The following is a 72,089-nucleotide window of genomic DNA, read 5'->3' on the forward strand; positions in this document are numbered from 1 at the left end:
CATAATTTTTGATACATTACATTTCCATTTTCATTTGTTTTGAGATATTTGTAAAATGTCTCTTTTGATTTCTTCTTTGACCCATTGGTGGTTCAGAAGTGTAGTTTCCATGTATCTAGATTTTCCAGCTTTCTTCTTCCTCATTCTAACTTCATTCCATTGTGGTCAGAAAAGGTAGTTGATATGATTTCAATGTTCTTCAAACTTCTAAGATTTGCTTTGTGCCATATTGTGCAAGAATGTTCCCTATGATTCCCAAAGAATATTCTGCTGATGTTTGATAGAATGGTCTATACATATCTATTAAGTTCATTTGTTCTGGATTATGCTTCAATTCCAATGTTTTCTTTTGATTTTGTCTGGATGTCCTACCCATTGTTGACAGTGGAGTAGTGAAGTCTCCTAATATTATTATATTTTTGTCTATTTCTCTCTTCATATCCATTAGCATTTAATATATTCCAGTACTGCAATGTTGGGTGTGTATATATTTACTATTGTTTATCTTCTTGATGTGTTGACTTTTTAATCATTTATATAATGACCTTCTGTTATCTCTTGTTATCTTTTTTTAGTGTAAAATCTACTTTGTCTGATATAAGTATGGATACCTTCACTTTTCTTTTGTTTTTTACTTCCATGAAATATCTTTTTCCATCTCTTTACTTTGAGACTAGCTGTGTCTTTAGAGCTAAAACAAGTTTCCGGTAAGCAGCATGTAATTGGATACCACTTTTGTTTTAATCCATCCAGACATTCTTTGCCTTTTAATTGGTGAATTCATTTCATTTAGATTTAGAGTGACTATTGACATGTAAAGACATACTACTGCCATCATATCATTTACCTTACCTTGTTTCTTTTTCCCTCTGTTTCTACCTTTGTAAAGTGGTTTTCCATGGAGATTTGTTCAGTCTCTCCTTTTATATTTTGTGGCTCTACTCTAGGTTTTTAGTTTGTAGTTACCATGTGACTTATATAAAACATCTCATATATAAAATACTTACTTTTATGCTGATAACATTTGCCTATAAAATTCCACTTTACTCCTTCACTTTTATATTTTTCATGTCACACTTTACCATTTTTATGCTATGAATTCACTGAGAAATTAAATAAAGTAGCTATAGTTATTTTTATTGCTCTTTTCCTTTAGCTTTATAATATAATTGATTAACAGCATTCTAATATAGAGTTTCAATTTCCTAACTCTGTTTATTTTTCACCTTTGCTAGAGTATTGTGTACTTACACTTGCTTTTGTCACTGATTACCTTTTTTTTTTTTTTTTTTTCATTTCAGCCTGAAGAACTCCTTTCAGCATTTCTTGCAAGGCAGATCTAGTGGTGGTAAACTCTGTTTTTATTGTTTGGGAAAAGCTTTATTTCTCTTTCATATCTGAAAAATACCTTACTGGATAAAGTATTCTTGGCTGGCAAATTTTATCTTTCAACACTTTGAACATGTCATTCTACTGTCTTCTGGCCTGTAGATTTTCTGCTGAGAAATCTGAAGATAGCCAAATGAGGGTTCCTTTGTAGACTACTTTCTTTAAAAAAAAAAATTAATCTTGAACTCTTGTATTGTACATAAAATTTAAAACCAAATTGCATATCTAAATGTAAAAGATGAAAAATAAAACTAGAAAATAACATGGGAAAATATCTTTATCGAACTGGGATGAGGAAAATGTTAATTTAAGATGTAAAATAATTCAAATTCTGGAATAATGACAGGTAACAAATTCTCAGCATTTGCATTTCAGCATCTGGCACTGTTCTCAGAACTTTATGTATATTTAATCTTCACAAAAACCCTAATATTGCCATTTTACAGATAAGGAAACAAATACAGAGATATTTTGTAACTTATTCTGAGACCACACAGCAAGTGTGTGAAGGAAATGTAATAAATTGCAGTCAGTCTAACTTCAGAGTTCATATGCTACAGGTCTGATTGTGTTTATAATCTGGGATGAAAAGGTCCTTCTAGCACATCAAATAATTGTGCAATTGATGTGCAAAATCAATTGATGAAATTTTTACATAAATTTAAAATTTTTACATTTGGCCCAAAATAGAGTTTTAAGAGTGTTAAAGAATCAGGAGAAAAGATTTTGCAGCACACACACAAGACAAAGAATTCATGTCATGAAAATTAAAAAAAGTCCTGCAAATCAGTTTATAACACCCACTCAAATACGAAAAATGAACCATAGGAACAGGTAATTCTCAAAAGGATAAATGGAAAATGTTACAACCAAGGAAAATGTTATAGGTAAGGAGGTAAATGATGGTCTTGTGACCAGATACATTTCAGAAATACCAGATTAAATAAAATTAAACTATTTTCTTTACAGTGAGATTTCTCAAAACCTTTAATATGTGTATATTCACTGTGACTCTACAGAAAAAATATTAAATAGAGCACTTCTAAATCTTATGTAACCATGAGGCCTTTTTTTCTGTGCAGCTTCTAATAGGACAGGGATTTTACAGAACATACTTGAAAGTGCTGCATTAACTCATTTACTCCTATAATAGCCCTTAAAACTTCTCCTACTTTATGAGACTATGTAATTTAATACAGGTGATCTAAATTAATAAGGCCCTTATTCCACCACAACTCTGCTATTTGTCACAGAGTGTTGGGCCCAGAAAGATCCTTAATACATTTATAAAGAAGGGAATGGAGACTGGAGAAGCAGAGGCAATTGCTAAATTGTTTCTCTAAGTTTCCTGCATTTCCAGAACTCTGGGTCCAGACCCTGGGAGATCATTTTAAATAGCATGTCCACTAAACCCAAAACATCTACTTTGATTAATCAATTGTAATCTCATTTCCTGAGCCATTTGCTCTAACTCAGCACCCCCTCAGGACTCTAAATCAACTCTACAGGAACCAGGTGAGAGGTTGGAGGCCTCTCTCCATCCTCTGCTCTGGGTTAGCCTGGCACAGACCTGGCTCTTCCAAGACATGTCCCTTGAGCATCATAAGCAGTGGAATTAGAAGCTGGAGCATCTTCTTTTCATTCCAGTCAGGAATTGCCCAATCTATTATGCCTTTAGCCAAAGCTGATAAAATGCCACCTGCAGCTGCTTCAGTTGGGGCCATCACAAATGCATGGCAGAGCTGGTCTTGGGTGACATCACAGTAAACCCCGGGTTAGGGAGGGAACAGGGGATGTAGGGCAGCGTGGCTTAATGAGTCTGTGTGCCTAATCCTTCCCTGTATTCCCTCCAGAGTGGCAAATAAAGGAATACATGTTAGACAAAATTCTATCATATGCTTTGGTATCAAAAGCTATGAGTCTTTAAGTGAGTTTTCATATTTTTTATCTCAAAGCTTGCTATGACTTTCTAGAAGAACTTTATTGTGATGTTAATGGGGAGAATGGTGGAATGATGGTGGGTCATATAGTCACATATGCATGAAAAGATTACTCTGAGTATTACATAGATATTATTTTAGAGAATAAAATTAGAAAAGAATATAACTTATTAGGAAGGGGCTCCAGAAATGCAGATGAAATGCAGATGACGGTGGCCTAAAGTAGTAAAGAGCGTAGGCTTATTAGTTTGCCAAGGCTACCATAACAATGTACTTCCATACTGGGTGGCTTAAACAACAGAAATTTCTCAGCTCTGGAGGCTGGGAAGTCCAAGATCAAGGTGTCAACCAGGTTGTTTTCCTTCGGAGGGTCATAATGGAAGGATCTCTTCCAGGCTTCTCCCTTTGGTGTGCAGGTGGCCAGCATCTGCTGCCTCTTCAGATGGACTTTTTTCAGTGCACGTGCACTCCTGGTGTGTCTTCCTCTGTTTTTTTTTTTTATTTATTTATTTAATTTGATTTTACTTCCAGTATAGGTAACATACAGTGTTATATTAGTTTCAGGTGTAAAACATAGTGATTCAACAATTCCATACATCATTCAGCGCTCATCAGAACAAGTGCACTCCTTAATCCCCATCACTTATTTCACGCATCCCCACACCCACCACCACTCTGGTAACCATCTTCTTATTTTTATAAGAACATCAGTTATATTGGATTAGAGCCTCATTTTAACTTAGTCATCTCTTTAAAGACCTCACCTCCAAATATGACTATATTTGAGGTACTGGAGGCTGGGACATCAACATAAGAATTTTAAAAGTACACAATTCAGCCCATAACAGTGAAGTTACCAAGAAACAGATATAAATTAAAGATAACCAAAGAACCAACAAGGTTGAATATAAAAGTAATGTGATTGATAGCAGGCAGATACAAGTACAGATCTGAAAGTCTGGGGTGGAAGTGTAAGTTGGAAAGTCATTAGGCTGTTGAAGTCATGGGAATGGATGAGATTGTCCACCAAGAAGGTTTAGAGTGAGAAGCAAAGAGGGCCTAGGGCTGAGCCTGGAAGAACTGCCAACATTTATAGCCCTATAGAATAGAGGAAGCAGAGCTGGAAAAGGAAGCTGGCAATTGCCAGAAGTAATGTAGCAAAATAAGATGAAGGTGTTGGTGTGCAAAATAGGACTAGAATGTTCCAAAAGAGGAGCAATGTTTCCTGATTAAAGATAATCCCCCCGTGTATCCTCTGAACCCCTCAGTCCTCCCACAGCCTCGGGAATCTGATACTATCAATTACATGCTCCCTCCTAGTCTTATGCTCTTTTTCTCTTCCACATCTTTCTCATCAGCATTTAAATGTGTTTAAATCATCTCCACCTTAAAATCTTCTAAATAAACAAGTCTCAAAAGGCTCTCCCTTTACTCTGACTTACTCTATAGCCACTACCCTATCTCCACCCATTTATAACAGTCTTTGTAAGGAATTTAAAGAATGATTGTACAGATGATTGATTGAAGGAAGTACCAACTGCCTAAAATAGCTGCTATCTACAAGTAAAACAATGACTCCTATTTTCTGCTGTTCTCACAACAGTTCTGACATCAGACGTGTGGGTTTTTCTACACCAAGCACTTCTCCAATTCTTAGTGGACGTTGAATGGGAATCCTACAGTTTAACTCAATTCTGACACTAACTGCATGGAGTTAGTATAGACCCCACAGGTTAAGGGCTCAGTCCCACAAGACTGCACCCACTTCAGATGCCAATCACAAATCTAGGTTGTCACCTACATTTCTTGCTGATCTGCTATAAATCAGGAGTTCCCACAACCCTTCCTCAGTTTTCCTAATTTGCTAGAACAGCTCATAGAACTCAGGAAAGTGCTTTACTCACTAATATAAAGACTACAACTGAGGAACAACCAAATGGAAAAGAGACATAGAAAAAGATATGGAGAAGGGACATGGAATTTTCATGCCCTCTCTAGATGTGCCACCCTCCCAGCAGCTCCATGTGTTCACCTACCCAGATGCTCTCTGAACCCCTTCAGTTAGGGTCTTTATGTTGGCTTCATAATGTAGGCTTGGTTGACTAAACCACTGGCCACTGGTGATTAATTCAACCTCCAGCCCTTCCCTCCTTAGAAATCAAGGCTGGGAGGATGCCTGGGTGGGCTCAGCGCTTAAGCACCTGCCTTCAGCACAGGGCATGATCCTGGGGACACGGAATTGAGTTCCGCATCAGAAGCCTGCTTCTCTCTCTGCCTGTGTCTCTGCTTCTCTCTCTCTCTCTCTCTCTCTCTCTGTCTCTCTCTGTGTCTTTCATAAATAAATCTTAAGAAAGAAATAAATCAGGGCTGGGGCTGGAAATTCCAACCCTCTAGTCACAAGATTGGTTCCCCGGGCAACCAGCCCCCTAGGCTAGGGGAGTTCTTCAAAATCATCTCATTAACATAAACTCAAGTGTGGTTGGAAAAGGCTTGTTAAGGATAACAAGAGACCAAGAGACACTCCTTTCATCTCTATCACCTCAGAGCTATTTTAGGGGCCAGGACAAGAACCACATATTAAAATAAAGATGTTCCTATTGTTCTTAGCACTTAAGAAATTTCAAAGATTTTAAGGGTTCTGGCAAGGAACCCAGATGAAGACCACAATATATATTTCATATTATATCACAAGATTACAATAATATTCCCCAGTTAACCTCAAGAATCCCCAGTTACCTACAAGTCTCCCTAGCTACCTATAAGATTTCCAATTACCGGCAAGGCTTGCTCCCTCCTCCCTTCAGGTTTCTACTGTCACCTTGTCAGTTAGATCTCCCCAAACACTTAAAAACAGTACCTGCTACTTTCCCTAACCTGCACTCCCTATACTCTTTCCCTGCTTTATTTTTCCATAGCACCAATGATCATCTGTTAGAATCCCTATCTTCAGGATTTATTTAATCTTTGTTCTCTTCTCCTATAATAAACTTGGTGATGGAAAGGGCTTTTTAGGTTTTTTTTAATAAATTAATTTTTTATTGGTGTTCAATTTACCAACATACAGAATAACACCCAGTGCTCATCCCATCAAGTGTCCCCCTCAGTGCCCGTCACCCACTCACCCCCACCCCCCGCCCTCCTCCCCTTCCACCACCCCTAGTTCGTTTCCCAGAGTTAGGAGTCTATGTTCTGTCTCCCTTCCTGATATTTCCCACACACTTCTTCTCCCTTCCCTTACATTCCCTTTCACTATTATTTATATTCCCCAAATGAATGAGAACATACACTGTTTGTCCTTCTCCGATTGACTTACTGCACTCAGCATAATACCCTCCAGTTCCATCCACGTTGAAGCAAATGGTGGGTATTTGTCGTTTCTAATGGCTGAGTAATATTCCATTGTCTACATAGACCACATCTTCTTTATCCATTCGTCTTTCGATGGACACCGAGGCTCCTTCCACAGTTTGGCTATTGTGGACATTGCTGCTAGAAACATCGGGGTGCAGGTGTCCCGGCGTTTCATTGCATCTGAATCTTTGGGGTAAATCCCCAACAGTGCAATTGCTGGGTCGTAGGGCAGGTCTATTTTTAACTCTTTGAGGAACCTCCGCACAGTTTTCCAGAGTGGCTGCACCAGTTCACATTCCCACCAACAGTGTAGGAGGGTTCCCTTTTCTCTACATCCTCTCCAACATTTGTTGTTCCCTGCCTTGTTAATTTTCCCCATTCTCACTGGTGTGAGGTGGTATCTCATTGTGGTTTTGATTTGTATTTCCCTGATGGCAAGTGATGCAGAGCATTTTCTCATGTGCATGTTGGCCATGTTCATGTCTTCCTCTGTGAGATTTCTGTTCATGTCTTTTGCCCATTTCATGATTGGATTGTTTGTTTCTTTGGTGTTGAGTTTAAGAAGTTCTTTATAGATCTTGGAAACTAGCCCTTTATCTGATATGTCATTTGCAAATATCTTCTGCCATTCTGTAGGTTGTCTTTTAGTTTTGTTGACTGTATCCTTTGCTGTGCAAAAGCTTCTTATCTTGATGAAGTCCCAATAGTTCATTTTTGCTTTGGTTTCTTTTGCCTTCGTGGATGTATCCTGCAAGAAGTTACTGTGGCCAAGTTCAAAAAGGGTGTTGCCTGTGTTCTCCTCTAGGATTTTGATGGAATCTTGTCTCACATTTAGATCTTTCATCCATTTTGAGTTTATCTTTGTGTATGGTGAAAGAGAGTGGTCCAGTTTCATTCTTCTGCATGTGGATGTCCAATTTTCCCAGCACCATTTATTGAAGAGACTGTCTTTCTTCCAGTGGATAGTCTTTCCTCCTTTATCGAATATTAGTTGACCATAAAGTTCAGGGTCCACTTCTGGGTTCTCTATTCTGTTCCATTGATCTATGTGTCTGTTTTTGTGCCAGTACCACACTGTCTTGATGACCACAGCTTTGTAGTACAACCTGAAATCTGGCATTGTGATGCCCCCAGATATGGTTTTCTTTTTTAAAATCCCCCTGGCTATTCGGGGTCTTTTATGATTCCACACAAATCTTAATTTGTTCTAACTCTCTGAAGAAAGTCCATGGTATTTTGATAGGGGTTGCATTAAACGTGTAAATTGCCCTGGGTAACATTGACATTTTCACAATATTAATTCTGCCAATCCATGAGCATGAAATATTTTTCCATCTCTTTGTGTCTTCCTCAATTTCTTTCAGAAGTGTTCTATAGTTTTTAGGGTATAGATCCTTTACCTCTTTGGTTAGGTTTATTCCTAAGTATCTTATGCTTTTGGGTATAATTGTAAATGGGATTGACTCCTTAATTTCTCTTTCTTCAGTCTCATTGTTAGTGTATAGAAATGCCATTGATTTCTGGGCATTGATTTTGTATCCTGCCACGCTACCAAATTGCTGTATGAGTTCTAGCAATCTTGGGGTGGAGGCTTTTGGGTTTTCTATGTAGAGTATCATGTCATCGGCGAAGAGGGAGAGTTTAACTTCTTCTTTGCCAATTTGAATGCCTTTAATGTCTTTTTGGTGTCTGATTGCTGAGGCGAGGACTTCCAGAACTATGTTGAACAGCAGTGGTGAGAGTGGACATCCCTGTCTTGTTCCTGATCTTAGGGGAAAGGCTCTCAGTGCTTCCCCATTGAGAATGATATTTGCTGTGGGCTTTTCGTAGATGGCTTTTAAGATGTCGAGGAAAGTTCCCTCTATCCCTACACTCTGAAGAGTTTTGATCAGGAATGGATGCTGTATTTTGTCAAATGCTTTCTCTGCATCTAATGAGAGGATCATATGGTTCTTGGTTTTTCTCTTGCTGATATGATGAATCCCATTGATTGTTTTACGAGTGTTGAACCAGCCTTGTGTTCCGGGGATAAATCCTACTTGGTCATGGTGAATACTTTTCTTAATGTACTGCTGGATCCTATTGGCTAGTATCTTGTTGAGAATTTTTGTATCCATGTTCATCAGGGATATTGGTCTGTAATTCTCCTTTTTGGTGGGATCTTTGTCTGGTTTTGGAATTAAGGTGATGCTGGCCTCGTAGAACGAATTTGGAAGTACTCCATCTCCTTCTATCTTTCCAAACAGCTTTAGTAGAATAGGTATGATTTCTTCTTTAAACGTTTGATAGAATTCCCCTGGGAAGCCATCTGGCCCTGGACTTTTGTGTCTTGGGAGGTTTTTGATGACTGCTTCAATTTCCTCCCTGGTTATTGGCCTGTTCAGGTTTTCTATTTCTTCCTGTTCCAGTTTTGGTAGTTTGTGGCTTTCCAGGAATGCATCCATTTCTTCTAGATTGCCTAATTTATTGGCGTATAGCTGTTCATAATATGCTTTTAAAATCGTTTGTATTTCCTTGGTGTTGGTAGTGATCTCTCCTTTCTCATTCATGATTTCATTAATTTGAGTCTTCTCTCTCTTCTTTTTAATAAGGTTGGCTAATGGTTTATCTATCTTATTAATTCTTTCAAAGAACCAACTCCTGGTTCTGTTGATCTGTTCCACAGTTCTTCTGGTCTCGATTTCATTGAGTTCTGCTCGAATTTTAATTAACTCTCTTCTTCTGCTGGGTGTAGGGTTCATCTACTCTTTTTTCTCTAGCTCCTTTATGTGTAAGGTTAGCTTTTGTATTTGAGTTCTTTCCAGTTTTTGAAAGGATGCTTGTATTGCGATGTATTTCCCCCTCAGGACTGCTTTTGCTGCATCCCAAAGATTTTGAACGGTTGTATCTTCATTCTCATTAGTTTCCATGAATCTTTTTAATTCTTCCTTAATTTCCTGGTTGACCCTTTCATCTTTTAGCAGGATGGTCCTTAACCTCCACGTGTTTGAGGTCCTTCCAAACTTCTTGTTGTGATTTAGTTCTAATTTCAAGGCATTATGGTCTGAGAATATGCAGGGGACGATCCCAATCTTTTGGTATCGGTTCAGACTCGATTTGTGACCCAGTATGTGGTCTATTCTGGAGAAAGTTCCATGTGCACTTGAGAAGAATGTGTATTCAGTTGAGTTTGGATGTAAAGTTCTGTAGATATCTGTGAAATCCATCTGGTCCAGTGTATCATTTAAAGCTCTTGTTTCTTTGGAGATGTTGTGCTTAGAAGACCTATTGAGGGTAGAAAGAGCTAGATTGAAGTCACCAAGTATAAGTGTATTATTATCTAAGTATTTCTTCACTTTGGTTATTAATTGGTTTAAATATTTGGCAGCTCCCACATTCGGGGCATATATATTGAAGATTGTTAAGTTCTCTTGTTGGATATATCATTTAAGTATGAGATAATGTCCCTCTTCATCTCTCACTACAGTCTTCGGGGTAAATTTTAGTTTATCTGATATAAGGATGGCTACCCCTGCTTTCTTTTGAGGACCATTTGAATGGTAAATGGTTCTCCAACCTTTTATTTTCAGGCTGTAGGTGTCCTTCTGTCTAAAATGAGTCTCTTGTAGACAGCAAATAGATGGGTCCTGCTTTTTTATCCAGTCTGAAACCCTGCGCCTTTTGATGGGGTCATTAAGCCCGTTCACGTTCAGAGTTACTATTGACAGATATGAGTTTAGTGTCATCATGATATCTATTCAGTCCTTGTTTTTTGTGGATTGTTTCACTGAACTTCTTCTTAAAGGGGAATTTTAAGAGTCCCCCTTAAAATTTCTTGCAGAGCTGGTTTGGAGGTCACATATTCTTTCAGTTCCTGCCTGTCTTGGAAGCTCTTTATCTCCCCTTCCATTCTGAATGAGAGCCTTGCTGGATAAAGTATTCTTGGTTGCATGTTCTTCTCATTTAGGACCCTGAATATATCCTGCCAGCCCTTTCTGGCCTGCCAGGTCTCTGTGGAGAGGTCTGCTGTTACCCTAATATTCCTCCCCATAAAATTCAGGGATTTCTTGTCTCTTGCTGCTTTAAGGATCTTCTCTTTATCTTTGGAATTTGCAAGCTTCACTATTAAATGTCTTGGTGTTGAACGGTTTTTATTGATTTTAGGGGGGGATCTCTCTATTTCCTGGATCTGAATGCCTGTTTCCCTTCCCAGATTAGGAAAGTTTTCAGCTAGGATTTGTTCAAATACATATTCTGGCCCTCTGTCCCTTTCGGCGCCCTCGGGAACCCCAATTAAACATAGGTTTTTCTTCCTCAGGCTGTCGTTTATTTCCCTTAATCTGTCTTCATGGTCTTTTAATTGCCTCTTTTTTCCTCAGTTTCCCTCTTTGCCATCAACTTGTCTTCTATGTCACTCACTTGTTCTTCCACCTCATTAACCCTCATCGTTAGGACTTCTAGTTTGGATTGCATCTCATTCAATTGATTTTTAATTTCTCCCTGATTAGATCTAAATTCTGCAGTCATGAAGTCTCTTGAGTCCTTTATGCTTTTCTTCTAGAGCCACCAGTAGCTGTAAAATAGTGCTTCTGAATTGGCTTTCTGACATTGAATTGTAATCCAGATTTTGTAACTCTGTGGGAGAGAGGGCTGTTTCTGATTCTTTCTTTTGAGGTGACGTTTTCCTTCTAGTCATTTTGCTCAGTGCAGAGTGGCCAAAAACAAGTTGTATTGGGGAAAGGAGAAAAAGAGAAAGAGGAAAGAAAAGAGAAAAAGAAAAAAGGAAAAAAGAAGAAAAAGAGAAAGAAAAAGGAAGAAAGGTGAAAAAAAGGGTGGGGGAAGCAATCAGAAATAAAAAAAAAAAAAAAACACGGGGGAGTATCTTCCGATTCTGTATACTTTAAGTCCCTTGACTTCCCCTGGAACTGGTCCGTCTAGCTGGTCTTCTGGGGGAGGGGCCTGCTGTGCTGATTCTCAGGTGTTAGCACTTGGGGGAGCGGCTCTGCCCCTGCCTGGTGCAGGGCTCAGTGGGGGTTGTTCACCCCGTGAGGCCCCGGGAGGAACAACCCCAGTGGCTATGGCAGCTCTGGAGCCCTGGAGTCAGCCCCCACAGTAGCTCCGGGGCTCTCCGTCTGCAGGGCCTGGAGGCTCCGGGGCGGGGCCGCTGATCTGCTCAGCTCAGGCAGGAGCATCCTTGCTGTCCTGGGCCCTCCCGGCCTCTGCCTGTCCCGGGGGAGGCGGGATCCTGGGCTGTGTCCCGGCGCCCTGTGCTCCGGGGCCTGCGCTGTTGGATTCGCGCTCCCGCCCCGCAGCCCCCTCCGCGGAGCCGCCGCCCGAGCCCCTCCGAGCTGCTCCGGGTCCCGCCGAGCGCTGCAGCCCTTAGGGAGCTCGGCGCACTCTCCGGGGCGCAGTTCCTCTGTTACTGTCCCCGGGAGCCCGAGGGCATCCCCGCCTTTCTGGGGATCCTGCTCCAATTCCCGGGGAGCCCCTTTCCGCGGGGAAGGTCGGTGCAGCTCCTGCTCCTCCGGGACGGGGCTTTCCTGTCCTGGGGACACTCGCCCCGGCCTCAGCCCGGCTCCTCGCGGGGCCCCTCCCCCTTGGAGGCCTTTTGTGTCTTTATTTCTTTTTTCCCGTCTTCCTACCTTGATAGAAGCGCAAACTCTTCTCACTGTAGCGTTCCAGCTGGTCTCTCTTTAAATCTCAGGCCGAATTCGTAGATTTTCAGGATGATTTGAAGGTTATCTAGGTAATTTGGTGGGGACAGGTGATTTGAGGACCCTACTCTTGCCATCTTGCCCCTCCTCCGCTTTTTAGTTTTTATTTACTCCTATATCCCTAGTTCTTAGAAGATCACCTGGCACATTTTAGGGCCATCTGCTTTATTCCATCTACAAATTCAAATGTTAATCTCATCTGGAAACACCCTCAAAAAACACACTCAGAGATAATGTTTAACTAAATATCTGGGTACTCCATGATCCAGTCAAGTTGACTCATTAACCCCCACACTCAGTAACCTGTAATACTGGTCTGGTTCCTTAATTTGTCCGAGGCTTCTTTCTTCACTGTGAAAGGAGGAAAGGAGATAACTTGGTCTAGTTTATAGGGTTGTTCTGCAAATTAAATGTGATGCTAAATACAAAACTTTAGCATGCAGGAAGCCATCAGAACAAGCCAGTTCCCTGTCCTTCCAGCGCCCCAGACACCTCACTCAGAGTCCAAGAGGGTTAGATGTGAAGATGACCTCAAGAGCCTGTGTATACCTGAGACAATGATCATGATCTGCCAGTGACTGAAAATGCAAACTTAGGCTCGAGAATATCACATCGTCACAGCAAGCATGTTTTGGATGCATTACTATGTAGTAGTCACTGTGTTGTGACCTGCATGTTTGTATCCCCCTCAAAATTCATTTGTTGAAACCCAACTCCAGCATGATAGGATTTGGAGGTGAACCTTTGAAAAGTAATTAGGTCATGAGGGTGGAGTCCTCACAAATAGGATTAGTGCCTTTATAAAAGATATGCAGAGACCTCTCATCCATATGAGGACCCACTAATAAGGCAGCTGTTTGAAAACCAGGAAGACAGCCTTGTCCAAGAATCAATCATCCTGGCATCCTGAGCTTGGATTTTCAGCTTCCAGAACTATGAGAAATAAATGTCTGTTTTTTAAGTCATCTGGTCTAGGCCACAGTTGGCCCTTGAACAACACAGGTTTTGACTGCACAAGTCCACTTATACACAGATTTTTTTTCAATAAATACATTGGAAAATTTTTTGGAGATTTCCCACAATTTGGAAAAATAGACAAATTGCATAGCCTAGAGATACTGAAAAAAATTAAGAAAAAAATTGGTAGGGCGCCTAGGTGGCTTAGTCGGTTGAGCATCCCACTCCTTGGTTTTGGCTCAGGTAGTGATCTCATCATCATGGGATTGAGCCCCGCATTGGGTTTGACTCTTCGTGTGGAGTCTTCTTGAAGATTCTCTCCCTCTACAGCTCTCTCTCTCTCCCTCTCTCTCTCTACAGACACATACACACACACATACATTCTCTCTCTCTCTCAAGTAAATAAATCTTTAGAAGAAAAAAGACTTGATGTGTCACAAACACGTAAAATATATGTATATACTAGACCATTATATCATTTATTGCCATAAAATACACACAAATCTATTACCAAAGGTTAAAATTTTTCAAAACTTATGCACATACAAAATTTACAGACTGCACATAGAGCCATTCACAGTCAGGAGAAATACAAGTAAATGTAAAGATGCAGTATTAAATCAAAACTGCAAAAATTAACTCTAGTGCATACAGTATTACCATAATAATTTTATGGCCATCTTCTGCTACTATTTCAGTGAACTCTGTTTCACTAGGAGTATCCATCTAAAATGCTATGATGCTGGGATGCCTGAGTGGCTCAGTGGTTGAGCATCTGCCTTCGGCTCAGGGAGTGATCCCAGGTTTCTGGGATTGAGTCCCACATTAAGCTCCCTGTCAGGAGCCTGCTTCTGCCTCTGCCTACTTCTCCCTCTGCCTGTATCTCTTTCTCTGTCTCTCTTTGTGTGTCTCATGAATAAATAAATAAAAAGTCTTTTTAAAAAAGTGCTATGATGCCAATCATTTCCATATAAGGAGCTGATCTTTCCAGTAAATTGTGTATTGCAGTTAAAAACTAATCTCTCATGATTTTTGTGTATTTTTCATTGTGTTTAGTGCAATACTATAAACCTTGAAGAACACTATGGACCCATAGAAAGTGTTCCTAGTGATGCTGAAAGTGCTCCCAAGAAGTAGAAAAAAAAGTCATGAGATTACAAGAAAAAGTTTAATTCCTTCATCAGTACTATAGACTGAGGTCTGCAGCTGTGGTTGCTCACCATTTCAAGAAAAATGAATCCAGCATAGGACCGTTGTAAAAAAAAAAAAAGAAAAAAGAAAGAAAGAAAAAAAGAAAGAATAGAAAAGAAAGAAAAGGAAAGGAAATCCGTGAAGCTATCACTGCAGCTTTGCTAGCAGGTGCAAAAGACTTGCACTTTTTTGCAAAATGCTTTTTTATCTCATATTGAAAATGCATCTTTTATATAGATCTTTTTTTAATTTGCTATAAGAAAAGCATACCTGTAGGCTCTCATATGATTTGAGAAAAAGCAAAGTCATTATATAACAACTGTAAGCAAACAGAAGGTGAAGGATCTAAAGCTAGAGAATTTAATGCCAACAAAGGATGGTTTGATGATTTTAGAAAAAGGTTTGTCTTAAAAAATATCAAGATAACAGAATCAGCTTTTGCTGATCAAGAGGCAACAAACAAGTTCCCAGATGCCATTAAGAAAATCACTGATGAGAAAAGATACCTTGATCAGATTTTTTAATGCAAATGAAAGTGCTCTATTTTGAAAAAAAAGAAGAAAAAGCCACAGAGGACTTTAATTAATAAGGAAGAAGAACCAGCATCAGTATTTAAGGCAGGGAGGGATAGGCTAGCCCTACTGTTTTAAGCTAATGTTGGGTTTATAATGAGGACTACCCTTATCTATAAAGCTACTAACCTCTGAGTCTTGAAAGGAAAATATAAACACCAGCTGTCAGTCTTTTTGTTGTACAACAAGAAGGCCTAGACAACAAGAACCCTTTTTCTGGACTGGTTTCATTGATGCTCCATCCCTGAAGTACCAATTGGTAAGAGGGTAAGGGACTGCCTTTTAAAACTCTCTTGATACAGGAAATGTTCCTGGCCACATAGAGCTCCATGAGTTCAACACCAAAGGTATTAAAGTTGTCTACTTGCCCCCCAAACATAATGTCTCTAATTCAGCCTCTAGATCGGGGGATCAGAAGGACTTTTACTGTTCATTACACACAACAATCTGTGTAAAGCTTTGCCAACGCAATAGATGAGAACCCCAATAGAGAGAACACCATGAAAGTCTGGCAGGATTACACCACTGAAGATGCCGTCATTGTTACAGGAGAAGTCATGAAAATCATTAAGCCTGAAACAATAAATAAACTCCTCATAATCGGAGAAACTGCATATCAGCCTATTATTGCAGGTAAGTGGTTTTTTAAAAGCTGTAACAATTTTACTAATATTGTATTATTAATATGATTGTAATACTACATGCCATAAAAATTTTATAACAGTATGAAGCAATCATATCAATTACACTAGGCTACCACAAAGCAATCACACTGCTGCTTCAATGCATGGATCATTATACCTGTAAAAAAATATGAATTTCTTTTTCACCTTCTCTTTTCATTTTTTTACTTTGAGTGTTAGTAATACATATAATATCTACAGTGTTTTGTATCACATAAGACTGTTGATGTTGGTACTAACAAATAATTCACCTTGTAAACAGATAATGTAAACTTATGGTATTAATAAATACAGTACTCTAAATATATTTTCTCTTCCTTATGATTTTCTTCATAATATTTTCTTTTTTCTAGCTTACTTTATTATAAGAATACAATGTATAATATTTAAACATACAAAATATGTGTTAACTATGTTATTGATAAGGCTTTCCATGAACAATAGGTTATTGGTACTTAAGTTTTTGGAGTGTTAAAGTTATACGTGGATTTTGGCTGTAAGGCAAGGTCGGTGTTTTTAACCCCTACGTTGTTCAAGGGTCAACTCAATTTGTTACAGCAGCCAGGAGAGACTAAGACACATTGTGACCATAGCTTGATCCTCATGTCAACCCTAACAGGTAGGTCCTATTATACCCTGTGCAGAAATAAGCAAAACTCTCAGAGGTGGGTTAACATGCCCAAGACCCTTTATAGAAGCATTGGAAGCAGGATTTGAAGCTAAGTAAGTCTGACTGCAGAAATCATCTCTAGTACAACATGCAGGCTACCTACTAAATAACACAGTACAATATAAATGGATGCACAACTTTTAGGGGCAGCAAGTCTCTGCATGAAAGTCAGAGAGGAGACTAGATGCATCTTCCAAAGTGTCTGACTATGTCTTTACTGGATATTGGTGCGGCTCTTGCAACCCTGGTTGTATGTAGTCCAACAATAACAATGGTTTTTGTCTGATCCCCTGGTAACAGCTGCCTAAATGGCCACATTGTGGCCAATTCTTGGCTCAGCAGAAAGGAGTTATGATCAATTGGCTGCATCTGTCATGAGAGGTGGGGGCTGGGGGTGGGGTGAGGGGCTGTGGGTGGAGCATGGCAGTCCTACCAGTCATTTGCCTGCCTGAACTAGGTGACTTGCCTATGCTTGTATGGATAAGTACATTCCCCACAGTTCAGCAAACTGCTGTAAATGGAGAAATCATGAAGCTCCAGCCAGAATTTTCCCACCAACTGCAAAGGCACTGGAAAAATGCAACGGGTAGTATAACTGCTATGTTTGAACAAGTGCAATGCATGGATTTCGACGAACACACAGCTTCATTTGTGTCTCCCACCATCTTTTTAAACTCCATTCAGCGGGGATGATTTGTCCTACCCAGATAGAAAAGCTCCAGGTACACCTTCTAGTTGTTCAGAGATAACAGTTCTATAGGCACTTCAGTCCCAAACCCAGTTTCAATGTAGGCACTAGAATATCGAAACTCTTGTCACACTACAGAGGCTGAAATCTGACTCTGTTAAATCTTCCTCTTCCAGTCTGGGTCCAATTAGGAACAAGGGCCTTTTCTCACCTCTGGTTCTGCTCACCTTCCCCCACCTTGAGCAGCTCTTTCACTCCTGGCAGGAATCAAAGTTGAGGAGAGGGTACAGATAAAGGTGAGCTAGTCCAAACATCAGCTTCCTGACCTCTGGGCCTAGGAGGCATTTCCTGCTGACTTTTAAGGTAGTGTCTCTTGGGTTCTTCTGTGGTTTCCTGCTAGCCTCCTTTGTCCTGCAGCTCCCAGGCCTGGTTGCACAACCCCACCTCTTTGGGCTCCTCTTGCCCCCTCCAGGAAGCCTTATGTGTGGATCTTCAGACATCCCCGACTGGCTCTCTCTCCCCTGTGCGGCCCACACTGCACAAACTAGAGGGTCAGTCCATCCCTCCCCAGAACCTAAGTGGTTGGCCAGACACTCTCGCTCTCCAGAGTTCCTGGATAGAGTCAGACTCTAATCCCACCTTCCCAGGGGCCCCAGGAAGCTCTGTACCCTAGGCCTGACTGACAATTCTCAACATGGTTCAGGATGATCTGCACTGGGATCATCTGGGAGCAGCTGTTAAAATGCTTAAATCTGTTGTCCTCCTTCCCCTTTCCTATTCACTGGATCAGCATCTGAAGGAAAAAACTTGGAAATCAACATTGGGGTTACCAGGTAAAATATATAATTCCAGATACACTAGAATTTCATATACAATGTGAATTTCTTTTTCTTTCTTTCTTTCTTTCTTTCTTTCTTTCTTTCTTTCTTTCTTTCTTCCTTTTTGTGTGTGTATGTATCTCTCAGACATTGCATGGGGTCCACACAGATTAGAAACATATTTGTTCTTTACCTGAAATTCAAAATTAAGTGGGCAGCCTGTGTTTTTATTTGATAAATCTGGCAAACCTTAATCTGCACTGAACAAGCTCCCCGGGCTGCACACCAAAGTTAGAGATCTATTAGCCAGGACTGTGGTAAATAAAGTCACCAGGATTAGGTCACCCTGGGGGCGTCTGAGGTGCCAGCCAGCCAGCAGTCCCTGGGTAACCTATGTCATCATGTGACATGTATCATTCTTTCCTTTTTGGATTTCTATAGATTCCTTATAGAGCACTGAAGTTTCTCTTCACACCTAAGCTCTCATGTCTGCCCAGTTCCAGGGGGGTGGTATTCCCATTGTAGCCTCTAGGAATGGTGCACTCTGGAGATGTGGCTGTGCACAGTAGCTCTGTCCAAACCCATCTTTCCCCTCCATCAGTTCAAGCATTTTGCGATCTGTTGTTACTGTAAAAGAGCTTTTTGCACACACACACACACACACACACACACACACACACACTAAATAATAATGCTGGGCAGTGAATGAGTATTTAACAAGAAATAGGGCTCAGTCATGTTAATAGGAGGGCTATAGACCCAGAAGGAAATGGATCTTCCTAGAGGTGAGCTGGGCTTTTGTCCAGATACTTTAGTAGAAAATGAGCAACAATTTAGTATGAGTTTGCCATTATCCCTGCCTTCCCACAAGTGAGATTAGCAGTCATCCTCCTTTCTCCCAATCAGACCTAGGGCCCAGGCTCCTCCTCACCTCCACACTCCACCCCTAAACTGAGCAAAGGGGAAAGCCACCAGCATTTAGCAGGGGTGGGTGTAGCATGTCCAGGAGAGGAGAGAGCTGAGTCTAAAGGAAGAGCAAAGGGAAAGCCTGGAGTTTCTTGGTGGCAAGACTAGGGCCCAGTGACCCGGCATGCTTTGGTACTTTTACCCATATGCCAATAGAGAAAAAAAAGTTATCCCTTCACCAGGCCTCTTCTGTTTGAGACAGATTACATATTATTCAGAACAGATGAGAATTGTACCTTCCCATGGCCACACAACAGGCCCTGGGTCAACCCTCAGAGTGGACACCTGGGTGCTGAGGAGCAGTTGCCTGCAGGGGTCTGTTGGACAAGCAAAGGAGTAAGTCATCTGTCCTGGAATTTCCCCTCTCAGGAAGTAGATGGAGCCATACCCTTGGTATGGTAAAGAGAGTCCATCACCCAAGTCACATGATCTTGTTTTGAGCTTCACAATTACTTTCTTCATGGACCCTATTATTCCTTTCCTGCAGATGATGAAAACCAAGGGAGCTAGGCTGTGGAGAGTAGACAATGTGGCCTGGAAAATGAACTGCGATCACTTTGGGAACTGAAATTAGTACAATTCATTTCCAAGTATTGGGCCTGGCCACTGGCCAGGAAGGCAGTACTGAGGATGCTTGAGTAGTGTCTACCCAAACCCATAGCCCTTTGTGACATCATCAGCCAGGGACTGACTATAAGAAGAGAGGCTCTGCCAACATCATTTCCCTCAATTCTGGCCTCCATCACCTCCTAGGCAAACATCAAAGCCAAGGGCCATGCTTCTGTTATCAATTCTGCTGCTCATGTCTCAAGCCAAGGGTGTACATGTTGGTATGTGGACTCCTCTCCCAGTGGCCAGAGCAGCTCTCCCAGGTGGGGCTGGGCATGATGGTGACCTTGCTCATGTCACTTCCAACCAGTCAGTGGTGAGCATTAAGGGCTAAGGGAAAGATTCAGTTGTTGAGCTCATTAATTAGCTAATTGGTCACTGAGAGGCTGGCCCAAAAGAGCACAAGAGCAGTAGCTTCAGGTTTTCCCAAATACTCCCCCAAAAGATTTCCCTTATTTCCCTTTCTTCTCCTCTCTTCCTGAGCCTAAAAGTTCAACCCATCTGACCTGAAGTTTCAGTTCTGAAATACTAACCTTTATTCTTGAATGAGTAATAGAGTGCCTAGAAGCAAGGGCCCAGAATGAGCTGAGCATTAGAACTCCAAATCAGGGGAAGAAGAGAATGGGGCTCAGGAAAATGACAGAGGTCTGGTGTACTACAGATACAGAGCAAAAGTCTAGCTGGGCACATTCACATGTATGCACACAGGAAGAAGGCCAGGGCCTTCTGTTCTCAATAGGCAGCCACTCATGGTTCTCTGAGGAACCTCAGGTTCTCTAAGGTTCTCTGAACCTGATGGGTTCTCTCTCCCAGGTATGGCTGAGGTTGGAAGGAAACTGGGTTATTTCCCTGCTCTTATGGGTCAGGTAATTCCCCATGTTTAACTTCCATACCATCACAGTGGGTTCTCCACACTCAGCCTCATGCATGTGTGAGGAACTCTGAGCCTTATGAAAGTTGAAGATTTGTCCCAAGTCACACAGCAGGGAAGTAGAAGAGCGGGGATTTTGTACTTGTTTGACTCTAGGGCTCACATTTCCCTCTCTGCACACTACCCCATGAAAAGAACACAGCCTATTCACCTGCCCTCCCTCATTCTGGCCTTGGGCATTGGCTGAAATGTGAGTGGGTGGTAGTGCATGTTGTCGGGAAAGAATCAACAGAATGTGCCTCTCTCTGGTGTGGGCAATTGCAGTAGATTCTCACCCATTTTAGCATTGCCTCCATCACAGCTCAGGGGTTTTGTGCTCTACTATTAAGTTTACAGGAGTTTATACCTGTGATATCAGTTGTTCTTAAGACAAAGATGGAGAATGGGGCTCAGCTGCCAGCCTCATGGAGCCTTTGGTGCAAGATGATATGAGAAATTCTGACAGCTAATGTGGCTTGAGGATTTACTCTATGCCAAGCACTGTGTTGGACACTTCAATACCCACACTCTCATTTAATCTGTAAAAAAAAGTTCTATGCAAGGGAGGATAAGTAGCTTTCCCCAATGCTTACTGAAATCATTTAGTCAGTAAACAACAGAGCCAGGATTGGACTCAGGCTGTGGGGCCCCAGAGCCTGCCCTCTTAGAAAATGCCATACTCTGTGTCTCAGAGATGTCACACAATTGGTTCCCAAAGCTGTGATCCATCATTCAATCAAGCTTCAGGCTCATAATCACTCTTAGTATTGTGGCACATTGCCTCCCACATGCACAAGGCCAGCTTGTTAACATGACTGAAACCATAAGTTCATATATGATTGTTTTATCCTGACTTTTTAGCTCTAGGGAATGGCCCATTAGGACATTGACATCTACTGGGGTTGGGAGCATTATTTTGCCCAGCACTCCAGGGGTGGCTCTGGACAAGTGTTTTCCTGTGATTTATTTTAGACTATTGCAGAAACAAGCTCAGTGAAGTGATTTGCCTGAGATCATAATGCTGGAGAGGGGACAGAGCCAACACTTCTGACCCATGTCCCAGACTCTGTGCAACAAAATAGAGCATCTGTTGGCTTACTTGTGTTCCTATGGGTGCTTCAAGGGAAAGCTTCATCTCTAGAATGGATATAATGATAGCTATTTATAAGCCTCCATGGATATTGACTAAGTGTTGCTACTTTTCCCTTTTTTTTCTCTTTCATTCTACCAGAATGTGGTAAAAGACCCATTTTTGAGGGAGGATCTCAGTATTCCAGAATCATAGGGGGGATGGAGGCTGAGGTGGGTGAGTTCCCATGGCAGGTGAGTATTCAGGCAAGAAATGAACATTTCTGTGGTGGCGCAATCATCAACAAGTGGTGGATTGTCACTGCTGCTCACTGTTTAATTTCTGAAGAGCTACTGTAAGTATCAAGAGCCTATCCCTGTTGCCTCTGGCAGTGTTCACTCCCAGGACACCCCCCACACTCAGCAAGACCTGATTGCTAAGGGAAACCCTAGCCCTAGTCAGTCCTGAGTCAGACAGAAATGATTACCACCCAACCCTTCAGCCCTTTGTCCAATGCTTTATTTCAGTTCTCCTCTTCACAATGTATAAATTTGTTCATTTGTTCTTTTTTTTCTTAGTTGTTTCTCCGTCAGCTCTGACTGTATGTTATAAAATATTTATATAGTTCCAAAAGCCTTTTGCCTCTCCTGCCAAATCTGACATTCTTCCCAGGGAAGAGGAGGCAGTGAGCCTGATGGTGGCATCTACTTTGCCCTACACATTGCCTCCAAGGACCAATAACTATGGTTTCCCCAGGTCACATACTATCCTCTTTAGGAACATTTGTGGTTTGGTAGAGTCAAAGTCTTGGTCCATCCACACCTTCTAGGACATGTAAGTCCTTCTAGGAGGAAATTCTGTTAATTCTGGAAGTCTGGGATCCTAGGTTATCTGATATTCTATTTACTTGCTCCTTGCAGAGTTGTCTCTGCACTCCAGGAGACTGGTTGTAAATCTAGCATTTATTGGTTACTAATCATGAGTCAGTTACCTGCTAAGAAATAACCTTCATTAACTTATTCATTTATATATCAACCCTGAAGAAGGTAGATGAATAACCCCCATTTTAATTCATTCAATCTTACAACAATCCTCTGAGGCAGGTAGAATGAACAATCCTATTTTATAGAGAGGAAAATAGGCCCAATGACTCACCCACAGTGCACACATAGTAAACAGAAATAGGATTTAAATCCAGGCCCCAGTGCTTATGCTTTCTGTGATACCTGCTATACCACCTTAAGAAAGTTGGAAGATTAAAAAAAGAAAGAAAGAAAAGAAAGAAATAAAGCTGGAAGATACACAGAAAGTCTGACCTTTAAAAGTTAATAATAATAATAATAATAATAAAAAGCAGTGGAAAATTTCACCATGACATAACCAAGGAGACTTGTTCCATATGCTTCCATGATATACTTAAGGATTGGCTATTAGGAAGTTTCTGGCCATTCTGCCTGGAGGGAATGCCTAAATTATTATTAAAAATTCTTTCTGCTTAATCAGTGGTAGGTCTAGATTAAATTCTGTGCCTGGGTCTCTAAGTTGCTGGTAGACAAATCAATGTAATAACACCTTACCTATCTGAAACAAGTTTGATCTATGCCAAGTGCTCTCTTGTGTATTCTTTGGAGTCCCCAAAGCTGTGTACTCCCTCTGTAGCATTAGCCAGGAGTATCTCATTCACATCTCCAAGACTGCTGGAGCAGCAACGTGGCTGTGGTCTGCCCCTCCTGCAGTTTCACTTCCTTCGACCTCTTTAAAATTCTTACATCAATAAATAAATAAATAAATAAATAAATAAATAAATAAATAAATAAATCCCTACATCTTCTGAGCAACAGCTCCAGTAGGACAAGTTCTAAAGGCTCCTAGAACTATATGGGATTTAAGTTTTTTTGGGCAGAGTAAATTCTGTGTGCTTCATGACTCCTCTTCGCCTTCTACTTCCTTCTCTCTGGTTCTACGCCACAGTCCAACAGACTTGAGTGTTGTGTTGGGAAGCAATGACTTAAGCAGCCCATCCCTGGATATAAAGGAGGTTACCAGCATAGTTCTTCACAAGGACTTTCAAAAAGTCAACATGGACAATGATATTGCCTTGCTGCTGTTGGCCTCGCCTATCACATTCAATGGACAGATGGAGCCTATCTGCATACCCAGGAAGCCCACCCCCTCCACATGGCACAAATGCTGGGTGGCAGGATGGGGTCAGACTAATAGCGGTACGTGACTGTTCAGCATCTCCTGAGAGCTTCTGAGGGAGGAGCCATATCACGGGCATCTGAGGTTGGGCCCGTAAATCTAAGGATGTGGTCAGGAACATGAAAGGAGAGAGGGCTAAGGGGAAAGGAGAAAAAGACTTGCATTGGAGCAAATCCCTGCATACCTGAGGCTCACAGAGGCCAAATCTCAGCCCCTTCCCAGTGCCAAGGAAGCATCTCCTCGAAGCCCCAGGCTGAGATGCCAGGTCCAAGCCATTCGCCAGGTGTGGTCATATTCAGCCAGCACAGAGAAGTCTTGTTTGCTTGTTTAACTGAATCTAAACTCCTCATTTTGCCAGGGGCCCCCTTCCTTTTTATTCTCTCACATCTCCCTTGATTCACACCTTGATGTTTCCCACCTGGCTCCTACAGGCATTCTAGATACCTGTCCTGGCCTAGACTTCTGATGGTCCTGGAGTGTGGCCCAGCCATTCTTAGAAATGAATGTGTTGTTACTTGTTGTTACATTGTTACTTGGCCAAAATAGGAGGAACTATGTGAGGGCAAAAAGGGATTATGAAAGCCCCATTGGACTTCCCCCAATGAAAATAGGTAGGGGAAGAGATGGGAACAGCATAGCACTGCCTCAGGACTGAACAAGACTCTAGGTACAATAGGGAACTTTGCAACCAGCTGGGGTCTGGAAGATGGTAGGAATTTCAGGGGTTTAGTAACCAGAGAAAAACTAAAGACTGTTTCTAGGCTCTACTGGAGAATTAGAAGTAAAGAGGAGGCAGATGGATATCTGTAAGATTAAAAGTACTTAATAAGAAGAAGAATTTGAAAAATCTGTGTGGTCTGAGTTAACAAGACAGAGAAAAGTTCAGACAAATTCCTGGAAGCTGGGAGTCCAGAAAGGGCTGTGGCAAATCTCCTATAAAGACTCTTAGTCAACCTGTCCTTGCCTGGAGGACCTGAAAGCCTTTTTCCTGGGAGCACAAACCTACTTTCAGCAGCCTTGTGCTAAGGAAGTATCATACTCACATACTAAAAAGTAGCAATAGGTATATAGGCTGAAGAGGCAGGATTATACTGAAAAATGATCAATAGCCAGCTCCAAGAAGTCAAGTCTGTAGGGTCAGTTGGAGTCAAGCAGGAAGCCTGCTTGGAAGCAGGAATATAATTTTGAATAAGAAGAATAATTCAAGCAGGTGAGGAATTCTTTAGAAAAGTCTGAGATGACAGAATGAGTGAATAACATAGAATTATTGGAAGGAAGTGGAGAGTGGAGGATGTAGAGAAAGATAGGCAAGTGGCTGGTGGGATGCAGGGATGCACAGGGTGATCTAGTTGCACTGGGACTAGTGCAACTTTTATAATCTATCTAGTGACTTTTATAATGTACTTTCTTTGTGGGCTAGATGACAAATACTCTATGAAAACTGAGCTGATGAAAGTGCCAATGATCATCACGGATTGGGAGAAATGTTTAAAGGCGTTTCCAAAACTTACCAAGAATATGCTGTGTGCTGGATACGAGAATGAGAGCTTTGATGCTTGCCAGGTAACTAAGCAGTATTCCCACCCTCACCTACAGGCTCCTATCATCTCAGGGCTCCAAGGCAAGGGTATCTTCTTTTCACTGAGAATAGACAACAAGAGTCTATTGTTGAAAGCCCTGGGAATCAGAGCTCCACCGTGGGAATGGGGACATGAATTGAGGAGTACTCATTGTCAGATCCTTGGAATGTTAATGCATAGCCATGAGTCATTATATAGCAACCCTGTGTAAATATTTCTATTCTTCTCTTGATATACTACATAAATAGGGCTCCAAGACTTTTCCATTTCTTGAAGTTCTTTTTTTAAAGATTTTATTTATTTATTAATGAGAGACAGAGAGAGAGAGAGAGAGAGAGAGAGAGAGGCAGAGACACAGGCAGAGGGAGAAGCAGGCTCCATGCAGGGAGCCTGACATGGGACTCGATCCCGGGTCTCCAGGATCACGCCCTGGGCCGAAGGCGGCACTAAACTGCTGAGCCACCCGGGCTGCTCTCTTGGAGTTCTTAGAAAACAAAAAGCCAAGCAGAATTTGAGATTCATACAAGGAATCATTTTATTTCATTAACTGTTGAGCACATTAAGCCCTGGGGAATCCAACCATGAATGAGATAGTTTCTCACCAAAAAGAGTCTACAATCTCCTGGGCAGGCAGTTGAGTAAAGATCTGTAATATTTTGGAAAATACATGTGGATTTCACTCAACTAAAGACTGGTATCTTAGTTTTAATATAATGAACACAACCATTTAAAAAGAAAAACAGTTTTGATTGATGCTCAAAAAAAATATGAAAAATCCTCAGAAATTAACTTTCTATGGCTCTAAGGATGAACTATGCATTTTGTCTTTACTTTCTTCTTCTTGGGAGATGCACTGTTCATCATCACTTTGATGAATTCCACTTAATCCTACTCATTTGCTGAGTAATGAATCTCATCACTGGTGTAAAACTATGAATGCAGATGTTAAACATTGTGTAGAGTGAAAATGCTGTTTCATGGATGGGGAGAGTATTTATCTACAGACTTATCTATTATTGTTTAATGTTAGGAAATGGTAAAAAAAAAAAAAAAAAAAAGGAAATGGTAGCTTTCCCTGCTAGACTGTGAGATAAGGTCTAGGGAGAGAGTTGCTGAGAATAGGGGTTGAGGGAATCAAAGGAGAAGAAAATGAAGAAGAGGCCTGAGGTAAGAAAGAATGGACTCCTGCAGCAATGACACTGTTTAGGAGTCTCTCATGTGGTGAATACTGTGAGGACCAAAGAGAGAAATGATATCAATATCATATTAACCTTGTGTTTTCTTCACATTCTGGACAATTTAAAACATTACAAGACAAAAAAGAGAATCAGGAGTTCTGGTTCTGGACAAGATGGAACATATTATGCTAATCCCTCCCACTAAGTACAGCTAAAAGTACTGGACATTATATTGTAAAAACAAAAATAAAGGCTCTGAAAGGTAGAGATGCATATTGCATATCCTAATGCTTAAGGAATGACCCAACAGTGAGTTCCTTGGGTTTTCTTTTTGCCTCTTATATATTCTAGACTGGATGTTAGACAAGACTGCAACCCAGAATGCCAATATGCACAGAGGAAAACTAACAAAATAAGAAAGACTTCCTTCTCTCTGGACTAGGAAAAGAGCAACCTAGCAAGGCAGAAACTTTTTGACAATAAATATTAAATATTGTATTCCAATAAATACCAAGAAAAAATTGATGGCCCCCCCTACCCCATCAACCAAGGTCAAGTGGACAACCTTGACTTCCTTCTACTGCCCACCATGGTAGTTACAGAAGAAGCTAAGTGGAGAACCAGAAGTTTAGCTACCATCTAGTAGTAACCAGCCATCCTCTACCCCCCCCTTGATGTCAGTGGAGGCCACCTGAGGAACTTGGGCTTCCATCCCAACCAGGTATCCCACTCAGGTATAACTGGGCACTCCTGCTTCTCACCTAGGTGTCATCACTGGCCTGAGGGGGGAATCCAGGCATCCACCCCAATCCAATGGTAGAGTTGCTATCCCCCACTCCAGTTTCAAAGAAACCTGTTAAAGGTGAAGATTTAAATGAGAACCAGTCTTATAACCTAATACTCAAGGCAAAAATCTAGGCAAGATCTGTCATAGCTAGAATAGAGAGTTGGATTTAACTTATTGATAAACATAGGATAGGGAAAATCAGGAAAACTAAAGCCAAAAGTCAGAGTAAAGAATTTTTTTTAAAAGAAAATTGAGAACCATTAATTCCTAGAATAAATCCAATTAAAACTTGACTCAAGGAGTACCTGGGTAGTTCAGTCAGTTAAGCTCAGGTCATGATCTCAGGGTCCTGGGATGGAGGCCTGCAATGAGCTCCCCCCTCAACAGGGAGCCTGCTTCCCCCTCTCCCTCTGCCCCTTCCCCTGCTCATGCTCTCTCTCAAATAAATAAAATAAAATAAAAACTCAAAATGTACGATGAACTTAAATATAAAAGCATAAAAACTTTCAGAAAAAAAAAACACAGGAAATCCGTGAGACATAGAGTGACATCAAAGATACAATTCATAAAAGTAAATATTGATAAACTGGACTTCTTCAAAGTTGAAAACTTTTGCCCTCTGAAAGACCCTATTAAGAGTGTTACCAAATCCAAGTTCAGCTGCCCAGTCGCTTGAAAGGCCATTACTCAAGAGATGAGTTGTTTGGGTTTTTTTAAGATTTTATTTATTTATTCATGAGAGACAGAGAGAGAGAGAGGCAGAGACATGGGCAGAGGGAGAAGTAGGCTCCCTGCAAGGATCTTGCAGCCCTCTATCCCAGGACCCCAGGATCACACCCCGACCCAAAGGCTGATGCTCAATCACTGAGCCACCAAGGTGCCAAAGAGATGAGTTTTTGATTGGAAAAAAAATCGTGCTTTATTCAGGAGGCCAGCAACCCAAGATGATGTCTTGACCAAAAGGCAACTCTGGAATTTCTGTGTGGCCCAAGGGTTTTAAAGGGGTTTAGGATGGCTAATCAGCAAAGGAAGTTCAGTGGTCGACAATGTTTCTTGATCACATGGTAGCTATAAACATTATCCCAATGCAAGGGGATCTGGTACTGGAAATATTCTGTTCTTTCTGCAAGGGAGGGCCAGGTCGACAGATGCGCAGAGGGAGGTCAGTAAAATCACCTGTGTGACCTAAAAACAAACAAACTAACTAAAAAACAAAAAACAAAAACAAAAACCATTGTGCTAAAAAAAAAAAAAAGTGTTAGCTACTCAGAAAGCCAAGGAAGCTTCACACAGACTTCCTAGCTTCAGTGGCCTAGAAAAGTTCTGGTCCTTCAATCCGTAAGGCCCATGATCTGCAAACCTAAGGAAAGTAAATTCATTGTGTTACAGATCAAGGGACTTAGGTTAACAGGCAAGGAGTGTGCTAACTTGAAGCAAATCAACCTTTAAGACTGGTTGGAATGTTGCTGCAAGAGGATGAAAACAAAGCCACAGATTAGGAGATGATATCCAACAAAGAAATTACCTAGAATATATAGAGAACTCTCAGACTCAACAGTAGAAAAAAACTATCTAATTAGAAAATGGGCAAGAGACATGGACAGACATTTCACTAAACAAGATATACGGATGGCAAATAAGAACATGAAAAGAGGTACAGCCACTTGGGAAAACTGTGTGGTTCCTTGAATAGTTAAAAATAGAGCTACCTGATGACCCAGCAATTGCACTACTCGGGATTTACCCCAAAGATACAGTTGCAGTGAAAAGCCAAGACACCTGAACCCCAATGTTTATAGCAGCAATGTCCACAATAGCCAAACTGTGGAAGGAGCCTCGGTGTCAATTGAAAGATGAATGGATAAAGATGTGGTATATTGGTATATATATATATATATATATATATATATATATATATATATATAATGTAATATTACTCAACCATTAGAAATGACGAATACCCACCATTTGCTTCGACGTGGTTGGAACTGGAGGGTATTATGCTGAGTGAAGTAAGTCAATCAGAGAAAGACAATTCTATAGTTTCACTCATATGGAGAATATAAAGAATAGTGAAAGGGATAGGGGAAAAGAGAGAAAATGAGTGGGAAAAATTAGAGAGGGTGACAAAACATGAGAGACTCTTAACTCTGGGAAATGAACAAGAGGTAGTGGAAGGGGAGGTGGGCGGGGGGATGGGGTGACTGGGTGACTGGGTGACGGACACTGAGGGGGGCACTTAATGGGATGAGCACTGGGTGTTATATTATAATATATGTTGGCAAATCGAACTCCAATAAAATATATATTTATATTTATATATTATATATATTTTAGGGAAAAAAAAGAAATGAAAAGAAGTTCAATGTCATTAGCCATTAAGAAAATGCAAACTAAAGCTACAAATGAGGTATCACTCCATATCTCTCAGGATGGCTAAAAAAAAAATAGTGATGTCACCAAATGATGGCAAAAATGCAGAGGAACTGGAGCACTCATACATTGCTAATGAGAATTTAAAATAGTTCAAACAATTTGGAAAACAGTTTGGCAGTTTCTTAAAAAACTGAACACTCTCCTGCCATACAACCCAGCAAATGCCACTCCTAGGCACTTATTCCAGATAAATGAAGGTTTATGTTTACATTAAAACTTGTGCAGGAATGTTACAGCACTCATAATAGCCAAGAATCGAAAACAAATATCTTTAAAGATGTAGATGTTTAACCATCTATGGTACATCAATGCCATGCAATACCACTCAGCTGTGACAAAAACAAACTATTCATATGTGCAACAATGTGGATGGATCTCCTAAGACTCACACTGTGTGAAACAAGCCAATCCCCAGAGGTCCTACACTGAATGATCCCATTTACATAACGTTCTAGAAATGACAAAATTATAGACATGGAGAATGGATTAGTGGCTGCCAGGGATTGAGGAAGTGTTGCAGGTAGGAGGGGATAGGGTGGTAGCACAAAAAGGGGTAACAAGGGATCTCTGGATCAATGCCAACATCCTGGTTGTGCTATTGTACTATAGTTTTGCAAGATGTTATTATTATAGGAAACATGGGATCTCTTTATATTCTTTACATTGCATATAAATCTACAGTGATATCAAAATTAAATAATGAAGAGAAGACAAAACTTCCCAATAATAGTAGTTCCAGAAAGATCTCAGATCATAGCCATGCCACAGACTCAGAGAGCAACCATTTCATACTGAAACAAGAGGCAAAGGGCTCCAATATCAATAAAAAAGGGAAGGGACACCTGAGTGTTGAGCATCTGCTTTAGGCTCAGGGTGTGATCCCGGGGTCCTGGAATGGAGTCTTACATCAGGCTCCCTGTGAGAAGCCTGCTTCTCCCTCTGCTTGTGTCTCTGCCTCTCTCTGTGTCTCTCATGAATAAATAAAATCTTTTAAAAAAAAGAAATGGGGAAAAAACATTTGATAGATAAGATTGGAAAGAGAGGTTGGTCATAGAGAATGTGGGAAAAAATTGCGAAGGCCTGAAACAGCATCAAGTGCTTAGGGAATTTCCAATATTTCAGAAGCCAGAAGTAATAAAAGAGGAGTCTGGAGAGGTGGACAGAGCAAAAATCACCTAGGGAGGTGTGTACCAGGCATAGAAGACTTGCTATTCTCCTAGGTTGTCACTCCAACTACTCACCCAAGAATATAAGAATCAGGGTCCATGGGCATTCCAACCTGACCATTTCAATCTCTTTGATTTAACACCATCCCACGTTCAAATGGGCAAAGTCAATTATGACAAAATTTGAAATAACCAAGTGTCATCCTTTTTTTTTTTTTTTTTTCAAGTGTCATCCTTGATGACATTTTCTGTACCTTTGCTTCTGTGGCTGGATCTACCATCTGGAGTCTAGGAGTTTTGCTTCAATACCTCTCCAATCAAAATGTACTTTAGTCAAAGCTTTTAAATTTAATTATCTATTATTTAAGAGTATTATAAATGAATGTGTTGTTATCATTTTAGGCCTTGTTTTTAAAACTGTGGAGTGAAAAGCTTTGCTCTCTGTTTAGACAGCTTTCTCTTGTTATCAATAAGCTGACGGTGATGCAATCGAGGAAATTTTTTCGAAATTATACGATATTATCATCACTTAAAAACAGATAACCCAGGAAGACTGTCCCCTAGAATTTAAAAATAATTGCCTTTAAAAATAAAATCATTCTTTTAAATTTAGCAAACTTTTAAAAATCATGTCATCACATAATTCAGAGAAGTGATAATTTTATAATGAAAACATTAAAATATGTTCAAAATAATAGCAATAAGATGATTCTATACTTAAAATGCAAATCAAAATTAAATGTTAAAATGGAAAACAAAAAAATAAATAAATAAAATAAAATGGAAAACAACCAGGTTTTTTATGTACTTTTCCCAACACTTTTCCTCTTTGTAATACCTTTACTAAGGTTATACTATGAAACAAAAAAAGCTCAATTAAAAGATAATTTTTAAATGGCATAGTAAAATCAAACATATCCCCAGCTAGTAATGCAATACTTTTGGGAAGGACTAGCAATTTTCTGGAGCAAGTCATCACAATGAACTATTTTCTTAGCTGTCTTCTCCGCTCCAGCAGAAATGTTGTCTTATTTGTGTGTAAATTCCCAGTGCTTGGTGCAATGCTGGGCACATGAAAAATGCTCAACAGATCTTTGTCAAGTAGATGAACATTCCAAGGAAGCCAGCAACTATCTGCCCATAAAGTATCCCTAATGGAGAGGACACCTGAATGAGGTCCTCAAGGAGGCTAAGAGTCTGCAGGTGGAGAGGAGGTTAAGAGTGGGCAGTTGGTTGGGCTGCCAGGAAGTCTGGTTATGGGACTGCGAAGATGACTTGATTTAGACTTGAGCTGCTTTTTTTTTTCTAATGACTTTATTTTTTTAGAGTTTTAGGTTCACAGCAAATTTGAAAGTAAGATATTGGGATTTCCCATGCACCCCGTTTCCACATACCTAACCTCTTCCTCTATCAACATCCCCCACCAGAGGGGTACATTTGTTACAACTGATGAACCTACACTATCATGTCACTATCATTCAAAGATTACAGTTTACTTTAGGGTTCATTTATGGTGTTATATATCCTATACGTTAAGATAAAAGTATAATTACACATAGCCATCGTTATAGTATCATATAGAATAGTTTCACTGCCCTGGGTTATCTTGAGCTCATCATCCCTGCTGCTTTCACAGAAGTCTTATTTCACTCCACAGAAACTTTGACTTTTAGGATCAAAGACTTTATTTTTTTTTTTTTTTAGATTTTTTTCAAAGATTTTATTTATTTGTTCATGAGACACACAGAGAGAAAGAGAGAGAGGCAGAGACACAGGCAGAGAGAGAAGCAGGCTCCACTCAGGGAGCCCAATGTGGGACTGGATCCCGGGACTCCAGGATCACACCCTGGAGTTTAGCAGGCGCTAAACCACTATCTAAGGCAAGACCCTATTTTGAGGCAATGCTTGCTTTTTCTTTCCAAAAGGAAGAAAAAAATTAAGTTTATGCATAAAAGGACACGTATTTACAGATGTCCTTCTTGGTCCTAGCAGTCTGTGAGGAGAATCCTATTTCCTAAATATATAAGCAATATTTGTAAAACATAAGGGCAAAACAACAATATTAATACATTTCTAGGGCATTTACTACATAACATTTACCCTGTGCCTGGTGATTTATAGATTCTTAAAATTTCATCCTCCAACTCTCTTGGGAGGTACTCCCAAGGTATTATTTCCATTTGAAATATATGGAAACTGAAGCTTAATAGAGTTATTTGCCGAGGGACAGCTCTCTCCTTGTTGTGTAAGAAAATAACAAATAATCAAGGCAACAGATTAATAAGATTTTTAATAACATCCATTCCTTCATAAAATGAAGAAAGTTATAAAAACAAAATTTATGGAAGGAGTTATTGGTGTGGAAATCCTGTTGATATAGTTCCTCCCCAATAACGGAAACAAAACTTAGCACAAAGAAAAACACACACAAAAACCAGACAAGTGTTAAAGGCAACATTTTATACTGAAAATGGCAATTTTTGTTTTGGCCCATATTTACTGGGTGTCCCTCAGGCCACAATCTCTTTGCTCTGTATATCCCTCTGCTTGGCGATGTGTCCCTCAGCCAACCCAAACTCCATTTGAACATATTTATTCATTGTTTCTCGCTACACTTTATCCCTGTTATCCACACCCTATGACCTTGGAACTAATCCCCATCATTTATATCCAAAGTCATCCCTGGTTCAGATTTTTATCATTTTCATGTCCTCATCTTAGTCCCTCTATTTCCTGTCTGATTCCCCTCCATCAGCCCCCACACTCTTCCTGTCAAATTCCTATTCATCCTTCAAACTAAATGCTTTGAAGTCTATCCTGATATACCTTCCCTCAACAGAATCAATTTACTCCCTGCTTTGTACTCCACCCATATTGTGTGCATACTCTGTCCCATCAAACACAACTGATTCTTTTTGTTTAACATTTTTATCTCTTCCAGTAGAACATAAGGTCTTGTATCCCAAAGGCCGGATAATTTTTCCCTCAGATTTATTAAATGGGAATGATCAAACCTCTTCTGACCTTCAGTTTTAGAATTATAAAATGGGAATCAAAATAACTACCTCACAGAGATGTGACGGAGCACAATTGATGAGAAACAGAAGTCCAGGGGCTAGCACTATGCCTCACGTATCATGTCCAGGAAATATTAATCCTCCTCCTCCTATTAGAACTCAGTATAATATTCCATTAATTCTAGCCACCCGTTTATGATCTTGGAAAAGGAGGCTATCTTTCTGCTGCAGAAAAGCCTCCTAAAACCACTCAGCAACTTCCATGAAAAGCAAGTAGCAAGGTGAAAAGAACGTGTGCCTTAGTTTAGCATCAGGAAGTCCTGATTCCAACTTAGTCTGGCCTACTGTGTAGCCCTGATCAAGCGATTAAGCATTCTTATGCCTCGGTTCGCATGTATAGAAATGGGTAAAAGGAAGCCATATATATGCATGGTACATGGTAGGGACTTGGTATATATTTTCTATATATGTAATGATGTGAGTCATAGGCACATGTGAGTCCACCCCATAGGAATCATGCATTCAGAAAAGCTTTAGCTCACTTATGCCTTGCAGACACCCACACCAAAGAATAAAAAAGGGACATCATTCTCCTTCATGCCTCTGGAAGAACACCAAAGAAGACTCAATGCATATCTACAACTCTAACAATATTTCTCATATTCTGCTTTCATTCCTTTCTTTTACAGCCCTTTACAGAGCTTCTAATTTGATAAGGTCCACAAAACTAGTTCTCACTCCTCTTGGTCTGTGCAGCATTTACTCTGTCCTCCAGCTCACCTTTCACTGTGCTGCATGCAGTGATTTTCTTACCAATTCTCTCTCTCTCTCCTCTCTCTTCAGTTTTGTCCTCTCCACTGTCTATAACTCCTGGAACAAGCCTGACAGCAGCATGCTGCTCCTGTGGACAAAGGAGAGGGGTGGGCATTGGTCAGCAATGACATCTCCTTTGGCAGCCTGGAGTAGGGGAGATCAGTGCATTCCCTAATTCATGAGCTAGTCTTTGCCTCAAATGAACAGTCTAGAATGGGACTCACTATTGAACTGTGTTCTCTGCCCACAGGGTGACAGCGGGGGGCCTCTGGCCTGCACCACAGAGTCTGACAAGACCTGGTACCTGGTGGGCATTATCAGCTGGGGCAAGAGCTGTGGAAGGAAGAACACGCCAGGGATATACACTTTGTTAGAAAAGTACACCCTTTGGATCAAGAAGGTGACTGAGATGGAGGGAAGACCTTTTAATGCTGAGGAAATGAGAGGTTCTCCCAATAGGAAACAAATGAGGTCCCATGCAGCAGAATTTCCAGAGCCAGGAAGCCACAGATTCTGGCTTCTGATTTCACTTCTGCCCTACATGTTACTCTGGGCCATTTTCTACTGATAATAAAGCAGATGCTATTCCTTAACCAATGAAAGTGTGTGAAAATGTGCTACCAGCAGACAGACTGGCTACAGATTAGATCTAAGGACCAGGAACTGAGGGTGATAATAGAAAGTGGGACCAGAAATGCAGGCTGGAGCCCTGGCTGGGGGACTAGGCTTTGGGTCCCTGCATTAGTCAGGACTCTTTCCACTGCAAGTCAGTTATCTATCTCAAACCATCTAAAACCAAAAACAGTTATTTGTAGATGTAGACCTACAAAACACAAAAACACCAGGAGTGGTTTTTTGCTTCAGGCATGGCTGAATTTAGAGGCTCAACAGATATTGACAGAAACTATTTTTTATTTATAGCTATCACCCTCAAAAAGCGCTTCCAAGTGGTGGCCATAATGACTAGTAGTAGTACCTCCAGTTTGCATCCTACCACCTTAGTAGCCCCAATAAAAAGAGAGAGCCTTGTTACTAATAATTCCAGCAAATGTCTGTGGTCTAATTCTTGTGACTCATAAGCCCACAGCCCATTGCTGCTTCAATCACTGTGGCTAACAGTGGCATTCTTCTAGGTGAGGCTCAAATCACAAGTCCACTCCAGGAGCCAGCAAAGGGCCAGCCATTCAGAACTCTGTACACTGATAATGGGTGCAGGTGGTGCCCCACACAGAAATAAGAGTGCTGTGAACAGGAAAAGGGGACTATGTACTGAAGATGTCCTTTGATGGTGGACATTCTGGCTGGTTGACCTCCAAGGTAGCCAAATCCCAGGCTCCCAGGAGCTTCTGAAGAAATTATGTCCAGAAATTGCTGCTTCAGGACCACTGGGGGAGCAAGGTTATAGTGAGGAAAAGGAGAAGTAGGAAGTGTTTTGTCTCACAATCTCTTTCTGAAAAAGTATCAGCCATGCTGTAGGTCATGGGAAAAGTACAAGTTTCCATTTAAAACTTTGCATTTCCTAAATTGTCACTGCATCTTTAGTGTGGCCCAGGAAATCCAACAGAGACTGTGGCCAGAGGAAAGAGGAACATGGAAACACCCAGTAATTTGGTCTTATATTGACAGCTCGCAGTGTCAGATGCTGGAGGATTTAGCAGAAGGCAGGATCCCATCCTCAAGAAGTTTCTTGGCAAGCAGTGATATGTCCCACATCCAACCCTTCCAATTGAGTGCTAGAAGGTGTGAGACCCAGGAATCCTGCAGAGAACAGAAGGGGCCATCTTCATGGGCTGGCAGGACCCAGAAGTCTCCTCAGAGAGACTGAACATGAAGGAGAATCTGCTGAAGGGAGAAGTGAGGTTTGTTCAAGTGTGGCAAACAGAGCAAATGAAGGACAGGTTGGAGATGAGCACTGTCAATTTGACTCAAGAATAAACTTAAATGAAAATTGATAACAAGCTGAAAACAAGGAGGAAAGACAGCAGACCCTTCTGTCCCCAAAAAGAAGAGTTCCAAGGTAGAGAATGAAAATATGATTTTTAAGAAGGGGGTCCTGAGAAAAAATTACAGTTGCTCAAGAAAAAGGGTAAAAATGAGTTTTCCTCAAAGTAAGGATAAGTATGGGCACATTATTAGTTCTAACATATGGGAGAAACAAAATACCATGGAAAAGATACCTGGGAGAGTATGATGGTTAATTTTATATGTCAACTCAGAGAGTGTTTTTGAATGAGATTAGCATTTAAATAAGTGAACTTTGAGTAAGCAGATTGCTCTCCATAAGGTGGGTGGGCCTCATCCAATTGGTTGAAGGTCTAAATAGAACAAAAAGACCAGCCTCCACAAGAAAGAGGGAATTTGTCCAGCACACAGCCTTTGGATTCACCTGCACTGCCACCTTCCCTGAGTGGCCTTCAGAGTTTATCACCAATCAGCTTTCCTGGGTCTTGAGCCTGATAGACAACACTGCAGATTAGGATTTACCAGTCTCCATGATCATGTGAGGTAATTTCTTATAGCACAAACTCACATGTGCACACACACACACACACACACACACACACATTTTTCTCTGGAGAATTCTGATTAGTACAGATTTTGGTACTGAGAGTTCTTCTAGAAGTACAAAATCTTAAGGATGAATTTCCTGAATTCATTCTGGGGTTTCTGGGACTGGCTCTCTGATCTGATTAGATTTAAAGATACTAATAACTCCATTTCCAGTAGTGAAGAAAGCAATAATAGTCCATGGTGTGGGGGCAATAGATATAAGCAAAATATCACCATTGTTTATTCCTGTCCAACACTTGAAAGAAACTAGGATCTAGGTGACCAATATATTTGATATGTTGAAACATTTCATCAAACTAATAAGTATAATGAGATTGGCCGGTTGCTCCTAATGTTGCTAGACAAAGCAGGGAAAGAAAAGATGAATTCACTATTAAAATTCCCAGCTCTAGTGCCCCAGAAATGACTTGAAATCTTCATTTGTGGTAGGAACAAACAGGGCTAGGCAGGGCTAGGTAGGGGGCCACACAATCAGGCTCACAGAAATCCCAAAAGTGCTGAGGTGTAAGGAAACCAGATATAAGGGAACAAGCCAGACCACCCTGCCCTAAATGTGAGGGGGTATCTTTTTTATGACAGTCATTTGTGACCAACAAAGAATAACCAGACCCCAAAGTAAGGATACTTTTTACAAAGTAAGGATTACTTTGTAGGATTAAGGATACAAAGTAAGGATTACTTTTTGAAGAAGTAAGCCATTAAAGATGTTATCACAAGTCCTAACTCAAACCAAGACAGCACAAGAATCTCAAGGCCACAAGTTTCCCAGTCAATTCTCAATAAAAGACCACTACTACAAGCCCTCAGTGGCAACCCTGTCGGGACCCCTCTCGCTTCTCAGAATTTTCTCTGTATCTTTTTTTAATAAACTTCTATTGCTTTGCTCACTCTCTATTGCCCATGAGATTCATTCTTCGAAGCCGTGAAAAAAGAACCTTAGCCCTCCTGTATCAATTTGTCCTGAAAGAGACCCTTTGTCCTACAGCCACAAGGCAGAGATTGCTAATAATCAAATTCACAGTCTCATCCTGTGACTGGCTAAAATATGATGTGAGTTGAACTCCTAGCCTCACAGGGTATCTACTGTTAAACACATTGACTGAGAAGGAATGGGATCCTGAAAGTTGGAATGAGGATATATGGGAAGACCTTGATGGAGCTGGGGACACTGGATAAGTCATCTTTGACAGTGGAAACAGTTTCTCCACCTCCAGTAAAAGTGACCTCTCAACCTCTATCTGAAGCCTTCACTGAGGAGAGGGCAGTGGCCTTCCCAAGGCACTGCCAAACAAAACAATGCTGAATCCCCCTGAGGACCCAGCCCCACCATCCTCTTTGCTTCTAGACATATAACTAGACTCAGTTCTCAGCAGGACCCTAAAGGTGAGGTACAAAGTATGACCCATGAGGAGGTGTGCTATACTTCAAAAGAACTACCTGCGTTTTCTAATTCATACAGACAGCAATCTGGGGAGTATTTGTGGTAATGGATACAAAAGGTGTGGGATAAAGGTGGAAGAAACATTAAAATTGCATTAGAGAATTTATTTCTATGGGCTAACTAAGCAGATTTTTCTATTTAATGTTACATCTTAGGGAGTTAGAAAGGGTCTAACAGTTTGTTTGGTGGGTTGACTAAAACATAGGCCCAAGTTTGACCTACAGTGAATGAATATGAAATTCTGGCTCTCCTTGATTTCATGTAAAGAACAGGATTCAAAAACAGGGAAGGTGGGATGTTGTAGTGGGTTTGTCATCTGAGACCCACTCACCCACCTCGGGAAGGTCCAGAAGACATGCCTCTCACCATGACTATGAGAAATAAATTTGCGAATAGAGTCTTAGAATCCTTGAAGAGTTCTGTGATCATTCTTTGTAGGCCAGACATCACAGGGGGAACCACAGTCACTGAACTGAGAAAACCAACCACAGTGAGAGTAATTGGATCCTGGGGTGGTGGATACCCAAAGGTGGCATTCAACTGCCTAAGGCAAGGACAGCATGGATACCATAATGGACAGCAGGGTCAATGCAGTGATCAGAATAGGCTGACATGCACAGACCCATGGTGATAGCTATGTGGTCGTGATGTGCCTGGAAGTGAAATAGGTAGGAAGTCTAACACATTCTTACTTGTTCTGTATAAGCAGAGAAGTTCTAGGTCAAGTGAACAAAAGTCTAATCTGAATTACAAAACGGTCATGGCTCCTCCTCAGACTTGGCCCAGTTAACAAACCCAGAACCACTTAAATGAAAGGGAAGCTGGGTACCCTTGAGGAAGGGCCCGACCATAGAACAAATATTTATGCTGTTAATTTTCTCAGCCTTCCTCAAAACGACCTGTGGCTTTTTACCAGGATAACTATACACTGGGAAAAAGGAAATAATCAGCCCTTTGGGGGACTACTAGACACTGGCTTTGAATGGACACTGATTCTGGAGACCCAAATATCACTGTGGTCCCTCCAGTCAGAGTAGGGGTTTATGGAGGTCAGGTGATCAATGGGGTTTTAAGGTCCATCTCACAGGAGGCCCAGGGGGTCCCTGAATCCACCCTGTGGTTATTTCCCCAGTTCTGGAATGTGTAATTGGAATAGACATACTGAGAATCTGGCAGAATCTCACATTGGTTCCCTGATCTACGGAGTAAGGGACATAACGGTGGAGAAGGCCAAGAGACAACTGCCTCTACCTAGGAAAATAGGAAACCAAAAGTAATCCCACATTCCTGGAGGGACTGCAGAGATTACTGGCCCCATCAAAGACTTAAAGGATGCAGGAATGGTGATTCCCACCACATCCCCCTTCAACTCTTCTATCTGGCCTGGATAGAACACTGATAGATCTTTGAGAATGACAGAGGATTATTGTAAACTTAACAAGATTGTGAATCCAATTGCAATGACTCTACTAGATGTGCTTTAATCGCTTGAGTTAATTAACACATGGCCTGGTATCTCTATACAGCTATTAATCTGGAAAATGTCTTTTCCATTCATATGTCCATTCCTATTCATAAGGTTCTCCAGAAGGAAAATGTCCATTCCTATTCATAAGGTTCTCCAGAAGCAGTTTGCTCTCTAGTGGCAAGGCCAGCATTACACTTAACTGCCCTACCTCAGGGGTATAGCAACTCTCCAGGCCTATGTCATAATTCAGTTCATAAGGATCTTGATCATAAGAGCCCTTTCCTTTCCACAAAATGTCACACTAGTCCATTACATTGATGACATTGTGGTGATCTGACCTAGTGAGCAAGAAGTAGCAATTACTCTAGACTTATTGGTAAGATATTTATATGCCAGGGGGTAAGAAAAAAATCTAGCCAATTTCAAGGGCCTCCTACCTTGGTGAAATTTCTTGGGATTCAGTGAGTTGGACATGTTGAGATATCCCTTCTAAGGTAAAGTATACATTGTTGTATCTCTCCCCTCCTACAACCAAAAAACATGTAATCTAGTAGGCCTCATTGGATTTTGGAGGGAACATATTCATTTGAATATACTACTTGGTCCCATTTACTAAGTGACCCAAAAAGCTGCTAAACAAAGCCCAGAACAGAAGGCTCTGCAGTAGGTCCAGCCTTCCCTACAAGCTGCTCTGCCACTTGGGCCATATGATCCAGCAGGCCCCAATGGTACTTGAAGTATTAGTGACAGATAGGGATACTGTTGGAAGACAATGTCAGGCCCTTAAAGGTAAATTATGGCATAGGCACTGAGGATTTTGGAACAAAGTACTGCCATCCTTTGCAGGTAACTACTTTCCTTTTGAGAAGCAGCCTTTGGCCTGATATTGGAACTTGTAGATACTTAACACTTAACCATGGGCCATGAAGTTACCATATGACCTGAGCTGCCCATCAAGAACTGAGTGTTATCTGAATCATCATGCAATAAAATTGGGCATGTACATACAGCAGAACTCCATCATCTAATGTACAATAGTAAATATGAGGTTGGGCTCAAGTGGGCCCTGAAGAAACAAGTTACATAAAGAAGTGTCCTAACGCCCATGGTTCACCCCAACACACCCACACTACATTCTTTCTCCAGTTTGCATGTATGGCCTCATGAAGAGTTCTTTACCATCAGTTTACCAAGAAGAAGGAATCTTGGCACTGATTTATAGGTGGTTCTGCATGATATGTAGGCACTATCTGAAAGTAGACAGCAGTAGCTCTATAGCTCTTTCTTGGCATATCCTTGAAGGAGAGAAATTCTCCCAGAACTTTGAGCAGTGCACCTGTTTGCTCAATTTGCTTAGAAGGAGAAAAGCCACATGTGCAATTATATACAGATTCATGGCTGTGGGCAATGATTTGGCTGGAGGGTCAGGGACTTGAACATGATTGGTGACAGGGAAGTATGGAGAAGAGATATGTGGCTAGATCTCTCTGAATGAGTGAAAAAATGAAGATTCTTGTGTTCCATGTCAATGTCCACCAAAAGGAGATCTCAGCAGAGAGGATTTTAATAATCCAATAGATAGGATGACTTATTCTGTGAATATCAGTCAGCTTCTTTCCCCAGTTACTCCTGTCATCCCCCAATCATTTCATGAACAAAGCAGCCATAGTGGCTGGGATAGAGATTATGCATGGGGTCAGCAACATGGCCAACATGGCTATGGCCACTGCTGAGTGCCAAACTGCCAACAGCAGAGACCAACAATAAATTCCTGATATGGCATCATTCCCCAGGGCGATAAGCCAGCTACTTGTGTCAGGTTGATTACATTGGACTACTTCCATCATGGAAAGGACTGAATTTTGTTCTTACTGGAATAGATACTTACTCTGGGTACAGATTTGCTTATCCTGTATGCAGTGCTTCTGCCAAAAATATTACTCATGTACCTACAGAATTTAGTATCCACAGTAATCCACAAAACATTGTTTCTGATCAAGGAACAAACAACAAATTAAGTGTATCAATGGGTCCATGCTTATGGAATTTCTGGTCTTACCTTATTTCCTACCATCCTGAAGCATCTGGGTTTATAAAATATTGGCATAACCTTTTGAAGATTTAATTTCAATGACAGGCAGGTGGAAATGCTTTGTAGAGCTAAGAAAAGGCTCTGTAGGAGTTGTATCTGCTCTGAACCAACCATTATTTGACGCTGTTTCTTCCAAAGCCAGGATTCACAGGTCTAGGAATCTAGGGCTAGAAGTTGGAGGGGCACTACTCTCCTGCTAGCAAAATTTTTGCTTCCTTTGCTCACAACTTCTACTTAGAGGTTTTGGTTTTAACTGGAGGAATGTTTCCACCAGGAGACATAACAATGATTTCTTTGTACTGGAAGATAAGACTGCTACCTGGCCATTTTGAACTCCTCATGCCTCTGAATCGACAACAAGCAAATAAGGGAGTTACTGTGCTGGCTGAGGCAATGAGTCCTGATTCCCAAGGGGAAATTGAATTACTACTCTGTAATGGAGGGTCAAGTGGAGTTAAGTCTGGAACCCCAGCAATCCTTGAAATTAAGGTTAATAGAAAACTACAACAACCCAATCCAAACAAGGCTGCTAATGGCCCAGAACTTTCAGGAGTGAAAATTTAGGTCACCCTGACATGTAAAGAACTATGACCAACTGAAATGCTTGCTAAGGGCAAAGGAAGTACAAAATGGGTAGTGGAAGAAGGTAGTTATAAATACCAGATATGACCATGTAACCAGTCACAGAAAGAAAAACTGTAACTGTTGTATTTTTCCTTTATTTTGTTATGAATGTCTGCGTATGTGTAAATCAAACAACTATTTTTGTTTTCTTCCTTCTTGTCTCCTATTATGTAACATAAAATGTGTTGATTTGATATCACAGAATTTAAGTATTGTTAACTTTATACGGTACTTTACATGAAATAGTATTTAAGTTATGAAATATCAAGAGAAAACTAAACAGTAAAGACATTGCATCCTCTTTTAGAGAAAGGGTGGACTTTCAATTGCATGTAGAATAGTTGTAGCCTGTCAGTAGAAGTATGACCTTGTTGTTGCCTTTATTTGGAGATTAAGTATGATTTAAAGAGTGTGTTGGGTGACAAAGGGTAGACTTGGGATGATTAATTTTATGTGCCCATTTAGGTGGTATTTTGGGGAAAAAATAACATTTAAATCAATGAACCTTGAGGAAGTATACTTTCTTCCATAACTCGTGTGATTCTCATCTAATCAGTTGAAGGACTGAATAGAACAAAAAGACTGGCCTCCTTGATCAAACAAAGATTCACCATCAGCTGTCTTGGGTCTTAAGCCCACCAACTCCCACTGCAGATTGGACTTCACAGTCTCCATGGTCAGAGGAGCCATTTCCTTATAACAAACCTTTCTTTCTTTCTTTCTTTCTTTCTTTCTTTCTTTCTTTCTTTCTTTCTTTCTTTCTATATGCACTTCCTTTTGTTTCTGTTTTTCCCGAGGACCTTAAGTAACACAATTCTCAGTATAGTGAAAGGGGCAACATGGCTTCCATGTTGCCACTTAAAATTTAGCTAACAATATAATAATTATCATGATATGGAAACTATAAGTTTAAACGTTATCCAGTCAATTGACTTATTATTAGTTGTGCCACATGATTGTCATGTGTGTCCCATCAGAATTTTAATACCTAGAACTATAATTCCTAAACTGCACTGAGGTGCACCAGGTTACTACTACAAACTTGTAGGGATTCAATGGATGTACAGAGACATCTGTCTGACGTAAATAGAAGTAGCAACATCTGTCGGACATTGAGTGGGCTACTGCTATTAAGTTATTTGGACCTAACTACTTAATAAATGCAGTCATTTGGTAGTTCTTTTGGCCTAGTATGCTGTGAAAAAATTACTACGACACCAAAGGCCCATGAACTAAGGAACTTTGGGGACCTCTGAGGTAGTGCTATGTTAATACTTTGTATTAAAGTGTGAGCTGTTTTAGTAATATTGTGGATCTTGGCTATGACAAGGTTCTCAGACTCTCCTTGTTTTTTATGAACTTAATTGTTTTTAGAAGTACTAATTAAGTATATTGTTGAATGACATTCTATTAGAATTTGACTTTTTCTTATAAAAAGACTAGAGCTATGGGTTTAGGGGAGGAAAATCACAGAGGTTAAGCATATTTTTATCACATCATAACAAGAGTACATACTATCCATGTGGTTTTTGACTGTTAATCTTGACTTTGATCACCAGGCTGAGGCAATATGTGTCAAGTCTGTCTACTATAAAGTTACTCTTTTCCCCTCGTTTCCATACTGTACTCTTTGTAAGGAAGTTACAATGAACAGTGCACTCTGAAGGAGTGGGGAGTTATATTCCATCTCCTTTAATGCAGAGTATATTTATTTATAATTCTTCTGCAATGAAAATTTGTCTTTTGTACCCCATTTATTACTTTATTTAGTCACTTACATGTACCAATATAGATTCACTTTTTACTTTAGGTTTAATCCAAAACTTTTTTTATTTTATTTTATTGCTCAAATTTTCCAGCTGTGGTCATTGGGAACTCTGTTGGTTTCTGTGCACCTTTGACATACCTTTATCAATGTGTGTGTGTGTGTGTGTGTGTGTGTGTATGTGTGTGTGTGTGTGTGTTTTAAGCATTTCCTTACTTTCTGGTACTGCAAGATGCTAAAAGGAAGCACAGATTTTTAAATTATGAATTCATGAAATTCTTTTTGTTCAAGTTTGATTTCTGTATCTTGCAACTAGAAGTGTTCTAACTGATACAAACGGGACCAGCCTCACTCTTGCACACTTATTTTTAAAAAATTTTTTTTAAATTTATTTTTGACAAATAAAAATTCTATATATTTAAGATGTACAATGTGATATTTTGATGTAGGTACACATTGTGAAATTATCACCAAAATCAAACTAATTAACAGTCATCATTTCCCATAGTTACATGTGTTTATGTGTGTGTGTGTGTGTGTGTGTTGAGAATACTTGAGATCTACTCTTGGGAAAATTCAAGAGTACCATTGTATTGGTACAACATATAATTTTTATCCATAGTTATGATGCTGTATTTTAGATCTCACAATTTATTCATCTTATAACTGAAAATTTGTGTTCTTTGATCAATATCTCTCCTTTCCCCACCCCAGCGCCCAGCCTCTGGTAACCACCATTCTACTCTCTGTTTCTAAGAGTTTTACTTAATTTTTTTTTTTTTAGATCTCACTTATGATATCATGTGATATTTGTCTGTCTGGCTTATGTCACTTACCATAATGCTCTCCAACTTCACCCATGTTGTTGCAAATAGCAAGTTATCCTTCCTTTTAAAGGTTGAATGATATTCTACTGCATAAATATACCACATTTTCTTAATTCATTTATCTGTCAATAGACAGGTTGTTTCCATATTTTAGCTATTGTGAAAAATATTGAAAAGAACATGGGGATGAAAATATCTCTTTGAAATAGTTATTTTATTTCCTTTGGATACATACCCAGAATTGGATTGCTGGGTAATTTTTAATTTTTTAAGGAGCCTCCATACTATTTTCTGCAGTGATTGTACCAATTTACATTACTGCCACAGTGCACAAGGGTTCCCTTTTCTCAATGTTCTTGCCAACACCTCCTATCTTTAGACATTTTGATAATAGCACTCCTAACAAGTGTGAGGTGATATCTCATTGTGGTTTTGATTTGCATTTCCCTGATGATTCAATGACTAGTTAAGCATCTTTTCATATATCTATGGGCCATTTTTAGGTTTTCCTTAGAAAGGTGTCTATTCTGTCTATTCCACCTATTTTTTTTGGTTTCTTGCTATTGAGTTATATTTATTTATTTTGGATATTATCCTCTTATTGCATATATGCTTTGGAAAATTTTTCTTCAATTCTGTAGGTTGCTTTTTCATTTTGTCAATTGTTTCCTTTGCTTTGCAGAAGTTTTTAGTTTGATATAGTCTTACTTGCTTATTTTTGCTTTAGCCTTAAATGTGTGTTCTAGAAGTTTTATAATGTCAGTCTTATGATTAAGTCTTTAATACATTTTGAGTTGATATTTGTGTATCGTATAAGGGTCTTATTTTATTTTTACATGTGGATATCTAATATTCTCAATGCCATTTACTGAAAAGACTATCCTTTCCCCATTGTATATTTTTGTCATCTTTGTCAAAATTTTGTTGACCATGTATGCATGGATTTGTTCCTGGGCTCTCTATTCTGTTTCATTGGTCTCTGTGTCTGTTTTTATGTCAACACCATACTGTTTTGTTTGTTATAGCTTTGTAATATAGCTTGAAGTCAGGAATTGTGATGCCTTCAACTATGTTCTTGTTCAGGATTGCTTTAGTTATTTTTTTCCTGGTTCCATGTGAATTTTATGGTTGGTTTTCCTATTTCTGTTAAAAATGCCTATGAACTCTTGATACAGATTGCATCAAACCTGTAGATCACATTGAGTAGAACAGACATTTTAACAATATTAATTCTTCCAATCTGTACACTTTAAACTCAAAATTTTCCCATGACACTGAACTGCAGGGGCAGATAAGATAGGAAAGTCCCAGGAGTCATTCAAGTCTGGAAATAGTCACAAACAAGCCTGGCAAGATGTAGGAACCTTTAGCACTTTAAATCTGAGCAGTGGCATCTTCAGCCCCAGGCTCTGCTGGCTTTGAGCCAAGCTATTGTTTGAGTATCTGGGGGAATTGAAGTTCCTTTCCCACTGATTGAAGGTGAGTGGGAAGGCAGGAAAGGGAAAGGGAGGGGAAGAGATGAAATGTCCAGTTTGTATTTTGATATATTGAATTTAAGCTCTCAGTGGTACCTCCAGTAGAGATGTTTAATAGGTATTTGGATACATGGTTTGGAGTTCAGGTGAGAGGACTGAACAGGAGAAAGTAATTTAACAGTCACTCACATAAAAAGTTAATTGAAACCATAACAAAGGGCAGACTGTCAAATCAGATTCATGAATCAGATCTTTTACCCAGTAACAAGTTACAAGTTTCACTAATAATTTCAAAGATACAAGTAATTGAAGGGTACAGGCAAAGCATGGCAATCTGAGGCTACTTTTTGGCTGCCATGAGATAAGTTTTGGCCTGGATTTAACATATGAAGTCTCTAAATACTGGCTGTAGGAACATGACTTTACACAGCAAAGAACTTTTTCATTAAGCTATTTCTCCATTTTCTATTCAGCTAGGTATGTGATTTACATTATATTTTCCAGAGCAACGTGCCTATAGATTCTAGGTATATTTACTATAAGTAATACTAGATAGACCAGTTACATCCTACCAAATGCATTCAGTAGAAAATATCCCACTAGAAAATATCATTAGTATATTTTCCAAGAGGTCTGGCATTACTGTGTTACAAGGGGCTTTGACAGAAGATTCTTCTTTCCCAGGGTATCCCCACAGTAAAGGGAAGATTGGTTTGCAGATTCTGTCTAACAGAGTGAAAGATATTGCCAAGGGAACATATAAATGAAAAGAAATAAGGGTGAGGACAGAATTCTAAAGAAAAATGTGGCTGAGAGGTCACAGAAGATAAGGACGAGGAAATATCCCTTGGACTTAATAAGAAGGTCACTCATGATCTTGGGAAGGTCAATTTCCATGGCATGGTGAGGATAGAGCAAGATTGTGGTAGATTGAGGAGTGACTAGAAGGTGAACAACTGGAGATGGTATTGGTGGGCGACTCAAGAACCTTGATTGGAAAGGGTAGGAGAGAAACAGGATAATAATAGAGGGAGATTTTAGAATGAAGAGTATTTTCCCCTTTGGAGAGTATGTTTAAATGCTCATATGAATGTGTCAGTAGGAAAGAGGCTGAAGGTATTAGAATGGTGACAATGGATGAAACAATAGGGCAGGTGGCATTCTAGTAAATGATCCCTCTAAACAAAAGAAAAAGCACAATTTATTGCATATGCTTATTTCTGTTACGTAAAGACTACCATGTTGGCTGATTTTCAAGTCACTGTTGGTGAAACAATCAGCTCTCAAAATTCCTGAGTATTTTACAAATGACTTTCACAGGCCAGTAAGAGCTGGCCCCATCACACCTCTGGGTGTTGAGGTAGGATTCAAGAGCGCCTGGGGAGAGACGTTAGTAGCCACTGTGTCCAGAAGTTGAAGGAACTCCCAATACTGATTTCTAATCTTTGGTGAAATAAGAGTCAAAAATCAGCTTTAAGAGTGAAGGGAAAGAGATTGGGGTAGGAAGTTTTAGGAGAATGGGAAGTTTTGAAAAAGCTAACTGCAGAGATTGGAATAGAACACTTACTGGAAAATGAGGACAGAAATTCTAGGCACCATTGACTACTCAGTAGAAGCGGGTGCTTCCATTCCAATGAGTCTATGTGAGATTGTTCAGAAGGGCCCAGGAAGGCCAGGTGCATAAACTTAAGTGCCTAACTAGTATCTCAAATTCCACACTAAAAAGGAACGCTTGATTACTCTCCCACCAAATGTGTTTCTTCTTCCAGTCTCCTCAAGATAAGTAAATGTCACCACCATCATTCACCCAGTTGCTCAAAGCTGAAGCCTGGAAAACATTCTTGAATGTCTCATCCCCCATGTGAATCCCATCTTCGTATTTTTTAGGTATTTCTTCCAAAATTAGAAATATTTCCATTTCTCTTCACCTCCACCACCAATCTAAGCTAGGCCACTATTTCTTGCCTGGATCACTCTGGGTTTGGGGTGGTTTATGATTTTTAGTTTTTCTCCCCTCTCTTACCTCTCATTTGCTACATACTAGAGGGATTTTTAAGTGCCTTTATTAAGATATATTTACATACCACACAGTTCACATTTTTAAAGTGTACAAGTGAATGCCTTTTAGTATATTCACACAGTTGTGCAACCATCACCACAATCCAATTTTAGAACACTTTTGTCATCTTAAAAAGAGTCCACATGCCCATTTGCAGTCATGCCCCCATTTCTCCCAGCTGCCTTCCCTTTTCAGCCCTAGGCAATGACTAAATGGGATCTTTCTGCCTCTATAGTTTTTCCTATTCTGGGATTTCATATAAATGGAATCATACAAAATGTGCTGTTTTGGGACTGGCTTCTATCACTTATCATAATATTTTCAAGGTTTAATGATGTTATATCATGTATCAGAGCTTTATTCCTTTTATTGTGGAATAATATTCCATTGCATAATATACGACATTTTGTTTATCCATTCATCAGTTGATTAATATTTTATGTTGTTTCTACATTTTGGCTATTGCAAATAATACTAATAATGAACATTCATAGACATATTTGTATAAGGATATGTTTTCATTTCTTTTGGGTATATCCCAAGAGAGTAATTGCTGAGTCATATAGTAAATCTATGTTTAATTTTTGAGGAACTTCCAAGCTCTTTTTCAGAGTAACTGAGCCATTTTACATTGTTACCAGCAATATATTAGATTTCCATTTCTCCCACATCCTCATCAACACAGCTATTGCTTATCTTCTTGATCTTATATCCTAGTGTGTACAAGTGGTATCTCACTGTGGTTTTGATTTTCATTTCCCTGGTGACTGAATAATGTTGACTATTTTTCCATGTGCTCATTACCCAATTAGATATCTTCTTTGGAGAAATACCTTTTCAGATCCTTGGGATATGTATTTTTCTATTATTGAGATGAAAGTGTTCCTTATACATTCTACAAGTCTCTTATAAGATGCATTCTTTGAAAATATTTTCTACCATTCTGTAAGTTGTCTTTTCATTTTCTTGATAGCAACACTTTTCACAAAACTTTTTCATTTTAATGAAGCTCAATTTATCTGTTTTTCTTTCTTTAGTCACTTTTGTGTCTAAGAAGCCATTGTGTTATATCTCAGAAATCATTGCCTCACCCCAATTCACAAAGATTTACTCTTATTTTCTTTTTAGGAATTTAGTAAATTTAGCTCTTACATGTAGATCTGCAACCTGGTTTGAGTTAATTTTTATGTATAGTATAAGGAAAGAGTAATTCCATTCCTTTCTGTTGTCCCAGCACCATCTGTTGAAACACTGTCCTTTTCCTATTGAATTGTCTTGGCACCCTTGTCAAAAATCAATTGAATATAAACATAAGGGTTTATTTCTAGGCTCTCAGCTTTAAAGATTTATTTATTTATTTGAGAGAGAGCTTGTGTGTGTGCTTGAGTGCAAGTTGGGGGAGGGGCAGAAGGAGAGGGAGACGATCCTCAAGCAGATTCCCCCCCAGTGAGCAGAGAGCCCAATGCAGGGCTCTGTCTCAGGACCCTGAGATCATGACCTGAGCCAAAATCAAGAGTCTGACACTTAATAACTGAGCCACCCAGGCACTACTCTAGGCTCTGTTTTATTCCATTAATCTATATATCTATCCTCATGCCAGTATGATACTGTCCTGATTACTATGGCTTTGTAGTATGTTTTGAAATCAGGAAGTATGAGTTTTCAACTTTGTTCTACCTTTTCTTTTGTGTGTGTGTGTGTGTGTGTTTATAATGTTTTTAATGTTTTTTTTTATTGGTGTTCAATTTACCAACATACAGAATAACCCCCAGTGCCCGTCACCCATTCACCCCCACCCCCCACCCTCCTCCCCTTCCACCACCCCTAGTTCGTTTCCCAGAGTTAGGAGTCTTTATGTTCTGTCTCCCTTTCTGATATTTCCTACACATATCTTCTCCCTTCCCTTATATTCCCTTTCACTATTATTTATATTCCCCCAAATGAATGAGAACATATAATGTTATATGTTCTACCTTTTCAAGATGATTTTGGCTATCTGAGCACCTTATATTCCCATATGACTTTAGGGTCAGTCTGTTAATTTCTGCAGAAAAGGTCTCTGGGATTTTGGGGGGGATTTATGAAATCTGTGGTAGAGTAATGCCAGATTAACAATATTAAATATTCTGCTCTATGAACATGGTATGTCTCTCTATTCAGATTGTCTTTAATTTCTTTTAATAGTATTTCATAGTTTTCAGTGGACAAGTCTTGCACTTTGTTAAATTTATTCTTTGGTATTTTATTTTTTGGTGTTATTTTAAACAGAATTGTTTTCTAATTTTATTTTCAGATCATTCATTATAGGATATAGAAATACAAATGATTTTTGTATACCAATCACATATCTTGTAAGCTTGCTAAGCTTTGATTTTAACAATGTTTAAATGGACTTGTTAGATTTTCCTATATACAAGATCATGTCATCTACAAATATGTATAGTCATACTTTTTCGTTTCCAATCTGGGTGATTTTTATTTCCTTTTCTCCTTTAATTTCCCCAGCTAGAACCAGAGCATGTAATGGTAAGAATGAGCATCATGTTCTGTTTTTGATCTTAGGGGAAAAGCACCCAGTATTTTACCATCATGTGTGATGTTAGCTGTGGGGTTTTATAAAGGTCTTTTATCAGATTAAGGAAGTTCCCTTCTATTTCTTCTTTGTTGAGTGTTTTCATCATGAAAAGGTGTTGGATTTTGTAAAATGCTTTTCCTATATCTATGAAATATCTATGAAATAATTTCCTATATGTATGAAACAATTTTTTCAGAGATATTTGTTTTTGTCTTTTATTCTATTAATATAATGCATTACATTGATTGATGCTAAAGCAGTCATGCATTCCTGGGATAAAACCCACTTGTTATGGTGTATAATTCTCTTTATTCTATGAAAAATGCTGTGGGTTATTTTGATAGGGTTGCATTCTATCTGTAGATTGCTTTGGGTAGTATGGACATTTTAACAATATTTGTCCTTCCAATCCATGAGCATGGAATGTCTTTCCATTTCCTTTTTTATTTCTTTCATCAGTGTTCTATAGTTTTCAGAGGACAAGTCTTTCACTTTCTTGGTTAAGTTTATTCCTAGGTATTTTATTATTTTAGTGAAATTGTAAATGGGATTGTTTTCTTAATTTTTTTCCCTCTTGCTTCATTAGTAGCATATAGAAATGCCAAGGATTTCTGTACATTTATTTTGTATCCTGTGACTTTACTGAATTCATTTATCAGTTCTAATAGTTTTTTGGTGGCATCTTTAGGGTTTTCTCTATATAATATCATGTCATCTGCAAATAGTAAAAGTTTCACTTCTTCCTTACTAGTGTGTATGCCTTTTTTTTTCTTGTCTGATTATTATAGCTAGGACTTCCAGTACTATTTTGAATAAAAGTGGTGAAAGTGGACATCCTTATATTGTTCCTGACCTTAGGGGAAAGTCTCTCAGTTTTTACTCATTGAGTATAATGTTAGCTGTGGATTTTTCAAATATGATCTATGTTATATTGAGGAATGTTCCCTCCAAACTCACTCTGTTGAGGATTTTATCATGAATGGATGTTGTATTTTGTCAAATGCTTTTTCTGCTTCTGTTGAATTATTATATAGTTTTTGTCCATTCTCTTATTGATGTGATGTATCACATTGACTGATTCATAAATATTGAACTACTCTTGCTTCCTGGGATACATCCCACTGAACATGGTGAATGATTGTTTTAAATGAACTGTTGGATTCAGTTTTCTAATATTTTGTTGAGTATTTTTGCATCTATGTTCATCAGAGATATTGGCCTATAGTTTTCCTGTTTTGTTGTGTCTTTATTGGGTTTTGGTATCAGGGTAGTATTGCCTTCATAGAATGAATTCGAAAGCTTTCCTTCCTCTTCTATTTTTTGGAATAGTTTGAGAATAATAGGTATTAAGTCTTCTTTAAATGTTTGGTAGAATTTCCCTGTGAAGCCATCTGGTCCTGGGATTTTGCTTATTAGGAGTTTTTAAATTACAGATTCAATTCCGTTGCTGATAATCAGTCTGTTCAAATTTTCCATTTCTTCCTGATTCAATTTAAGGGGGGGGGGGTTATATATTTTCAGGAATTTACCCATTTCTCCTAAGTTGTCCAATTTGTTGGCATATAGTTTTTCATAATATTCTTTTATAATCCTTTGTATTACTGTAGTATTGGTTGTTATTTCTCTTCTTTCGTTTCTTTTTTTTCTCCTCTTCTTTCATTTCTGATTTTGAGTCTTCTCTCTTTTTGATGAGTCTAACTAAAGGTTTATCAATAAAATTTGTTGTATTAACTTTGTTATATTAACCAACAACTTCTGGCTGTTTTTTTTATCTCATCCTATGTGTTCAAGTTACCATCAAGTATCATAGCTTTACTCCAATACAGTTTTGTTTTCATCCTCCTATTTGTGCTGTTAAGGCCAAATATGTTACATTTCTAATGATAAAGCTCCAACAATACAATTATGTACTTTGTTTTATGTAATTACTTTTTAAATCAGTTATCAGAAGGAGACTATTTTTTACAGTTACTTACACACTTACCTTTACTGACACTTTTTGTTTATTCTTTTGGATTTGAATTACTATCTGCTGTTACTTGCTATCAGCCTAAAGAACTTCCTTCAGTATTTCTTGTGAAACAGGTTTGCTAGCAATTAATTCTCTGTTTTATTTATTTGGGAATATTTTTATTTTGTCTTCATTTTTTAAACATTGTTTTGCTGGATAGAAAACCCTTGACTGACAGTTTTTTCTGCTAACATGTCATCCCATGATCTTCTTCTTCTTTTTTTTTCATCCCATGGTCTTCTTACCTGTGTTGTTTCTGATGAAAGTCTGTTATAGATCTTAGTGAATTGTTCTTGTATGTAATAAGTTATTTCTTCTTGCTGCTTTCAAGTTTTTCTCTTTGTCTTTGACTTTCAGGGTTTTGACTGATGTGTCTGGGTATGGATGTCTCATTCCCTCTTTCTATTTTTCAGATTGCATAATTTCTATAAATCTATCATCAAGTTATCTAATTATTCCTTCTGCCAAATCTGCTGTTGAGCCCTTCTAGAATTTCCATTTGATTCTTTTATTTTTTAAAGATTTTATTTATTTATTTATTTATTTATTTATTTATTTATTTGCGATTGAGAGAGAGCACAAGCAGGGGGAGGGACGAAGGGAGTGAAAAGCAGATTCTCCACTGAGCAGGGAGCCCAACATGGGGTTTGATCTCAGGACCCTGGGATCATAACCTGAGCCAAAGGCAGATGCTTAACTGACTGAGCCACCCAGGCACCCCTCCATTTGATTCTTTTAAAACATATTTCTATTTTATTGATATTCTCTATTTGATGTGATATTGTCTTTATGCCTTCCTTAATTATTTAGTTATGATTTCTTTTAGCTTTTTGAATATATTTGTAATAGCTACTTTGAAGTCTTTGTCAGCTAAGCCTGACATGTGGGCCCCCTTCCAGGCAGTTTCTTGTATATGTGTAACACTTGCCTGTCTCTTTGCATGTCTGACAATTTTTTGTTGAAAGTTGGTCATTTTAGATAAAGATTATAATAATTTTGAGTACTTATCCCAGGGCTATTGTTCATTTTTCTGCTTATTTTTTTATTGACTTAATTGGACTATTTCAGTGAAGTTTATTTTTCTCACAGTGTGTAGCTTCTGATGTCTCTTCTCAAACGGTGTAGACTTGAGCATGAGCATAGTCTTCCTGGATGTGTCTTTCACTATTAGCATCACATTCAGCTGTTAGCCTCTATGAATTGCTAACTGGTTGCTCTATTGCTTTTTGATGACACTCTGGGACATAAAATGTTCCACAGTCTCATTCAGTGAAAGTAGATCCCCTTTATAGGGGTAGAATGTTGCTTGTGTTTGAGCTGCTCTGACTCCAGGAAGTCCTCCTCTTAGCTGTTTCTTTCCCTGATTCTGTTAAACTTCTTATCTGTATACTGGTTCACTTGTTGCTATGAGTACCACATAACTATAGCCTTCTCTAATTGTTTACAACCAAGATCTCCATTGTTTTCACTAATGTCCTTAGTAAGAACTTCCCTGATGTCTGTCCCAAATAAGTCAGTCCTATCAAGCAGAACTGTTCTTAATATCCACCCCTCTCTCTGGACAAAACCTCTGTGCCACACTGTAAGGGAGTGAAGGGTGGTTACAGTGACCAGCTTCTCCCAGAGTGACCCCTTTGCTCTATGAGGAGGATTCTGGGTGGGGATAGTAGCCTCTGGTTCCTTGGCTTCTCCCTCCCTGCATGGAAACTTTGCCTTACAAGTCAACCAGAGTGAGTTCCAGTGTTCTCAGCCCCTGGAGTAGAGATTCCACTCTGAGTGAAGAGTGGGTGAGGGAAGAGAGACTCTTCCTCTCAGCCACATCTACTCAGAATAGTTTCTGCAGTGTGAGGCCGGAAGAATGGGAGATGCCAGTGGCCTGCCTTCCCAAGGTAAAACCATAGCCCTAGACTGGGAACTAGATGGAACAGGAGCCTCAACTTCTTGGTTACATATTCTGAAAGTAGAACTCCTGTCACACTAGCTGGTGAAGGGAATATAAGTAGATCATGGTTGGAAGGCCACAGACTCTCATGGTCCTTACTGAGATTTAGTAGATTTCCTTGAGTAACTTTCTCCATTTATGGTATTCTTTGGGGACAATTTCTGCAAATTTTAAATGGTTGGATTTTTAAAAATCATTTTTAGTAATTATATTGTTGCTTTACTCAGGGAGAAAGTTTGCCATACTTTCCATGCTACTATTCTGGAAGTCTCAGAATGATTTTTTTAAAAATGTAAATCAGATCATGTCAGTCCCCAACTCAAAACTTTCTGATGACTTCCAAGTAGACTCAGCATATGGTCCAAACTTCTTTACATCACTGTCTATCCCTGCTCTGCCTGGTCTGCATCAGCTCACACCTCCATCTCCCTCACTCCAACCACACTGCTTTCTTTCCACTCCTTGAACACACTCAGCTTGTCCCCATCTCTTTGTTTTTGATGACATTTTGCCCTTAGAATGTCCTCCAGCCACCTTCCCCCTGCCTTGCATCAATAGATCCTTCTCACCCTTCAGTTCTGATATGTCACCTACTATAAGGATGTGTCTCTAACTGTCCTATATAATTTGGTCCTCTTGTTATTCTTCATTTAAATATCCTGCTGTAGTTATCACAGTACTAAGCTTACTTAATGACTCTCATCCTCACTAGACTGTAAACTTTAGCGAGTGCCTAGGAGAGCAAAGACCATGTTTTTTGTTTTTGTTTTTGTTTTTGTTTTTAATAATCTGAATTTTATTTTTTTTATTTTTATTTTTTATTTTTTATGATAGTCACACACAGAGAGAGAGAGAGAGGCAGAGACACAGGCAGAGGGAGAAGCAGGCTCCATGCACCAGGAGCCCAACGTGGGATTCGATCACGGGTCTCCAGGATTGCGCCCTGGGCCAAAGGCAGGCGCCAAACCGCTGCGCCACCCAGGGATCCCCCATGTTTTTTTTCACCATTGAACACTCAGAGCCATCCTCGCACTTAATAGAACAGGCATTCATTAGATATTTGTTGACTAAATGACTAAATAAAAGAAAAAGAAAGAGAGATATAAGGAGGGTGGGGAGAGGGAGTGACAGAAAAAGGCAGGCAGGTAGGCAAGAAGGAAGGAAGGAAAAGGAAAGGGGGAAAAGGAGACAGCTGGACTGGTCCAGAGGTGGAGTTTTGCTGGCAGGTAAGATGGAAAGACAGTGGGACAATTGAGTGGTGGATATGAATAATGGTGCAAAGGGAAAGATGTGCTAGGTGTGGGAGGGAAACTGACCAAAGGCTCTGAGAAGTAAGAGGACACAGTGACTTGGGTTTCAAGGATCAAGGAAATCTTTGAACTGAGGAGACAATATATGAGCAGGATCTTGAACCAGCATCAAAGACTGAGTTGAACTTCTGTGATTGGATTAATTAACAGAATTGTCCAAGAGATATATTAATTTAAAAAGCAGTGGGTAGACACACAGGGTTTATTATTCGATGTAAAGAAAGTCTGGAGATTGGTAGTTTATGGTGGTTATGCCCCAGAAACCCAGATTCCTTCTCTCTTCCTGATCCATTTTCTTGATTTTTGGAAACTAGGTATCTGAATTTGCTTGGCTTGTGTGACACAGGGCTCTAAGAGCTTCTCCTATGCATTCCTCCTCCCTCAGCACATAATTGAGATCTGCAGCAGAAACCCAAGGCTAGTTCTAACTAGAATTACTTAAGGATTTTCCTTTTCTGTGCCTCAGTTTACCTGAATTAATATCCAATCTTTATAGTGGAGTTTCTCAATTAGTTCCAAAATATCTGTCAGTGTAAAACAAAACAAAACAAAATAAAGCCTATGCAGCCTAATCCATATGGATTTAACCATATGACATGGTGCCCAGTGGACACTCAGCTGGCCAATCTTCTTTTATAGGTCAGTTGTGTTGCCCAGTGCCAAATATCTCCATTTTGCTTGTTACCTCCAGAATTAAGGTAAACAAAAATCTCAGAATTGTTATTCATAGAATCAGGATTTGAATATCTGTTGATAAAATGCTAAAGGCTTATTGTCCCAGTGGAGGTAACTTCTAAACAGAAGTTGTTTTTTCTGTGATTCTCAACCCAGTGGGGACTTTGCACACATCTCTCCCAACACCACCCCCCACTGCTGCCCCTGCCTTCAGGAGACACTTGGCAATGCCTGAAGACCATATTAGTTGTCACAAATGGGAACTGGGTGTGGTTACTTCTGGCATCTATCTAGGAATGCTGTAATGCACAGGACTACCCCACAACAAAGGTTTATGTCACCCCCAATATCCATTGTGCAAAGGTTGAGAAAACCTAGTGTAGACTCTCATTCTCTTAACTGGATAATAGATTGGCAGTGTGACTCTTCAAAGTCAGGTAGGTGCTATCAGTGCTGGAATTCAGAGTCACAACTCCTGACATCCAGGCCAGCCCTTGTTCTGGGGACCCCTTCTCCCAGCACCCACCTGTTCTCTCTCCACCCTCTCTCTTATCTGTTGGACTGTCTCCATTAACAGCCTTCACTTTCACATTTCCTTCCTCCCAGCCATGTGTCTCCCTACAAAAAGATAGAGGTGAACTCCGTACTGCCGTTGTCCAGCCTCTGAGGATGCTCACCACGTAGCTATGACCATTTGGCCCTCTGGGAAAACCAGCCTGGCTGCCTGGTCTCACAAATGACCCAGTCTGGGATCTGAACCTGTCTTGTTGCCGATTTCATAACATGCAGGGGAAATAACTCCTCTGAGACACGTGGTATAATTTTGAACCCAGGCAGCATTTGTGGTCAGGGAGTGAGGAAAGAGAGAGCAAGAAGCAGAGTGTGAGTGTGATAGCCTGGGGAGGTAGTGAAGGAGAATGAAGGGAGACAACAAGCAGACAGCCTTCAAGGAAGAGATGGAGATGGGATGGATGGGTGGGTGGGGGAGAGGAAGTGGCCATGTTTTCCACCATCTCCTGCCACCCATCATCCTTTCTTGGAGGGGAAATCAGTATTCCTCACTCTTGTTCTCTCCGTAAATGTTCTGAATTTAGCAAAGAAAGAGCAAAATCCTGACAAATGCATCCGCTTCCGCCCCCGCACAGATGTCACTGCCTCTTCCTGGCTGCCCAGTGTTGGTGTTGCTGGCCTGGGCACTCTGCCACTTCTGCTGGCAGTGCCCACCCTAGGCACAGATGTAACCAATGAAATGAACTGTTAACTTGCCACTCGAGGTCACCTCATTTCCTAAGAAGCATATTCTCAGCAATTTCTTTCAGGAGGAGCATTTCCTACTCAAAACTCTGTCCCACTGACAACTTACTTGTTTGGAAAATAATTGTGAAAACTTTCATTTTCCCTGTTTAAAAGCACCTTCTCACCCATCTCTGTTGATCTTGTGGGTAGCAGGACAGAGATGACCACTTCCTCCCTTCAAATGAGGAAACAGGCTCAGAGGCTGAATGAACGCATTCATTCAGAGTGAAGTGCCAAGAATCAGGATCAGTGAGAGAGAGCCATACTGAAGCCCTGAAAACACCCCAGGAGCCTCAGTGTCCTGAGTTCTAACTCAGCCCCTCACTTGCTGCAGAAATCAGGAATGTCTCAGATTCCATCCTCTCCAGTCACTGGATTGAATGGCTCTGAGCAGGCTAAGAAATACCATGAAACCCTTTTTTGTTAATAACAGCTAACATTTTCATAATGCCTCCTGTATGCCAAGCATCAGTCATCAAAGTAACCCAAAGAAGTAGGTAAAACTAGTATGCCTTGTTCACAGATTGGGGAAACCAGGTTCAAAGAGCTGAAGTGACTTGCTCAATGTCATTCAGTTAAGAGGCGATAGAGCTAGTATTCACAACCAGACAGTCTGATCCAATGGAAGTAGACTTAATGACTGGGCCACGCCACTTCTGCACATTGTTAAAGATGAGGATCTGGCCTGAGGATCTGATACCTTGGTTCAGATATCACTCACTCTCTAAGAGATTTGGTTAAACATGTTTAAACTTTGGGTCCTCCTAGGTAAAAGGAATCTCTAGAGAAACTCTAAGAGTAAAAATTCATGACTTTACATTTGAAAAGAATGTTGATGCAGGACCTCAGTTCTTTATTGGGTGGGAAGCCACTTTCTGGATCCCTGGAAGAGCAATGGGAAATGGGGAGACTCTTCATTCCTCTCTAGCCTGTGGCTCTTCTGCCAGGAATATAGAAAGTATTAGTCAATAAGCTATTCAGTTAACACACATTTATTAAGCATCTACAGTGTGTCTAGGTATAAGCTTATCACCATGACCAAAGTAAGCACTGGTGAATGCCTTCCTGGAGCTTGCATTGTGGTATGGAAAGCCAGCATTGGACAAGCGATGACAGAATGACAAAAGGAAGTCTAGTGTTCAATGGCAAATGTAACCAGTTCTAGGGTTAAGGGAGACAAATGTGGAAGATGACAAGTAAGACAAGTCTCCAAAGTAAGAACCTTTCCTCCTCACCTGGCCATAATTCACACAAGGTGTTCTTCAGAGCAATGAACTTATTGTATGCTAACATACTTTAATTCCTATAGCATTCCAAGTCTTTGTGTTTTAAGGTGTTTGTTTGCAGTCTGCAGTCCTGTCCCTGAGCATGGTCAACAATGGGAACTGTTTACTAGGTTTATTGGGGCGAGCAAGATAATGGGTATATAAGCAAATGTGTGAAGAATGAGAGGACAAAATGATCTACATAAGGAAAGGCACGTGATCACATGGGGAAGAAAAGATGAAGATGGGGAGCAGGTGTCTAACCTGGAGACCAACTGTTTAATGCTTTCTTTAGAAATACCTTGTTCCCCTATACTTATCTCCCAAGCAATATACAATATGATTACAGGCTTTCTACAATAGCATTCAACCATAATTTGATGAGAACATAGAAAGTGCCAACACTTCCTAAACAAAGAGCAAGACAGACAATATCCCAGCCCTCAGCCAAGAGCTACTCACCATCCACCATTGAAGCTTTTTGTAACCTGAATAAAATGGAACTGCCTTGGTGCCAGCCTCAGCATGCTGTTGCATTCAGAATAAATACAAATCTGATTCCAAAAACTTTGAGGTGCATCAGGGGTCTTCACTGGAAATTTTCTTAAAAGGCAGATGTAGAAGATAGAACACTGTATGCACACATTAAAATCTACAATAAATCCTCTAGTTTCAGCCATCTCTTCCACAAATGCACATTTCACAACAGCTGCTCAAATTCATCCCTCTTCTTCTTCAAGTCCTTGGCCTGCTTGGTCTTCCTCCCCATTTCTGCCTCACCCTCTTCTTCTCCTTCCTTAGTATCTACAAGCCCTTTGTTATGCATATTACTTTAAATCTTTCATTTTGTCCAAATCTGTTTATACACACACCTTACTGGCCAACATCATCACAAAAGCCAAATACAACAATTCGAGCTCCTGTCAGTTCTTCACGTATCCCCTTCTTCCTCTCTTGGGCCGGGGGTATTCACGCCCTCATTCTTTAGTCCTTGATCTCTTGTTATTTTCATGTCCTCTACAGACTCTAGATGAGAGGACTCCTTCGGTGTCCTGCCCTCAACCAGTAATGCCTCCCGCAACTTGATCTGCATTTCTTGCAACATAGTCCATCAGGTCTTCTTTGATGATTTCATCAAACCCGTTCCCTTAGCTGCAGTTTATCTGGGAAGTTGGTAGGGACAGTGTGAATCTCATTTGTCCATATTCTGCTGAACTTTTCCATCTACCTTTATTGTCATTCCCTAAAATTCAATTGACCTGAAACTAGGCACACTTCTCCTACCAACAAAAAATATTCTACCTTCATTGGTACTATTTCTGCTACTGGCACCAGCTTCATCATCCTTTGGCCAGGCCTGGAACCTTAATGCCTATGTTCTTCACTTGGGCCCATGGCTAGGACTCAGGCACATGGTTGACTTTATACAGAATTGTAAAGCTCCTTGAAATATATGCAATCAAAAAACTGAAGACCAAGTGTTGGGACTGGAAGAAAATCTTTACAACATGTATGTCAAACAAAGGACTTTTATCCAGAATAGATAAAGAATTTTTGCAATAAAATTAGCTCAGTTTAAAAATGGGGAAAAGATTTAACACACACTTGACAAAAGATGATTTACAAATGACCTACAGGCACATGAAAAGATGTTCAACTTAATTAGTTATCAGGGAAATACAAAATAACACTGAGATACTACTATGCATTCACTAGAACAGTTAAAATTTAAGACTGGCAGTACTGAGTGTTGACAAGGGTATAGGACAACTAGAATTCTCATACAAATCTGATGAATTGTAAAATGGTACAATCTACCAAGAAAACGGTGTGATAATTTATAAAACAGTTCAACGTATACCTACCTTATATGATCCAGCCATTCAAATCCTACATATTTATCCAAGAGAAATGAAAGTACATGTTCACACAAAAACTTTCCATATGAATATTGATAGTAATATTCATAATACCAAACACTGGAAACAACCCAAATTTTATCAACTACATTTTATCAACTACTGAACAGATAAAAATGTTGCGGTATATCCAATTAATGCAATAAAAAGGATTGATGCATGCAGCAACATGGATAAATCTCAAAGCTGTTATGCTATGTGAAAAAAAATCAGACAGAAAAAGTACATACTGTGTGATACTATTCGAATAAACTTCTAGAAGATGCAATCATCTATAGTGACAGAAAGCAGATCATTGGTTGCATGTGTGCCAGAGGCTAAGGGGAAAGAAGATTATGAAGGGGAATAAGACCACTTTTGGAAGTGATGGAATTGATCAGTGTGGTTGGCCAAAGAACAACACAGGTTTGAACTACACAGGTCCACTTATATGAGGTCATTGTACATGGTAGAACTGTCAATATATTTTTTCTTCCTTATGATTTTTTAATAACATTTTCCTTTCTTTAGCCTACTTTAAGGTAAGAATACAGTACATAATACATATAACACATATTAATCAACTGTTTGTGTTATCAGTAAGGCTTCCAAAAGTAAGCTACTAATAGTTAAGTTTTGGGGGAGCCAAAGTCATACACAGAGTTTCAACTGCTTGGGCATTGGTGCATCTAACTCCTGTACTGTTCAGGGGTCAACTATATTTTGGTTGAGATAATAGCTTCACAGGTGAATGCATATGTCAAAACTGAACACAATATACTCTTCAGATACATGCAGCTTATTGCATTAAACTAAACCTTAATAGATGTGTAAGAAAATGTGAGTATTGGATGTCAGTGATTCTTCTGAGTCTAGATTAAGAAATTGTTTTCAGGGATGCCTGGGTGGCTCAGTGGTTTAGTGCCTCCCTTTGGCCCAGGCCGTAATCCTGGAGTCCCAGGATCAGGTCCCACATCAGGCTTCCTACATGGAGCCTGCTTCTCCCTCTGCCTGTGTCTCTGCCTCTCTCTCTCTCTCTCTCATGAATAAATAGAATCTTAAAAAAATAAATAAATTGTTTTCAGTGTGCTGTAAGAACTTGTTTAGAGATATGGCCTTGATTTTCTTGTTTTAAAGTGGGCATCTTATCACTTAGTTACCTCATGTCCCTACCCACCTCCCCTCCACAAACCTTCAGTTTGTTTCCTACAGTTAAGAGTCTTTCATGGTTTTTCTCCCTCTCTAATGACTTTGCATTCAGTCTTCCCCCCCTTCCCCTATGATCTTCTCCACTGTTTCTTATACTCTACATATGGGTGAAACTTTATGATAATTGTCTTTCTCTGTCTTATTTTTGCTCAGGCTAATACCCATCAGTTCCATCCACATTGATGTAAATGGTAAGTATTCATCCTTTCTGAAGGCTGAGTAAATACTCTGTTGTATAGATATGCCACATCTCTATCTATTCATCTGTCAATGGACATCTTGGCTCTTTCCATGGCTTTGCTATTGTGGACATTGCTAGTATGATCATTGGGGTTCAGGTGCCCCTTCATTTCACTACATTTGTGTCTTTGGGGGTAAATACCTAGTACTGCAATTGCTGGGTCATATGGTAGTTCTTGTTTTTAACATTTTGAGGAACCTCCATACTATTTTCCAGAGTGGCTGTACCAGCTTGTATTCCCATCAACAGTGTAAGAGGGTTCCTCTTTCTCCACATCCTTGCCAACATTTGTTGTTTCCTGTCATTAATTTTAGCCATTCTGACTGGTGTGAGGTGGTATGTCATTGTGGTTTTGATTTATATTTATCTGATGTCAAGTGATGTGGAACATTTTTTCACATGTCTGTTGGCTGTTTGTGTCTTCTTTGGAGAAATGTCCGTTCATGTCTTCTGCCCGTTTCTTGATTGGATTATTTTGGAGGGGCATTGAGTTTGATAAATTCTTAATAGATTTTGGATACTAGCCCTTTTTCTGACATATTTGCAAATATCTTCTCCCATTCCATTGGTTGCCTTTTAGCTTTGTTGACTCTTTCCTTTGCTGTGCATCAACTTTTTATCTTGATGAGGCTCTAATAGTTCATTTTTGCTCTTGTTTCTCTTGCCTTTGGAGATGTGTCTAGCAAGAAGTTGCTGCAGTTGAGGTAAAAAATGTTGTTCCCTGTATTCTCCTCTAGAATTTTGATGGAGTCTTACATTTAGGTCTTTCAACCATTTTGAGTTTATCTTTGGTGTCTGGTGTAAGAAAATGGCCCAGTTTCATTCTTCTACATGTAGCTGTCCAATTATAATTAGGTGATGGGCATTAAGGAGGGCACATGATGTGATGAGCACTGGGTGTTATATGCAACTGATAAATTATTGAACACTACATCTGAAACTAATGATGTTCTATATGATGGTTAATTGAATTTAAATAATAAAAAAATAATAAAATAGGTATCTTAGTGGTTCCCAAGAGATGTTGGAGTCATAGAATAAAAGAACTGGAAGAGCCATTGAAATGAATTTTTTTTTCATTTTACTGACAAGAAACCTAAAATCCAAAGAGAGAAGTGATTTGGCCAAGGTCACCGAGCTACTTCCTGGCAGTCAGGGTTTGAAATTCTTTAATGTCTCAAGTCAGTCACTGGTCTCGAGTCAGCCACAAGCCCTAGGAGGGCACTGTGGCTCCAGGAAGATCAGCTGTGGTCTTGAGCTAAGGGGCCACACAGCTGGAGAGAGTCCTGCAGCAAATGCAGGGCATGCTCTTCTTCTCCAAGTACTTGAACCTGGTGCTCTGTAACTGGGCCTAGGTGTCATAAGGCTGACTATGTGCTCTGCAGACTCTGTGATGAGCAAAAAGGCCCATGGCCTGGCCCTGCATTTTTCAGACCATCTGTGGGAGAAGAACGAGGACTTTTGTTTTCTATTTTATTTTATTTTTTATAAATTTATTTTTTATTGGTGTTCAATTTGCCAACATACAGAATAACACCCAGTGCTCATCCCGTCAAGTGCCCCCCTCAGTGCCTGTCACCCATTCACCCCCACCCCCAGCCCTCCTCCCCTTCCACCACCCCTAGTTCATTTCCCAGAGTTAGGAGTCTTCCATGTTCTGTCTCCCTTTCTGATATTTCCTACCCATTTCTTCTCCCTTCCCTTCTATTCCCTTTCACTATTATTTATGTTCCCCAAATGAATGAGAACATATAATGTTTGTCCTTCTCCGATTGACTTATTTCAATTGCTAACTTATTACAAACCAATATTTTCATAAAACATAATAAAATTTAATTACTAGAAAAATGAACTAAAAAATGAACATATAAAATGCAAGCCCACGCTTTTATTATTAGATTCTACCCACACAAAGTCACTCTGTTAAATCGTTATAAAGGCTTCTTAGCATTTACTCTCCATTTCTGTGCTTATCTCTTCATGGACCAGGAACAAGCAGTTTGCAGACCAGCAATAGTTCATGTTTCACCTTTGAAAAGTATTTCCCTAAAAGAGCCCAACTTTAATCACCGAAAAACGGGGGGGGGGGGGGGGGGGGGCGGCTGCCAAGCCTAGGCCTTCTGAAGTGTAGGAAGATCACATCAGAATATGGATAGGATTGGAACGAAGCCTTCAGTGTGACTGATGAGTCATCATTTGAATTGAGACTGTACAGACTTATGTATTATTCATTGTCTTGAGCAATAAAAACACAAAATTCCTAAGTGCCCCCAGGCCCCAGAATAGCTTAATTAGGCAGTATTGCTCTGCAATGCAAAATGCCTGTTTAATTCTGAGTTCTGCATTTTTACATCAGAACAGGCCCAATAAGAGGCACTTTCTATCTTTGGTTCCTGGCTCATCTCTCTCTGCTTGCGTGTGTGAATGGGCTGCCCCTCCTTTTGGAGCATCCTTCCAAAGTGTTGTCCCCAGATCACCCAGGGGCTCAGATGCTGTGTGAGCAGCTGCTGGCACAGATGTGGAGAGCAGAGCCAGCCTCAGTGTGACCCATACCCAGGGGAGCAGGCAGGCCTGGGCTCCTTTGTCCTGAGTTGGCCTTGAGAATATTGGAGGGCAGTGGACCTGAGGTACAGGGTCATGTCCAGAATCACACTGGTCAAGGCTCAAGTCTTAGCCCCAAGAACATGAGCCTCTAAGCCCCACATTCCTGGCCTGTAAAATGGGGAGAATTGTCACATGAACTATATAAGGCCAAATGCCAGAGTATAATGATGCAAATGAAGTGAAAAGCAAAGGTTGGCACACAGTTAACTCTCAGTAGAACCAATTGCCTGTCATAGGGTAAGCTAAATGACAAGACGTCAGATTAGGATGGGCCCTTTTTGAGTTTTCTTGCCTCCCCATGCCCTTTCCCTGTCCTTGAGTTCCCCTGAAACTCTCTATATCAACCCCACAAGTAGTTATTCAAGATAAATGCCACAAATGACAGGGAACTCACCATCTGTAGACAGCCCTTCTCAGTTTTGCACGGCTTTGAACAAAGAAAGTCCTATGCTGAACTTCATCAGCCTCTCTGTAACTCTTTTGCATGTGTACTTAGTGCAGCTCCTTGGGGGAGCATGTGGATACTGTGTGCATGCTTGATATACCATGCTTCTGACTCCACAGAATATTGACTTCTCCAAGCTGCACATCCCTTGCTCCCTATCACATCTCCTTTTTATAGGTTTACAATTTGCACCATTCTGGCACTTGCCTGGGAACAAACACCCATGTGAGATAGCCTTCTGAAGTGAGATCCGTTCCCACCCTGCTCTTGGGGAGTTCTCTTTGTGGACCCCAAAAGTATACCTCACATCCAATCTTTCTGAGCTCTGGAATGTGCAAAACCTGTCTCAGTGCCCTCAGGTTCCTTGTTTTTCTGTTCTTAACCCCACTACCGCCTCTATCTAAATCCTGGGGCCTCCTGGTCCTTCTCTTCCTTCTTATTGACTCCCACATAGCAGGCATCATCCACATTCATAGGACACACTCAGGACTAAAGTCTTTAGCTGCCACCTTTCCTTCCCTTCCCTTTCACACCATGATGTATGGTGGAGTACCAATTGTGTCATTTTAGTCATAATACCATGATGTATGGTGGAGTACCAATTGTGTCCTTAGCTTAGGAACAGGAGAGCTGTAGTCTCAGAACTGTGTGAGAACAGTGAGGAGGACTCCCAAAAGGAAAGGTGGCTTCATGAGGGGTGGTGGAGCCCAAGCCAGCTGAGGAGGACATCCTCAAGGAAGGGTGGCCCAGAGGGAGAATAAGAGCCTGGATGGGACAACAGGCTATCCATGCAGCAGGATGAATGATGTGGGAAGAGTCCAAGTGAGGTGTCCCTGCGAAGGGGGCCTGACATTGAAGAACATTTTATAAAATAACTGGACCATAACCTTCCAAAGTATCAAAGTCATGAAAATCAAGGAAAAATGAAAGAACTGTCCCAGGCTGAAATAGAAGTGACCACCTAAGGCAGTACATCATTCTGAATAGATCCCTTTGCTTTGAAAGGGTTTATTGGACCAACTGGAGAAACACCAGTGGGGTCCGAAGAGTATGATGATAACAATGTGTTAGTGTCAGTCCCCTGATGCTGATGGTTGTATTGTGGTTATAGAGGTAGATGATTATAGAGGCAACAAACAGTTTCTTGTTTGTAGAAACACACAATGATGGGGAATCAGGTCAGCAACTTACTCTCAAATGATCAAGAAGGAAAAGGTTTTGTTATATAACTATAATTCCTTCTTTTCTGTAAGACTATAACTCCTTGAAATTTTTTTAAAACAGAAAATTTCAGAGATGGCATTGAATTATGGATTACCTGATCCTACTCTTTATTTATAAGATGTGGATACTAAGTTGCAGAGAGGTTAAGAGACTGACTGAGATCACACAGCTAGCTGGTATTGGAGCTGGAACTCAAACCCTCCTATTAAATCTTACTGTTGGATCTAGTCCAAGTCCCTTATTTTATAGGTTAAGAAACTGAGTTCCAGGGACACCTGGGTAGCTCAGCGGTTGAGCATCTGCCTTTGGGTCAGGGCATGAACCCGGAGTCCCAGGATCGAGTCCTGCAACGGGCTTCCTGCATGGAGCCTACTTCTCCTCTGCCTATGTTTCTGCCTCTCTCTCTCTGTTTCTCATGAATAAATAAATAAAATCTTTTTTAAAAAACTGAGTTCCAGGGTCACAAAAAGGTTTTCTCCAAAATGAACTGAACAAATTTCAGCTGTGGGTTAATTGGAACAAATTGGGAGAACTTCTTAGGTCCCTAAGAAATTAAACTCTGAGTGCTTGCCTCCTCTGTCCATGTACACAGAAAGTTCTCCTAGATGTTGGTCCTAAGGCACTCCTCTTAGAAGGAATCCCCCATTATTTGGGTTGTTAATTTGTTGCCAGACAAAGTGGTCATAGTTTACAACAGCTGCTTTTCCTGCAGGGGTCTTCTAGGGTTTTCCATCCTTTCACTCACTGATATCTAGGACCTTGTCCTTCCACATGCCAGTAACCAGCCAACCAGCTGGTAATTCTGAATATGCAGGAAGGTATCCCGAGGCTCTCCAAAAAGCTCACAGGCCTGTGGAGAAAGAAGGTGGCATTTGTCTCATGGAGGCAAGTGCAGGAGGCAGAGTGTTAAGGGCTGAATTGTGTCCCTTCAACTTCCTATGCTGAAATTCTAACCCCCAGGGCCTCAGAATATGACTCTCTTTGGAGACAGGGCCTTTAAAGAAGAAATTAAGGTAAAATGAAGTCTTTAGGGTGGGCCCCAATCTGATATAACTGGTGTCCTTATAAAAAAAGAGGAAATTAGGACATGAACACACACAGAGGAAAGACCAGGTAAGGACACAGGGAGAAGTTGTTCATCTACAAGCTAAGGAGAGAGGCCTCAGAAGAAATCAACTCTGCTGACACTTTGATCTCAGACTTGGAACCTCCAAGACTATGAGAAAATAAATGTCTGTTGTTTAAGCCACCCAGTCTCAGGTACTTTGTTATAGCAGCATATTAATACAGCAGGAGCAAGGAATGCTAGAGAATCAGCTTTACTACAAATCACAGGCTCTTTGTACAGATCTCCCCTGACAACACTGTGATGTCGTATTGTCCCAGCAGCCTCATCCAAGGGACCATCTCCCCATTTGGATACTCAGCAAGAAAAGCAGAGAACAGAATGTTAGTCTGGAGCCAGAAGTTCTAGCACATGCACTCAGGAATTCCGTGATCTTGGGCAAGACATTTAACCTTACTGGGCCCTAGGTTCTTCATATAAAAACAAGACTCATTGTTCCTATTTTTATTTATTTATTTTAAAGATTTTATTTATTTATTCATGAGACACACCAGAGACAGAGGCAGAGACACAGGCAGAGGGAGAAGCCGAGTCCATGCAGGGAGCCCAATGTGGGTCTAGGTCCTGGGTCTCCAGGATCATGCCGTGGGCCAAAGGCAGGTGCTAAACTGCTGAGCCCCCCAGCCATCCCAATAATTCCTATTTTTAATATTTTATAGAATTGTCAAGAAGATCAAGTGTAGAAACCATAAGATAGATAATAATATGAGGAACTGTTATTACTGATAGTAATACCGTATTTATAATAAAAAATATTTACTTATTGAACCTTGGTTTCAGTTAAAAAATGCAAGCATAATCCTCTCGAGAATTTGCAATCCAGGAGGGAATATGAGATTACATGTACTTAATGCTATGTACAAGATGGGACGTGATGAAATACAGGTCACAAAACGGAAATCAAATGTTTAAAGAAAGCAAAACCATGGGCTGATATGTATTTGGTACTGTGTACTTATTCATCAAACATTTACTGGGAGCCTCTGTGTGCCAGTGCTGTTCTAGCCACAGGATAGAAACTGGAACTAGATAGCAGGCCCTCAGAAAGCCTACATTCTAGTGTGAGGACAGACACAATAAACGAACAGATATTACTGAAAATGACAGGCAGTGAAAACACAGTGAAGGAAAGGAAAGGAGTAAGGGAGGGTGGAAAGCTTTTGAGTAGAGAGGAATTTGGGATTCCTTCATAGCAGGTAATAGGGAGGACCTCACTGAAAGCTCAGACCTAGAGGAGGTGAGGGGTAGAGCCACGCTGCTACATGGGAAAAGTGCATCATTGATGCTACTGGGCGTCTTTACAAAATAAAGCTCCACAGATTTTGCAGAATGAATGGAGTCCTATGAGGTTGCTGGGAAGGGCTTTGGAGGTGGAACAACTGAGCCAAAAAGGCTTATCTGGGATTGGCCAGGATGGGGATGCAATTTCCAGATATTGCCACCAGGTGGTAGAATGACTTCAGCCAAAAGGTCTACCAGGTGTCAAGGAAGGAAATTCTTTCTTCCTCCAAATGAGGAGTGCTTGGCCAGGCCCGGAGGAATCCCAGAAGCAGCAGAGCCACAGATACAGCTCTGAAGGGTGAGAGGGAAAAAGAGGTTATTTGCCTCACGACAAGGTGGAGCTTTCTGGGAGCCATTGGATTCTCCCACCCTCCCAATGGCTACCATGAGGCTTTGGGTCCAGAGCAGTTATACCTGACAGATATATTTTTAAAAATATTTTATTTATTTATATGCAAGAGAGAGGGGGAGAGAAAGAAAGAGAGAAAAAGAGAGAGCATGAGCAGAGGGAGTGGCAGGCAGAGGGAGAGGGAGAAGCAGGCTCCCCATGGAGCAGAGAGCCTGATATATGACTGGATCCCAAGACCCTGGGATCATGACTTGAGCTGAAAACTGGTGCCCAGCTGACAGATATTTTTGAAGGAGCATGGCCCCATGGCGTTTGCTCAGTACTGGGAGTTAGCAAGTGGTTTCTGTTCCTTTATGGCTGGGTCATTTGAAGGCCTTCCTGTCCCTGTGCCCAGTGAGCCTCACTCTATAGCTTCCCCAACACTAATCCATGAAGCCTGCAGTTTCTCCTCCCAAGATCCAATGCAGGAAGCAGAAGCCCTGGTTTGGCAGCACAGAGTCCAATCCCACAGCCTGAGGCTGTTCACGGTGCTGTCGTGTTAGACTTGGATCTGTAGGAAAATGTGTTGTGCCCTACTGTCCCCTCCACACAGCCTTCCTGGTCATATATTCATTCAAACACATTTTATAAAACATCAACATGTACCAGGCCGTGTGCTGGGGACTTAGGGGTGAATGAAATAGGTCATTAACCAGATCATTCATGGTCATAGAATGGGAACCACAAACTACAATGTGGCGGCTGAATCCAGCCCACTACCTGCTTTTATAAATAAAGTTTTATTGGAACACAGCCTTATCCATTAGTTTATTGTCCATGGCTGCTTTGTGCTATAAAGGCAGAGTTGAGTAGCCATAACAGAGAGCACATGACCAACAAATCTGTAAGTATTTGCTGTCTAGCCCTTAAGAGAAAATGTTTGCTGACTTCTGGTCTGGAGGAAGAGACAGGGAAGTAAACAGATGATTGCATCACTATAAGAGTGCTATGATGGAGATGGGCAGGTTAGAGATGAAGCTTGGCTGGAGTGTGGGAGAGGGCAGGGGAATGCTATTCTTTAGGACCCCAAAAGGTCCCCGAAGCAGCCATGGGCAGCCACTGAAGGTCTTGAGCAGGAGTGGCATGATCTCTTCCTGGAACTATTGCACGGGAACTGGAGGAAGATAGCAGCAGAGCCAGAGGGCCCAGTGACCACTCTGGGGTCACAATGAAACTCACCAAGCCCTGCCAAATGCAGCAGTAGATGTAACCATGTGGATCATTGAGAGAAGCTCCTCATTCAAAGATGGGGAAATGAGGTCTACAGCCAGCCCTCCAGCTATCTCGCGGCTATGTTAGAAATGCCAGGCAGGAGCATCCTGAGGTCAGTTTCAGCTCTGTGCTCCCTTTCTGGCTGTCTTTCTCTTCCTGACTGAGTACTTGGTATGTTCCAGGAGTCTCCTAACCTCTGACAGTGGCATGGTCGCATTAGAATGCTCTGCGGGTGGGACCAGAGTTTGTGTGAACTTAGGGAGCCTTGAAAACCCAGCACATTCCAGCCCAAGGCCATGTGCTGAAAGGCAGGGAAGGGCAGAGAAACTGTAGCCCTGTTTCCCGCAGGGTGCCTACCATGGCTCAGGGGAGCTAACAGA

General features: G+C 40.4%; 1 protein-coding gene across 1 annotated transcript; it reads left to right on the plus strand.

The window, feature by feature from the left end:
• Positions 1 to 15,593: 15,593 nt before the first annotated feature.
• PRSS55 (serine protease 55) lies at positions 15,594 to 35,253 on the plus strand. Its single transcript, XM_072722102.1, has 6 exons — positions 15,594 to 15,726; positions 20,341 to 20,393; positions 21,623 to 21,861; positions 23,478 to 23,728; positions 25,129 to 25,271; positions 34,936 to 35,253. The coding sequence occupies exons 1-6, from the start codon at positions 15,594 to 15,596 to the stop codon at positions 35,251 to 35,253; spliced, it is 1,137 nt and encodes a 378-aa protein (XP_072578203.1).
• Positions 35,254 to 72,089: the final 36,836 nt, after the last annotated feature.

Source organism: Vulpes vulpes, chromosome 9 (assembly GCF_048418805.1).
Source record: "Vulpes vulpes isolate BD-2025 chromosome 9, VulVul3, whole genome shotgun sequence".
NCBI classification, from domain to species: domain Eukaryota; kingdom Metazoa; phylum Chordata; class Mammalia; order Carnivora; family Canidae; genus Vulpes; species Vulpes vulpes.

Excerpts from the sequence above, each read along its gene's own strand:
- PRSS55 (XM_072722102.1), top strand. The coding sequence starts at position 15,594 with ATGAAAGTCTGGCAGGATTACACCACTGAAGATGCCGTCATTGTTACA. Across the intron at positions 21,862-23,477 it reads TTAATTTCTGAAGAGCTACT|TCCAACAGACTTGAGTGTTG; the intron begins GTAAGTATCAAG and ends TCTACGCCACAG. Across the intron at positions 25,272-34,935 it reads AGAGCTTTGATGCTTGCCAG|GGTGACAGCGGGGGGCCTCT; the intron begins GTAACTAAGCAG and ends CTCTGCCCACAG.